The sequence below is a fragment of the Crassostrea angulata genome, chromosome 3 (genome assembly GCF_025612915.1).
Source record: "Crassostrea angulata isolate pt1a10 chromosome 3, ASM2561291v2, whole genome shotgun sequence".
Classification (NCBI taxonomy): domain Eukaryota; kingdom Metazoa; phylum Mollusca; class Bivalvia; order Ostreida; family Ostreidae; genus Magallana; species Magallana angulata.
Window position 1 is genome coordinate 2,835,055 of NC_069113.1, and position 69,250 is coordinate 2,904,304.

The window sequence follows — 69,250 nt, forward strand, 5'->3', positions numbered from 1 at the left end:
TTGAAAACCAAAACACAACAAACAGCTGGACTGTAAACAACTGAAATAATACAGGCTGTAAAACATCTGCTGTAAAACTTACACACTACAAAAAAAAAAGATTGTCTTTTTTTTAAACTTTTAAAAGCCCATCTTTTTTTTCAGGATTTTCAAATTACTGTATATTCCTTATCTTACACAAGTACTTAATTCTGCCTTTTTCCTTCATATTGCAAGAACATAAAATCGCTGAATCCCAAATTTTTATCTTAAGGTAGTTTCATGTAGTTTACATGTGTCCGAAAAATAAAGGCAAGATTTTAAAATTTGCAAGGTGTACATCTCGTGATATTATGCCGATATTAATTCCTCAAATTTAGATAGGAATCTACAGTATCTCTCTTGCCAAAAGAGTTTTTGAACACTTTGGAACACATTTGAATTCCAGAGGGTATTTCTGAGGCAGAAAAAGAAAACATAAAAGGCTATATACAGTGACAACAAATAATAATTTACAATACAAATTTAAATTCTTTTAAAGCTCTCTTGATCTTTGAACCTCAGCACAAGATAGAACCTCAGTGCAATGACTTATCAGTTTAAACATTGATATTAATATAAACAAGAGAAGCGTACTACAACCATAGTCATTATCAGAAAAACTTCAAAATGTAGTATGGTTCTTAATTACAGCAAAAATGAACAGGATATGCTTTATAACAAACTTCAAACCATTTAGCTTTTTTATATATACGTAGAAATTTAGATAAACTTCAAATTTATGCAATTCTTTTAAAATCTTGACATTACGGCCAAAATAATATTCAGTTTCACAGGCTAAATTTTCAGAATATTTTGTAGCAGAATAATAACAATCAAAACTGCAGCATTTGGTTTGATTCAGTGATGCCAGAACAACAAAATATAATTTTTTGGGCCTTAAATTACTTTGGACATAGTTTAATTTTCCATTAGATTTCATAATCACAGGAAATAAATGCTTAATGTTCAATACTTGGAAAACTTAAAAATTATTATCTCCAGCAATATTGCTTAAAGTTTTTCATTACATCAGAGAACAGAACTAGATCAGAGATATCTGTGATGATATCCAACTTCCTTGTTCTTACATGTGTCATGTTCACTTGTCCAGCAGCCAGCGTTTTGTATCCTAGAATAGTTTTGTTCTTGTACTTCTTCCTTCTCTGTAACATGACTTGCAGCTTACAGTCTCTCTTCAGATAATGAGGATACTAAATCAAAGAAAATCAAGGAGAAAATATAATTCAAATCAATACAATATTAATATGCAAAATATGCAAAAATAAGAACAGGCCCCAACTCTGCTAAAAATGCTATTTTATCTAGTGGTAAATATTGACTACAGACCTGTAGAGAGAAAGTGAGATCCAACTCTGTATCAAGCAGTCCTCCTTGGGGTACAATAATTTCATTGGACCTTAGAATTCTCTTGGAATTCTGAAAATCAAAAGGATACTTCATAAAACTATAAAATGTAAAGCACAATAAATTATCAAAGGATTTCATATGCTTTATTTTCATTTAGTACTCTGAAAACAGAATTAGGTAGCACAAACAAGAACTGCGGTAAAATTTGAGGGTTTTATGTAAATAAAGTTTGAGATATTTCCCTTATGTCCAAGGTTACCGGTAATTATCCCTAACAAACTGAAAAAACAACAAAAACCACAAAATTTGACTTTATTTTTAATAAAATACTTTTTATCCCATCTGGTTTTTTTTATTCGATTTACCTCTAAATTGTTTATTTCTTTTCTCTGTCATAAACTGAAAAATATACTATGCATTCTGTTGGTGCGTGTATCAAGATTTAGAATTAAAGGTGCCTATAGTCTGAATATTGGGTATGTAACATTGTTTTGCTACAAAATAAACTTGTAGACCCTGACTTCTTAACTAAAAATTACCATATTTAGTTCAATTTTGTTGCATGGGTAGACTTTACTTCCTGTGACTATATTTCAGAGATTGACAAGGTCGACTACTGATATATAACCTAAAGGTATGGTGTGATTAAAATTGATCTGCTCCTGTTACCATAGGTCATAAGGCTGATCAGGAAGAAACATTATCAGCATACACTGACAAACATATCTCCATAAGACCACCTTAAAAAAATATTTTACTCGACTTCTCCTAATCCCGTTTTACAGTTGTTTTTCAAATCTTGCAGCATTTTATTTTATCACTGAAATTTGATATTCTGACTTTAAATTCCCAATCATATTTCACATTAGGCATTTCATGCATTTGACAATGGGAAATCAGCATTGAAGTGGAAAGTTTTAAACAGTCGGCTGTCTAGTTAAATCTAAGATTCAACTCCACTTCATATTTTGATTGATGCCTTTGCCTAATCTAAGGGCAGTCCTTCATAACTTGTGTCTGGAAATTTGGTCCCAAAATTTGTTCACTTATAATAAAACAAATTGGGATAGTCACAATTCTTGCCTACTTCAATTTTGCTGCTTGAATATCTTTTTAATCACATGTATAAATTTACTTCAATCAAAAATTGCCATCTTGTCTGTATGTACTGATAATCCCACAAATTATCCCAGTGGTTTACAATGGTGGCCAACATCAAATCAAATGCATCACCTTGAAAAATTGTCATAACAATGCTACGTAAATACTAGAAGTGCATAATAATTTGAAGAATGTTTGAGCTGTAGAAATGACAAGGGTAAGATACACCAATATTTTGAATTTAATAGCAACAAGTTGGTGTTCATTACGATTTGTTGATTTAACATTCGATTCTAAAAGGGTTTTTTTAAGATCACAATATCCTGTTAGCCTCCCGTGAATAAAGTCTCATAAGACTTGCATATAGATCTAGCTGTCATGTTAAAAGTATACATTTCAGTCTGTCATGTGCGTTGTCACTTCAAATGTCAAATCCCAAAACCACGTTTTAAGTTCCTGATTCATCTAAGTAAGACTCTAAGTAAGATTCTTACCTGCATTTTCACAGCAATGATCACAGAATTCAAATCATTTTCTAGTGGTTTGTGTATAACCAATCTACTAAGAGTCAGAGTGCATAACCTGAAATGTAAGAATGATGCATTGCAGACGAATTTTTATCTTTCCCACCCTTCTGTCATTTCTCGGTTTGTCAACATAAATAGTTTTGATGCTAAATAATATAATTTCAAGATAACATTGCACATCTCACGCTCTGTGGCTTCTGGAACATACCTTGGAATACAACTTGGGGCAGTTTTCTCCACCTCTAAAACAGCGAAGAACTTCATGGGCACAGGTTTTGTGCCCATTCCTATCGTTCTGGCAGATTTCTCCGCCATGTTTATTTTTAATTAAATTTGCGCATGCTCATTGAGTATGATTCGAGTGTACCAAAACTATTTCGGTTTCATATCAAGAGAGTTTTTTTTTAAGCCAAAATATCGATTTACCATTGTGGGGAATAATTTTCTAAAGTTTGATCTCTGTCTGCATTTAGAAAATAATCCACATTTTCTAAATATTGTGTGTGTGTGTGTGTGTGTGGGGGGGGGGGGGGGAATTTATTCCCAAAAATATTTTAAATTTATAGTGCAAACATGCATTGTTAAAGGTTTGTATAATAAATGCATGATATCACATATCAAAGAAGGTCATATAATTTTTTTTTAACTTTTAATAATTTTATGAACATAAAATCGTTATTGCACGGTTATTATGGTTATCAATTTTTAAACCCCTTGGATAAAATCTACAAAATGCACATCAATCTGATAAAGCTAATTATATAATATCAAAGAATTATATTTTCAAAAGACAAATTATAACTCGTTAACGGAAGTTCTTAGTTTAAATAAGTACACCGAAATAAAAACTAAACAGAGCAATAAAGCACACGAGCACAGGCCCAAAATAACAAAAATAAATATATTGCGAAATTGACATTATTTTTACGGCAAGACATAATGGGACCAGGCCGATGGAGAGACGCTCACCTCCCCCCCCCCCCCCCAAAAAAAAAAAACACACCCAAAAATCCCTCATTCCAACCCCGTCCAACGGTCCGAGCAAAGACAGGCGCAGAATACTGCAAGAGTTAGCTCTCTTTAGCCAAACTTGATCCGATATTTTTCGACTTTTTAACTCTTAGTATATTAATATAACGTTACACTTCATCTACTGAAAAATTAAATTTTTGATATATTTTGTGGAAAAATTCAATATTCACAATATTTACGCAACATGAACATGAAAAATACAAGTTTCGTATTTTGATTTTGTTTGGTTCATTAATATTCTAAGTTCAAATCAAATTTGAATTTAATTTCAGAGTACGCATACACAGGCCTGAATGATTAATTTGCACCTGTTTCGAAATAAAACAGAAGTTTTTCTGTACAACAGTGAAGATAAGTTACAAGGATAAAGAAATCATATCAAATATTAAAAATGCCGCAGGTCAACGAATAAGTCCAAAACTTGTAAAAAAAAATTTTTTTTGTTTTTTGTTTTGCTATACAAGGGGATTTTGGTTTTAAAAAAATTTATACTTCAGTAATAATAAAAAAATGAATTATAAAACTTCGCTTAGTCAGAGAAACCTTTACCCACTCTGAATCCCCGCGCGGACAGTAATGGATCCGTCCACTTAGTGTAAAGAGCCAGCTGACCGGTCGACGAGAGGTTTCTTTTATTGGGTTCATCACGTAATCACGACAGGCATCTCCGGAAATCGTTCATGATGTTCCGGAAGTAAGATCGATACGGTTAGGTCGCCCTGGTGATGACGCCGGAACCTAGGTTACCCCGACCCTGGCACCAACAGGTGCACGTCAGCCACAGACTGTCACGTCATCATGGTCAGCGACGGAGACCAGTGACCTACTAACAGGCAGCTGCCGCTACAGACGGAGCAACAAAGGTAAACGCACATATGTACATAAAACTAATAGAGTACAGGTAATAATGCAGTGAACAAAAGTTATAAATCAAAGAATATCACACAGAGCCATCAATTTGATAGGGGTAGAAATCATATAATTGCCTGACACCACGTGTTTTACGCGTACTTACGCGTACTTGACATCAATTGCAACTAAATATACCCGTCCTTCTCTCATAGACAACAAGGATTTGTTAATTATACACGTTTTATTCACCTAAGGTGGAATAACACACCTGGAAAAAGTCACTCAAAGATGTAATGATAAATAAACTATACATTTGTCAAATAAGCGAAAAATTTGCAAATTGGGGATAAAAAATGAATATCTAAAAATTCAATTAAGTAAGTAACAACAAAAGCCCTTGCTGGATTCGAACTCGGTATGTACGGATCACAAGCCCGACACTTTATCCACTCGGCTATGAGGTAAGTTACATGTTGACGTCGATAAAATCCTTTTAATAAAACAAAATGTCATTTCGATCAGAGGTCATCCATTTTATTACGATGTGTTATTCCACCTTAAACAATGTCGACAAACACAATGTGTGTACACAGATATTGTATCCACTTAGACAACAACAATATGTATATACAAAGATGTGCAAAGACGTCTTATCAACAGAGACTGCTACATAGTTTATATAGACATCATATCCACAATTACAAATACAGTTTGTACCCTTACAACCAGCTGCAGATTAGTTCATTGACACCGGCGGGCTTTCACTTCACATATTAGACAACTACAATATATGCGTAGACATCCTCACTGTATAGACAGTTAAAGTGTATAAATATCGGTATAACTATATCACGTGTAAATAAACATGTGCTGCTAACCCAATAGGCAACCACAATATGTACGTAGACATCTTATCCACACTGACACCTACTATGTTTAGACAGAGATATAGTTTAACCACAAAGACACATGTAAAGTGTATATAGAGATATTATCCACATACATAATTACGCTGTGAAGATAGAGGTCTTCTCTACATTGAAATGAAGATATTATCCACAAACACAACTATAATATGTAAAAAGAGATATTATCCGTATAGTCAAAAGTTCAGTGTAAATAGAATTAATATCCACATACACAACTATACTGTGTAGATAGAGATAATATGCACATATACCGTACTACTTTAATGTGTAATAAGAGATATTATCCACATACACAACTATAATGTGTAAATAGAGTTATTATCCATAACTGTAATGCGTAGGTAGAAATATTACTAATATAGACAGCAGTTACGTGTAAACGGAGATGTTATCCACAAACGCAACTATACTGTGTAAATAAAGTTATTATCCACACAAACAATTACAATGTGAAGATAGTGGTATTATCCCAATACACAAATACAATGTGTAGATAGAGATATTATCCCAATAGACAACTTCAATGTGTAGATAGAAGTATTATCCACGTACACAACCTTACAATGTGTAGATAGAGGTATTATCCCAATAGACAACTACAATGTGTAGATAGAAGTATTATCCACGTACACAACCTTACAATGTGTAGATAGAGGTATCATCCCAATAGACAACTACAATGTGTAGATAGAAGTATTATCCCAACAGACAACTACAATGTGTAGATAGAAGTATTATCCACGTACACAACCTTACAATGTGTAGATAGAGGTATTATCCCAATAGACAACTACAATGTGTAGATAGAGGTATCATCCCAATAGACAACTACAATGTGTAGATAGAAGTATCATCCCAATAGACAACTACAATGTGTAGATAGAAGTATTATCCACGTACACAACCTTACAATGTGTAGATAGAGGTATCATCCCAATAGACAACTACAATGTGTAGATAGAAGTATTATCCCAATAGACAACTACAATGTGTAGATAGAAGTATTATCCCAATAGACAACTACAATGTGTAGATAGAGGTATTATCCACGTACACAACCTTACAATGTGTAGATAGAGGTATCATCCCAATAGACAACTACAATGTGTAGATAGAAGTATTATCCCAATAGACAACTACAATGTGTAGATAGAGGTATCATCCCAATAGACAACTACAATGTGTAGATAGAAGTATTATCCCAATAGACAACTACAATGTGTAGATAGAAGTATTATCCCAATAGACAACTACAATGTGTAGATAGAGGTATCATCCCAATAGACAACTACAATGTGTAGATAGAAGTATTATCCCAATAGACAACTACAATGTGTAGATAGAAGTATTATCCCAATAGACAACTACAATGTGTAGATAGAAGTATTATCCCAATAGACAACTACAATGTGTAGATAGAGGTATCATCCCAATAGACAACTACAATGTGTAGATAGAAGTATTATCCCAATAGACAACTACAATGTGTAGATAGAAGTATTATCCACGTACACAACCTTACAATGTGTAGATAGAAGTATTATCCACGTACACAACTATACAATGTGTAGATAGAAGTATCATCCCAATAGACAACTACAATGTGTAGATAGAAGTATTATCCACGTACACAACTATACAATGTGTAGATAGAAGTATTATCCCAACAGACAACTACAATGTGTAGATAGAAGTATTATCCCAATAGACAACTACAATGTGTAGATAGAGGTATCATCCCAATAGACAACTACAATGTGTAGATAGAAGTATTATCCCAATAGACAACTACAATGTGTAGATAGAAGTATTATCCACGTACACAACCTTACAATGTGTAGATAGAAGTATTATCCACGTACACAACTATACAATGTGTAGATAGAAGTATCATCCCAATAGACAACTACAATGTGTAGATAGAAGTATTATCCACGTACACAACTATACAATGTGTAGATAGAAGTATCATCCCAATAGACAACTACAATGTGTAGATAGAAGTATTATCCACGTACACAACAATACAATGTGTAGATAGAGGTAATATCCCAATAAACAACTACAATGTATAGATAGAAGTGTTATCCCAATAGACAACTACAATGTATAGATAGAAGTATTATCCAGGTACACAACTATACAATGTGTAGATAGAGGTATTATCCCAATAGACAACTACAATGTATAGATAGAAGTATTATCCACGTACACAACTATACAATGTGTAGATAGAAGTATTATCCACGTACACAACTACACTATGTGTAGATAGAGGTATTATCCCAATAGACAACTACAATGTATAGATAGAAGTATTATCCACGTACACAACTATACAATGTATAGATAGAGGTATTATCCCAATAGACAACTACAATGTGTAGATAGAAGTATTATCCCAATAGACAACTACTGTGTGTACAAATAGGCACCAGTATTATCCACACAGACAATTAAGAGAGTATTCGCATATGTATTGTTCCCAGAGCCAGAATCAATTAATATGTACACCGACACCTGTGAACAAAGACAACCCCACCGTGTACAGCTTGTTCGTTTTGTCTATATATCCTCTTCAAGTAGACAACTACAGTGTTATAGTAGTTTTATTGTGTTTTCAGAGATAAGGCATACAGGGTTGACTAGAGCTAAGTGCATGTCCATAATTCATCTGCTTTTCGCTGTTAAACGTGATAATCTTTTGATCAAGTTTCTTTCCTTTGACAGTTTTGTTATATTTCTTAAATCAACATCAAAGAATATCATTTTTTATTCCTATGATTTGTCTTTTAAAAATGTTGTTTTTCTCGTTTATTAGGCGAATAGGAATACATTTCCCCGTCAGGTTTGTCTGGATTTTGAGAGTCGTGGTAGGTAGCAAACACCATCTCTGTTCAGAATCTGCAACCTAGGCTTACGTACACTCGTACGAATACCATTAACCAATTTCTCTACTTGTCATGAAAATCGGATGTGATATCTTTATTTTATTCGACAGCTCCATGCATTCAAAGTTTAAGCAGCATTTAAGAAAGATGTGTTTGAATTTCAAACATGTCTTTCCTAAAAGCTATTCCTGGAGAGAGAGAGAGAGAGAGAGAGAGAGAGAGAGAGAGAGAGAGAGAGAGAGAGAGAGAGAGAGAGAGAGCGTTTTAGTTACCGGTCAGATGCGGATTTTGGAGGGCGGGGCTCCATGGTTAACGATTTAGCTATTTGTAGTATCCTTAAAATGTTGTTATATTAATAACTAAACATCAAAAGACATTAGATAAAATTGCGAATCTGAAAAGAAAATTTTAAAAAATACTGCGGTAATTTACGAGACAGTTATTTAATTTCAAGATCTTAACCTTTAGTTTATCTTTTTAGTAAGATACATATCGCATATTTCTTTAACTTGCAAAGAAAAGCGTGGGTTTGCATGCTGCAAGACCGAGCAAGAATCAGCCGGTGCCGCTTGGTGGGCAGGAGGACGAACCACCCGACCCTGGTCGATCGATACCCACCCCAGTGAAGCTGTGTTTGTTGTCACAGTGTGGCTCTGTTTACAGTTCGGTCACAATCGCCGTGTATGAACTGTGTCAGTGACTAATCGAGCAATCGACTTTTCCTTTCTCTCTGGTGTTTGTCTATTCGTGGTGGTTTAATTCATGTGGATCTCGCCGCTGAATCCTAACACCCCAGGCCCACTACCCGGGTTCCCCAGTTGGCCAAGGTTGCGGGACAAGAACTGTTGAAACAATTGGCAGAACAAGGCCGCCTCTATCGACCGACAGGTTCTGAAAACCAGCCTCCTTGTATCATTTCCACAGGCATTTAATTAACTGTACATTTGAAGTTCGGGTACAAATGTACGTAATTTAAAAACAAAAAGTGACGTGTCTCTAACTGCGGGGTTTTCTTGTGACACCATCCCCACCCACTCACTACTCCAATCTAATCCAGGAAGAGGTACATATATCTGGACAGGACACACCTACTTCCTGGCCATTATTGAAATGTTTTGTTACAAAAACTTTTATGAAGTCTTGTAGTCTCAAAAATTCCCCGTATTTTCGCGGGATAACGCATCCTATTCAAAAACCCTTTGAATGTTAGCTACTCGACCTGAGTTGTCAATGTCAACTGAATGTAATTATGAATACATTGTTCAAGAAATGTTTGAAAAACGTCTATTTTGTAGGGTATCTTTTAAAGTAGACGAAATTTTATCCTTGTCAACTTTTTAAAAAACATTGTGTCTCAATTAGAATAATTTTCTTTCATCCACTTCATTATATCATCCTTATTGTCGACCAAAGTACTCCATTAAAACATTGTGCGCATTCGAATGGGTTTTTCTCGTAATTAACCTTTGATCAACACATTGTAACTTTTGAATTTTTTTAATTGACGCAATCGAAATGGGTACGTTTGGTTTCATAGATACGTCGTACGATGATCAGCTGAGCACGTGCTCTGACGCAGTCCAGCCATTGTTGAACCAGATTACAAACTCGTCGTCTGAGCTTTCTTTTGCCTTTCACAAGTTGTCTAGGCAACAGCTGTCGTCTGCCACCCCAGCAACAAGATTCCAGTGAAAACAACAAGGTACTTTGGAAAAAATATTTGTGACTTTTTAATTGATGTTTTCATGAAAATTAATAATATAATAATGTCATAACAAATATGTACAACCAAACATTTTTCTATAAATATACATTATATGTACATTAAACAATCACAGACAAGGAGGCATATTTTCAAGTGAGACATGATATTGACAGCCATGTGACAGGATGAAGTCAAAGATAAACTGTAAGTTCCTCTCTCAGTGAACAGTTGTAGTTTTGGGTGACAGAGCAGACTGTTAAAGATTAAATGATAAAATGAATGTGGAATGCTTGTTAAGCAATTTTTCAGTAACAAAATATAAAAAAAAACCTCAGATGTTAACATGAATATTGTCAACCATCCAGTTGCTTCAGTGTTAGGGCTTGGCCCGGTGGAATGGTAGGGGAGGCATTAAGAAATCCACAAACCAATTTGTTCAGAGAAAAACACGATTAATAACAATTGTGATTGGGCAGAGGTTCCGAGCATTAAGACAAGGCCCAGTCTGGTTAGAAAATATTAACTCAAATTATTTTTCAATACAAAAATTTTTTTTCAGTATAAAGCTCATACAAAAATGCCCTATATCAATTTCGCATTATGAATTCGACTGGAAGCGACCAATACTGATTGAGACAAATAAATTACATAACATTACACACACTGGTCTGCCACTATATATATTATGCACATTTCATATTAACTACACTTTGACTAAAGATAATAGTGTACAAAGGTTTAACATGAAGCAGTGGCCAGGAAACACGACAATGCACACTTATTAGCTTGCAATCAAAATTAACACACAATGTAATAAATTCCTGTTTAACAGACAAACATTCAAGCACTCCTCACATCCAGTGTCATAGTAACAGGGTCAATACAAAACATGGAGGGACTAAATATCACATGGCAGTGCCTGCACTCATTTTTCCCGCCAAATGTTCTAGTCACAACTCGGTTCCTCGCGGCAGATGATCTGCTGTCCATGGTGACACTCGTAAGACCCTCGATCGGGAAAAAGCAAACAGAAATAGGCCCAAGCATTGCATAATATAGCAAACCGACTTGTGATTATCCATCAGAGAAGTTATTGTCTTGGAGACAGTTTCCACAGAATCAGCCCGTATTCCTGGCAGTAGAAATACCGAAGGCACTTGATAAATTAATCCAATGAAGCACAATGCGGTGTGTGCAGTCAGTGCCGGCACATCACGTGATATGATGTATTGCGAAAAAAAATTTGGTCAAAATAAAGCCTAGAAGAATGTCAGACTTCTGTGGCCAGGAACGAATGTCGATGCACAGATGGATGATCGAGAAAAAGTGTGGAATTTCTGTCCGCATCCCTCTGAAAGGCTTTAGACTTTCCTATTGTGTGAATAGAAGCATTGTGGTCATAACTGAAATACAAAAACAAAACCAATGTTACTTTGGATGCAGATGTAAAACCTATGAAAAAAACCACAAAATTGCATATAATTTGTATATGGTTAAATTTAAAAACAAATACTTACCAACTACTACTATTTTCATTATTTGATTTCATAACACTGCACCCTCCCCCCCTCGCAGCATCGGGGTCATAATTATATTTCTCCGCCGTTGATGCAGGCGGGGTTTTTGAAAATTGTTCATGATGAATGTTTAAGTCTTTTGAATTTAATAAAACTTTGTTGTTGGATTTATCTGAGGAAGAGTGTCCTCCAGATGCACTGTAATTATTGAAGTCATTTTGTTTTTCATTGGTCAATTTGCCACTGATTGTTGATGACGTTGTGAATATTGGGGATTCTGACAGTTTGTTGTTGATGTTGTTAACCACATTTTGCTGGTGTTCTTTGCTGGTGTCCAGCCTTTCAGTTGGAGCATTCCTCTTGCGTAGCAATAAGAAGATGACTACAAGGATGATGAGCAGGAGGGGGATTCCTGCTCCCAGGCAAACGATCAGTACCAGCTGAATCATGGTGATCTCTGAGGATTTTCCCTCCGACATCAGAGCGGAGGAGGAGTTAGCAGCAGGCTGGGGTTTGGGGGTAGCAGTAGAGGGTGGCTGTCCATTGGAATTTTCACAGTTGTTTCCGTAAAACCCAGAAGCACACTTGCATTCATAGTATCCAACGAAATCGGTGCACACACCCCCATTCTGACAAGGGCTGCTTTCACACTCGTTGATCTTAATGGAACAATCTTTACCCTCCCAGCCTATTGCACAAGAACAGCGAAAGTCGTTGATTTCATCATGACAGGTTCCACCATTAGCACATGGACGTGCATCGCAATCGGGAACATTTTCTTGACATAGCTGTCCCACGAATCCGGGCCTACACCTACATGTAAAATCATTGTCCCCATCAATGCAGGTGCCATCGTTGTAACAAGGATTGTTCGCACAATTGTCAATGTTTTCATTGCAAGTAGGTCCCTTGTACTCGGCTGTGCATATGCAGCGGAATCCATTCACTTCGTCGATGCAGCGGCCTCCATTTTGACAGGGACGGGAGACACACTCATTGCGTTCCACATCACAGTAGAATCCCGTGAATCCCTCCATACACTTGCACTGGTACACCCCATCCACTTGGATGCAGGTTCCATTATTGAGGCAGGGATTGGTTTCACAGGAACTTCCAACAATGTCACATCTCCGGCCTGTGAAACCCTCTGGGCAGTCACACACATATCCCTCCCCGACAGTCTGGAAAAGAAAATCAACAAATATGTTAAAAATTGTCTAGCTATTTAAAGCTTTGTTTACATTTCATATTAAATAACAATAAATTATGTAATTTTAAGTTATTTTTATTTTGAATTTGAGGCATTATTTAAAATTTTGATGATAACCATATCTGTTGCTTCACGTCCCCCCCTGACCCTTGCTATGACCCCCAGGACCTACCTTACAGGTGCCCCCGTTGGCACAAGGCTGTTGCTCACAGTTGTTGACCTCCACCTCACAGTTTGTCCCCATGAAGCCGCTGGGACAGTCACAGGTGTAGCTGCCCTGGCCGGTGTTCTTACAGATCCCTCCATTTCTACAGGGCGAGTGGTGGGTGCAGTAGTTCAAGTCTACAAAACACACAGAAATGTCAGCAATCTAACAAAGCTTTAGTAGTCAAATGGGGAACATCTTAATGTGCTGGAGAAAACCAGTCAGGTTGATGAAGTGTTTTTCATAGTAAACTCAATGATTGTGTTTTAATGAGAGAGGTCTGTATGGAGTATTGATGAGTTTATAAAGCCCCCCCCCTTTCCTCCTTTCAGTGTATAATCAGTCTATTGAGAGTCGTTTGAGAGTGAAGCAATTTATCACTTTAGGAATCAAACGGTTTGTGTGTGTTTTGTGTGTAATATATATTTTCCTTTCAGTATCAATAACAATTAAGCAGGCTAACTGCTGTTAATGAAGCCAGTCTCTGGCTGTTCAATAGCCGCCACAGAGCCAGTGATTAGCGCGGCCTATTGTAGACACATCGATACCATGGACCCTGTCTCTCTACCACTAGATGCCGTCAATATCCTTTTATACTACATCCCTATCATTAATTATCACCAAAAGGCCACAATACAACCAGCTAATTTCACGTCAATTGTGTACAACAGGACTAGATGAAACTGTAAACACGGGGATATTAAGCGCCTCTGTGCTGGGTTTTCTATAGAAATCGCCATTTTCTCCAACAGGGAAGACGAACGACAGATTTTATAGTCATAAAAAGGCTGCGAAAAATATTGCAGCTGCAGCTGTGATGTAATATTGGCTGATAAATTTGAGTGAAACGGTGTAATTTTATTGTCTGTGATAGCATTGTGGTGCTGGTTGCTATGTGATGTAATCGTCACCTTGGTTACAGAAGAGTCCTCCCCAGCCCTCCCTACAATTGCACTGCCAGGGCTCCGTGCATGTGCCGTGCAGACATCCGGGGTACCGAATGCACGTGTCGCAGAAGTTGCCTTCGTATCCAGCCCGACATCTAAAAAAAAATTCACAATTATTTAAGAAGGTCCATGTTTAAGATTGAAACGGTTGAATAGGCAATGTCATGAACTATATCATTGAATGTTTCAGCTGTTGGGAATAATTATTATTAAGCTATATTGTTAAAGTATTAAGGAGCCTACAACCCACATTTAAAGAGAATAAAGGGACTCCCTTTAATTATTTAAACTCATAGACCCAACAGAAAGCCGATAACGGTGCAGTTTTTCAGTTATATTTTGTATAAATATTGACTGGGGACTTTTTCTTAAGAATGTCAAACACCATCGATCAGCTGGCATCGCACCCTTAGTCAGCGTATAGCCGCCACCAGAAAGTGCGCGCCGGACAAATAACGCTCAAAAATATGTGTGTGGGGTTCTGCAGAAGAGAGAAAAAAATGTTTATCGGAGGGGGTCATCTAGACATTGTGGAAACGCTTGCCCTTCGTTGACTGACAGACATATATTAAATCTATGTACCAGCTGTCTCCCCAGTCGCTTATATACATCTCTTTCTACTCACTTTTTCTTTTTTCCCTCCATATCAAAGGGATCTACATTATACTAGAATTATTGGTCGCTTTTTTAGCGGTGAATCCGTGTCTGTTTTGAGCTCTAAAATACTTACTGGCACTCGCTAGGCTTGTCACAGAACCCGTGGTCTGGGTGGCAGCCGGGCAGACACACAGCTGAAAAATACAAAACAACAGAATTAGGACCCACATGGCTGAGGTTGGACCCCCATCATTCGGCGATCGACTCATAAAACACACCGGAACTTCGTATTATCCCCCCTAATAAAGCCTCCATGCATCACTGACCTATAATCAAGCCAAAGTTTTATTTCAAGTTTTTCCTGAGCGGGTAATGAATACATCCCACGAAACATGTTCTTAATTATAAATGGCGTACCGTGGTGTGCATATGCTCAAGATTGTAGTGAATTAACTTTATAACACATCGCCGGCACAAACACATATCAACCATTTTCCCTTTCCTTTAAGATGTATACCATACGCTGAGTATGGCAAATTACGATTTATCATGAAGTTATTAAAATGTCAGCCAAAAAATGAATCGCAATAAAATCACATTTACTCTCAAGGTGTTTAAGTTAGATAATTGAAGAAAACTGGGAATGTTGATAATACGAGGAAACAGGTTGAGATTTTGAAGTTTGGAGTGTCACGAGCCCTAGTTTGGGTGTCGGTCAGGTAGAACAAAGACACTTGTAGCTGGGTGATAACGGGGAGGGGTAAACAATCGCGGCAGATGCACGGCTCGTGTGTCCGCGCACCTGTCAGTTCCACAGACCCGTGGCTTTCAAAAAGAGAGCTTTTTTCATGTGCTGGAATTCTCCAGCTGTCGCACGCTTAAGTTGAATAGCACGGGATAAATTACAGGTCGCCAGAGAAAGCTTTTGTAGGCCTCTCCATCGGCTTGCACAATCGCTGCACACCGTTCCCTAGTTATCTCGTCAAAACTTTTCTTGTTATTGTCAGAATATTTGTTATTCCCCCAAAAAGCTTTTTGTGTTTTATTTTCCCCAAGTTGTTGCGCGTGTCCCGTTTTCCTATCGCGTTTTGGGGTTTATATCAACAGATTACTCGGTAATGGTAAGGCAAGAATTTAATGATGAAATATTTAGGGTAAACCTGGACCGACGGCCTATCAGTGGAAACGCAACAGATGTCAAGACGATCCAAACAACCCTCACCTTACAGAGGGAAATAAATGCTATCATTTCAGAATGTTGACAATTGTCGGGGTTTTTATAGATTTTCTATACATCTAGTGGCTTAGAAATTTGTCAGTTGGTTGGGAGTAAATCCCCGGGAGATGGTGACAGATTTTGGGGTCAGCTCGTGTGTGCCGCTGTATCAGATGGCTTTTGTCAGTACATTGTGTGTATTTTGTCATTGGATAGTGTGGCTGATGTCATAAGTTTATGCGTACCTTGATCGCAGTAGTCGCCTTTCCATCCCTGCATGCAGACTTTCTGTCCGTACTCGTCGCAGACATAGTGCCCGAACGAGTCATCCCTGGGTCGGCAGTAGTTGACACACCCCGGTCCGTAGTAGTTTTCCCCACACTCCACTTTGTACGCGTACTCCAACGTCATGGTGTTCTCGGTGCGCGTGAACTGTTTCCATGACGACCCCACTTCCACAGACCTCTGTTTTTGTAGACGGTAGATCAACTCTCGTGTACTGCCTAAAATCAAAACGAAAGACCGTGAGAATGGACAGAGAAAATTATATTCTCAATAACAGGTGACTTTTAAGTAGCAGGTCGCCCCTGCTTGCTCTATTCACTTGGTTTCCCCCACCATTGTTATCCGTGCAGTTGATGACCGTTATTTTTTGGAAGCCATCAGCGTGATAAAAGTCGACATTTTCTCAGGCCTCCTCACAAAGACGTACAAACGAGGAGAGATATCGGCCCATTCTTAACCCCACAAAAGGCGGTAGAATTAATAGAAAGGCTACAAAATTGGCTTATTATTTTTTGAATTTTCTGAAAAAGAGGCTTTCAATTTGAGTGAAGAAAAGTTGTTTTGAAAATTTAAGAGGCAAGATGAGCTTTATGGAGCGAGGCCTGAGAACCCTTGGAGTCTGGACAGTGACAAGGTGAAGGCCGGGGTCTCGACATCCACCCCAGTGGTATGCCAGTCCGATATTTTGTTACCCTCCCGCGAACAAACCTGGGTAAACAGTCGCAAGAGAGCATTGTGTAACAACTCCCTTTTTTTCTTTATTTGTGTTCAGCATTTGATAATGCTGGAGCGACCAGGGAGTCTGGATTGATTTTCGGCTACTTCTTTGTTGCTGTCCATTGTATTCACACATGCCTCTCCTCTCACGCTGGTGACTGTACACAGGCAGAATAAAAACTTTTTGTTTAATATAAGTCAGCCCCGCCATGAACATTTAACAGGTCGACTTATATCACATATACACACATAAAAAGGTAATATATGCCCATGTTCACTCACGGAAAGCTTTTTTTCTCTTTTCGTGTTTTTAATTGATGATAACTGCACTCAATTGGTCGCACGTGCGCTTTGTTAAGTTACCCTCTTGTTTAAGTCGAGGCACAAGTTTTCAATAGACAGAGCGTCTACCATGATCAGGCAAAGAAGATTCTCCAAAAACACATCTACACGCCGTCCCCGCTGTGCCGCGCGAGCTCCTCTCAGTTTCAGGCACGCTTAGGCACACGGCACACAAACACAGAAAATTCCAAAAAAAAATGTAATAGCACCAAGCACCGGTTGTAAATCCGAAAATATCAAAGAATATAGTGGAATCAGTAGAAATTAATATCCAATGTTGATCAGTGAACGATGCACTGGGTGACGTCACAGTCACCTATTATCATTGTTGCAGGAGATGGCACGCGCAAAAAACCTCCCCAGAAAGCATGTTAACAAGTCCGATGGTGTAGGATAACGACTGATGTTGTTTGCTCTATTGAACAGGTACTCCATCCTCAGAAACCGCGCCAATAAACATCCTCTCCGTTTGGAAAACATTCAGTTGTCACAACACAGCCTGATCATCCAAAACAATGGCAACATCAAAACAACAACAACTTACCCGTGGTTGGTCCTTGTTGGGTACTGTCATGCCAGGCTTCTATAATCAGCGTGAACGTCCCCTGGAATCAAATCAACCATTCCTCACTTATTATTTATTTCAAAACTCATTTTTTTTTTACAAATATTTCTTTTTCTGTTTAAAACAAAATGTCAAGACAATTTCTCTTTCAGATTTGAACTTAGCCAGAATACAGATAAAGGCTTGTAAACAGAACTTACCGGCCAAGCAAACTGGAATGGAAACTTGATTGGGATGTCGAACTTGACTGGAAGGTTGGAGAAGTCCACCGAGTTGTTACCGTGCGTCAGGACTGGAGTAAACTTCTCAGCAAAGTTACAGTGGACGTCGTCCGTAATGGTCGCCTGATAGTGTGTCAGACACACCCGGAAAAACGTCCGGCACCAGGACGTGCACCTGGCCCCGGTCCGCACCCCCGCGCAACAGTTCCCATCAGCGTTCACACCATTCTCATTCTCAAACCTCTTTAAATTTAATTCAAAAATCCCTGTAGTGTTCACCTGAAATCGTATAAAAAGGTAATTAATACAAAGTAATCATTGGTGGTTAATTAACGGCGTTACAGAGGCTGCCAGCTCTGTACACACGTAGTAGTCCGTTTACTACGCTCCTGTTGGTATATCTGTAGTAGAGCAATCATCGACGTCTACAGCTTGTAAGGGCACAAAAATATTCTACACACCAAATAAACTTTGTAAATACGAGAAAAAAGACTTACCTGTGAAATAAGAACAGATATGTTTGCAATCCAAATCACTAAAACTCTATACGGCCTCCGCAACCTCATCTTTCTTGATTTTCTCTTGCCAATATTCTATGGTTATTGAGTTCCTTCACTGTAGCCTCGATCTTGCCAACACAGTAAGCCCCGCCCACAAGAGATGATTGACACCAGTGGGTTATCTGCAACAATAACCAAAGAGACTCTTATCACCACTGATTTGTAACTAGTAAATACACAACAATCCAATTAATTACGAAATAGTCAATGAAATTTTACACACTCAATTCAAATATTGATTGCGTCCATCGGCGTCGTGAAGAATTGAACATTTAAAACAACGTTTAAAGAGGGGGCCACGACTTTCACAAACATTGTTCCTAGAATACTCCGCGTAAAATGAATCCACATCAAGTATCGATTCCAGACTCTAACTCTATCGATTTTTTCAAAATTCGTGCACGGACCATTGGTAATTGAGAAGCAGGTACAGAGATTTTAGGGACGCTTGTACAGGAGATCTAGAGACACAAACAACAGGTCGTGAGAGAGATTCTCCCTCCCGGCTTGCTATGGACATCTGTCGGGACGAAAAGTGTGCCAGTGATAAAACTCGCTCACTCGGTCAGGTATAAAAGACGTCCGGTAATGAAAAGAACAATTTCAAAAAAACATATTAAAGTAAAAAAATAAATAAATACGTTACCAGAGTTGGCGGCGGTATAATGTCCCATAAATACTACATAACTATATAGAACTTTTAGTAAAAATATTCTACGCGAGCACGTGCCGAGATCTAGGGCTTTTGTGACCCGTCTATTGGAATACAAAAGAGGTCTTTTGTGCTTTCAGCTGCCGTCCGCCACCGAAAGCACCTGTCTCTTGCCAAAAGTTTGCATATGTAAATGACTTCCCTATAAGGAAGAGACCGGCACGCGAATGAAAGCAACAGATTAAAACAGGTGGAGATTTAAATTTCCTTCATTTGCTCTCTGTGTATTAAATTTTAGCATATAAAAATATAAAGTGTTGACAGACCGTTGAATGAAGATACAGTTTGGCGCGTCTTTGACTATTTACGGTTTGTTGATGTACACCTGTTGATTTCTTTAGAGACATCTGTCATTTTCAAAATTTTTACACACCTCGAAGGCAATGGTACAAAAAGTTTGGTATTGGTAAATACTAACCTTATGTCGTGGTGAAATGAAAAGTCGATTAGATTATCAATCTTTTCACTTTAGAGGTTTTATATAGGTAGGGTTTTTGATCTGAAGGGTCTCTTTTGAGAATTTAATTAGGAGAAGTTGACAAATGTGACACGCTTGGTATATTCTGACACATTTCAACGGGCCGTCACTGCTCCTCAAGAAATGTAGGTAACGTATACCTGACAAAGTAAACACTTATTATCTGCTCTATGTAAACTACGGACTGATGAGAGGGCGGGGCTTTCCACGCTGTCCTCTGCGGCACGAGCATAGTCGCGTGTCGTCTGCGCGCGCTTCCCCGCCGAAACTGCACATTTGCATATAGGTGAATCTCGATACGGCCGTGTAACCTTATAAACTGTTTACGATTAAAAACACCTGTAGGTTAAATATTAAGAAAGAAAAATTACTCAGTACGTCACCTGTTAGAGGGAATAGGTATGAGCGAATCAAATCTCCAGTTTACACAAATGTTCCAAGTTAGCCCGTCATTAAAACGCATCAACTCATAGAGGTAAGACCAACTAAAGAAAATCAGTTCCTATTTAAAAATCATTTCTTTAATTTATTGAAGAATATTCACACGAAGCTTTACTTGTTAATTAAAATGGGTGTTTTCATAGTAATTAACGGTCATTCTGTTAATTTGTCCGAAACGAGTATAACTGTGAATTAATTGATGGCCAATTACATGTAATCTAGTACGGCCTCCTTTTGATAATAGCCCAGTAGACAAAGAACGTAAGAAGTTAATTGGTGCGCGTTCGACACCCACCCAATGATCCATAGGGGCACAAGTGTGCTAATTGAGATTCTATAGCTTAATCCATTGATAGTTAGTGTGAACAATATAGAAAAGGTTCTTTTAAATGTACACGTTTGATCAGGCCCGGGTCATGATAAGTAGAATGCAAATTATTGTGAACCCGACCCATGCAATACAATACGGCTGATACTGATTGTGCTATTGGAGAAAGAAACTGTAGTGAGTGAATAGTAGCTGGCATCGGTAAACTGCTACAGACAGGAACAGGCCGGCGATCCATCTCTCGCACATTCAATCTGATAAAGTCTTATAAAAATATTTTAAATTGGTTTGTATATAAACAGAGATACAATTGCCGTCTCACTCGCTCGTGTAAGGCCGTGACTTAGACGTTAGATACCCCCTCCCCCTCCCCCGACCGACGACAGATGAGCAGCGCCGACGACATATGTCATACCTGTTACAATGATACCTGATTTTTATTTAATTCAAGTGACACGGCCTGCTACAATGTTAATAAACTTTGTTTTAAGGTAGACCGTTAATTTCTTCAAGGATATAACCAAGAACCGGGTAAAAGAGGATATAGGAGCATTCTCTTCTTTCCGATTTCCATATTATATGGTCGCAGCTATCGGATTTGTTATTTTGATGCTCAAATGTCTAATATGCAATTTTATTCACATTTGTGAGGCACTTTGTAAACTTGGTATATAAATATAACGGCTTCTCTGCCAAATTAAGATCATCTTAATTCAGTCTTATTCAATCTGTTGATATGTAGCCAGTTCGAATTTAAAACAGGGTAAACAAAAATATATTCCAGAACTTTAATGGCATCAATTTTTGTACAAAAACCAGCAGATGTTACAAAGACTGCAATTTTACCCATCTACATTTAAATATAGCATCGATCAATTTAAGTTGGTTAAATCAGGAGTTTTTAGCGTACAACTCGGGGGCAACCATTATTCAACCTGCATCTTTTACTTTATTAAGACCCCCTATTTCACCTCTCTGTAAGCATCAATACTTTGTCCCTTCTATTTTGAGCGTTTCTTTTCTTTTTTTAATGCAAAAAATATAAAGCCGGACCGGACACTAGTTGCTTTTTTTAGCAGATGGTTGTGTTCTGACCTTCGTATGACATTCAGAGACCAGTTGCAGCCTCAGAAGATGCGGTTTAATGGAGTCTGGTGATATTTAGAAATAATTGATCTGTGAGACAGCGGCTGTGATTGGGATGAGGCCGGGGAACTCATTGTTTTCTGTGGTCGCCAGTGATACGGTCAGCAAAGACCCAATCACACCTGGTTAAGGTTTTGTGAAATCTCAAAGCTTCTGTCATTAAAACACAAAAGTCTTCTTTTTTCCTTTTCTTCACATCTGCTTTGAAATTAGTTCCCTTTTTTACCAGCATATTTCAATGACTTGTGACTGTCGATCAAGCACGCGCACATGCTCGACCGAGGTCTCGCTCTACAGGTTAAAAAAGTCCCGAGATTCCATTGATTTCAGGAGCGCGCTCTTTCTCTCTACTGTTCTGGCGGACTGCGAGCAACCAGGACCGGAGTTTAATTTACTTGTGGCATATGGTTTTGGGTCAACAAAGACATCTGGCTTTGGCAACCTTTGAAGGACGTGTAGATCTGACCCTTTACAAAAAACCTCCCCCCCAGTCACTCCAACAACTCTTTGTCTGCCATCTGTAAAGAATAGCAGTGAACTTTCACCCCGGCTTCCTGTTTATGGACCCTTCTTTCATCAAGGGTAGACATATTATATAAACTAAAGGCAAAGGACAGACCTGACTCCAAGATAAAGTACCGATCCGGAGAAACTTCGCGAGATTTCTCGCGGTCTGTCGTGTGTCATGGTGGAAAGTTTCTCTCACCATGACAACTGTAAGTTGTCATACTGATGCTGAGGTTGTGGAGGTCATCGGCGACGTATAAATAAAATACATGTCAAAAATCAGTATAACTTGCAAAATAAGCGATTCAGGACCCGAGGGAAATTATCGACACAATTGCAAATAAACAAGGAGAGACAGTTTGGAAAAAATCCTCCCCCGAGCCACAGAAAGCGAGGCCTCCGCGGCACGCGCTCCCCGCCAGCAATTTACAATCTCAAAAACTCAGCAGCATTTCGAAGTAGAGGCATTTAATCATTCAGCAATTCAACAAATTTGGACCTGGCTGGAAAAGATGCGTGTTTCAAGTTGCGGAACTTGCCGATTTTCATTGAGAACACGTGATTTTGCTTTTACTATTCGTCGTACGAGCACACGAGCCAAGGATATCGCGTATCTCTTCTCTAAAACATTCCCACGCGCGGAGAAGCGGGTCCATGACAAAGCATATGGCTCCTATTTGACATATGGACATTGTATTTTAGCGGAGAAATATGTCAAGGTTTGACGGTGAAGGAACATCCACGCTGAGATGATCTTAATAAAGACACGGATTTTATTTTTAAAGTTTTCTTCGAAATGGGCACGAGCAATAACTCTTAAGTGTCTGAAATAAAAAGAGTAAAAAAGATTTTAAACTCACTTTGTGTTATCAGTGTTTCGTCCTCTATGTATCACCATGAAGCACAATTTGGCCCTGAAAAAAAAACGTAAAAAAAAATCAAAACTTCGTTTTTAGGTTCCATTCTAGTCAGAAAGTTGTTGGCTTAAGTAAAGCAGTAGTATATGCGATAATTTGATAAATATTTCAAAATGTGGACCGTATTCTTAAAACAATGCCGGTATCATTGAAATAGCTGGATCTCTAACGCGATGATTTAAAAAGCCTATGGGAGACGAGGACCGAGTTTATGAATAAGAAGTCCGTGGACAGGTATGTTGAACACAGACCCCCAGAAGCACTGTAAACGCTCCCAGATCACACACAATCTCCTCTTGTTTAAAACAGTTGTTTACAAATATGATTCCATTAATGTCAATTAACTTATTGCTTTTGTTTGACAATTTAAATTCGGCTACCCCCTGTAAGATTAAAACACGGCATAAAACGGAAAGGTCCGTATTACATACCGGATGCTTGGACTGCGCAAAAAAGGAGAGAAATGATATTTCATTGCCCCTTTCATTTCCGACGACTCTATTTTCTATTAGTTTTATTTATTTGTTTCGCTTACCCGTACTATCAGAAATGGGCGTCAATTTCCGCGACCGCCCGCGAGTCTATTTCACGCTGATGGAGGAAAATATACAGAAATTGTACATGTAATGCAACAAATTAAGGGCGATAAAATCTGAATATTTATGGGGTATCGAGTTCCAGTTCTGATGAAGAGTATTTTTAGCCATGATGCCACTACCAGAACTTTCCCACACTTATCACCGAAAAAACGGCATTCCAAAGTCTGTAAAACAATATGAATTCTTTCAGATGACAAAGAGGGCACTTGTGGTTTTATGAAGAGTAAACTTTGCAGGACACGAGCGAGGGAAGAATTTGGAGGATCCACACGCTACCTCGATAATTAGGAAACGAGGGAAGGAGGGAGTGAAGGTACTTGACCACAGAACTGGCCGAGATTGCCACGCGGACCGAATTTTGTGAGTGTCCCGCGATCGTTCGAATGCTTTGTTTTACCTGCCAGCAATCCAAGACCCAGAAAACCGCCCTGTGTACATTGCCGTGTATTGAAAATGCTCCAATAACATGTTGAAGTATTCAAGAACAAAAACTTCAACAGATGTTTGTAAACACATCAATGCTTTTAAAATGATTGCTGGCCACGGTCCCACTGAACGGTCAGTCCAGGCAGCGAAGTCTTTGAGGGGAAACCAAGACCCTAACTTCAAAAGCTTTCTGATTAGTGAACTCAAGAAGTTGGTGCTTGGAGCTACTTCAGTTTCACACTTACAAAATTTGTTTCTCTATTTACCCCACTTACATCAACTTATCCACGAGTGCTAGCAGGTAAAAACTCCTCCTAAATAGACTCGGTACAAAGCGCTTCCACTCTGTAAGGACAGCATCCCTAGTTAGGCTTACTTAGGCTGTCAAGCACTGTTACAAAATGTGCCTATCGTAAACCTACACCGTGTTCATGTTCAATGAATGACTACAACGCATGGATGGATACATAATTAAAAAGATATTTACATCATTCTGATTATTAATACAAGACCTTGCAGGATATAAAAGTCAACAAAGGGCAGATTACTTTTTATATAAAAAGTAAAGCGCGTGCCATGAGAGGGCTACAAAAGGCTGCTTATTTTACCGCGCTCCGCGTGCGAGGAAACAGGAAGTCTGCAGAGGTCGTCATAAATCCCGAGAAATACGCCCGATGCGGAGTTTGATTGCTTATCGTTAAAAACTATTCAAAAAATCAAAAGAGACTGAGAAAGATCAATAAGAGCAAACAGTTTCAATGTGAAATCATTACATAAAAGCTCGTCGATTTGAAGTCGCTGTCGGCACCATGCCGTTATGCCGGGTGACAAAGTTAATCACAAAAACGCTGAAAGAAAGAATGTCTAGGTGCTATAATATGTCTGTCAATATCATATCCATATTCCACTACAAAGCCCATCATCTACACAGCCTATAATAGACATGTTGATAGCGGAAGGATAAGGCATGCTTTGACAATCAATGCCAGATTAGGTCAAAATATTTTTCTCAGTGCCCCACTAGACCGAAGTTTTTCTCAGTGAGATCTCCGCATTAAAACGATTAAAGTTTGCCTAAGATTATCCCCGATCTGAGTAATTTAAAAACTATGTGCTGAATGTCGATTGTCATCAGCACTTGTCGCTCATCTGGGCCGATGCTTATCGGAGATGTAGCTAATTCAGAAAAACCCAATAAAGCCATTTTATGGACTACTAACCAGAGTTTTGACTGCATGTGTATGTATCTCAATGAAAAGGCGTATAAAAATGTGATCAAAATGTAATAATGGTTCTAACGCCCCCACCTCCCGCTAATTAGATGCTGTCTGGTATGGAGCGCTTCTTTTTTACTTCCGGAGCCAATGGAATTCTCCCATGACCAAATTAGATAAAATTATATATTTAAAATCAAACAAATATGTTGCATGACTGATGATTATTAATAATTTAGACTTAGGAATGTGACTGAGTTATCTTTATTCAGCCAATTTATGATAGAAGAATATCCACTGTTTGATTACAGCAGATAACGTGATTGAGGTGCAGGTTTAGCCCGGGCCTATTGTGTGGACCGTGAGGAAAACTGGAGGATTTCAATAGATGATATCTTGTATTACCTATGCTATCACTTAAATCTGCCCAATTCAGCTGATCGAATGCAGCACCACCTGGGTAACCCCGTCTTCGTCAATTAGTCATACCCGTCTTGGGAGGGGTAAGGCGAGCTACCTTAAACAACACTGCGATTATATTTCCCGATAAGACATTCATATTCTCTCAAGGACCAGTTTTATAAATTTTGGTTTGTGTACCCGCTTCGATGAGTTTTAATGGATTTTAAATTTTAGTTAAAAACAAAGAGATTACGAACCCATCTTTTAAGTGTACTCGGGAATAACAAAAACTACCCGGAGGAAAAAATGTGTAGACACAGGAAAACGACCGGAAGAGAGGAGTTGGGTTTACGCTTGGTATACATTATAGTTACACAAGACACGATCCAGGTACAGCAAGCTCACTGCTGGCTTGACCACAGCATCATCAATTATTCATTTATATTAAATAAAAATAAACCAAAACCGCATAAAACATTATCACTCATCTTGAGTTGCATCATGGGTAGCGCCAGACAGTCGAACTGTACCAGGGATGAGGGGGTGGGGTAGGATTACGGTGAGACAATCTGACACTGATGGTAAGCTAATTGATTACATGGTGAAAATAAACGGACCGCGGAAAATTCCTTGAATGCCCCGCGAATATATTCCATGCTTTTAACCACAGCCATTTTAACAGCATGTAATTTATCTCGATTTAATTCCTGTAACGTGTTATTTTCCGAAAGCATCAAATCAATAACCTTAAATTCTAAATATTTTCACGTTTCCTTGAAGATTCATTTCCTGGGGGTAATTATTGGTCCACAATGTGCGCGCTGAATTCGGGATCTCTTCGTAATGTTTGTCAATAGTAAAGATAGAATCTCAATCACTCTCGGCTGACATAACTCGTTGTAATTATTATAATATTGATTCCAAATAATGTATTTCAAAAAGACTGGGTTTTTTGCTATAATTTTAAGAGATTGTTCACGTGCCTCAGAGGCTGGACGTTCGGAAATCTCCCGAGTCGGTCTAAGACTTCCTACAGCCCCTCAAGGTGAAAGGTTTAGCGCAATTACGTGATGATCTAACGCGATAAAATAAAGTAATTTCCCCAAAAGGATTCCACCCTACCTCAGTGTCCATTAAGGGTTCCTACGGGTCCGTCCAGCTCTCACGTTAATCCCGGGCCTACACACGAACAGCATGCTCCACTCGCTAACATTACCTTTGATGTAGCATTGTTCTTTTGGAATATTGGAAGAGGTCTGATTGCACCCTGATCAATAATTAATCACCGCCAGCCAATCAATTCAATGATTCCACGGGGCCAGCACGGGGTAAATAAACTTTTTTGGAAACAAATAAATATCTGATGTTATCTCCTTCTTGTTTAACCTCGGTTAATCGGTCCTTTTCGCCAGCTCCAGACAACTGAATTCATTCTAAAACAATTTCAGCAGTAAAAGACGATTTTAAATTCTTCATTTATGCAAGAGGACGGGGCTAGAATCGATATGCTTTTTTGTTTGGGAAACATGGATAACTGAAACTGCAGTGGAATCTATAGCGATTTATCGGCGAGGCATTCCTCGATTTACTGTAGCATTTTGTAGATTAAGCGATTAGATCCCTGACTGTCTTCGTTTTATAAGGCTTTCAAGCCCCGTCTTGTGTACCGTTACACGGTATCAAATGGTCCGGGTAAGACAGAGAGAGGACACCGGTTTCATGTTACACCGCCGATACAGCGTCATTGAAGCGGGAAAAGGAGTGCGATTGTTCCCACAAACTACTAGCTGACGGAGACAATGTGTTTAGCAGTATCCCGTCACCTCATAGAACAAAATCGTTTTATTGAAAGAATACACCCCATGGCAGCGATGGATTCGATGAAATGTTAAGATTTTCTATATTTGAAATTTCTGAACTTTTTAGAGCCTATTTCACTTTACTCTATGGAAATGAGAGTAAGAAACTAACGTTAAGAAGGGTTAATTTCACACAGTCAGACACATCCTCAATATCTAACATATATTTTTTAGAGATTAAAATCTTTAAAAAGGCCAGGAAAGCGTCAGATATTTCGGACGACGTTTACCTGACGTTTTTTTTTTTTATTTTCGCGGCCCCAATTTTCGTTTATTTTGATAATGTATATCGAAAGAAGATAATTCCGACTACTTCACACATTAACGCGAAAAATAGTAATCGCAAAATTATTCAGAATTAATAAGTAATATATGTTACTTTACAATGAAAATTTGGATAAAATATGAATTGATATTGCAGTTGGCAACGGTGTGTGTTGAAAGTTGGCTCTCTGTGAGTTCCCACGATGTCAGGCCCATAGATCTGAAGTGATGAGACCGAGAAACAATGGTCTATCCCTTATCAGCTTCAATTAATCAATCATTTACACAACCAGAAAGGAATCATTGTTTAATATAGCGACCCAATTAGACATATTTAGTTTAATGTTAACTAAGGGTCGACTTCAAATATTGATTGCTATCAAATGGTTGATGGTGTGTTATGATTGAAAAATCAACCCCCAGTAAGTAAAACAAAGAACTTAGCAGATACACAGACTTGTAGGGAAGCAGGGTACAGGGTGTTTACATGTGTGGGACAACAGACTGATCACAGTACTGGTGTATCAATAACTGCACTGATTATACTGTTATCTTGGGAACATCAGTCTTTTATAATCTTAATAATTCTAATTGGCCATCCCCTGCGAGATAAGGACTTATTGAACATGAATATGATGTTTCTGTACATAAGCGGTTAGTACACGGATATAAAATTTCACATAATAGATAGCTCAGATAAAAGGTTCAAAAGCACCAACTAAAATAGAAATGGTTGGCCTCGGGTGCCCTATGATGTTTAACTCTAGATATATTAAATCTTGGCTTGTCTTCTCAGCATTAAATTAGAGAATATGTGTGTAATAAACTTTTGAGATGATTTCTGATGTAAAAATAATGTCTGCCTACTGAACAATAGGTCTTGTCGAGTATCCAATTTAAAGAACAAATCGCATATACATTTGAATTGCTCAAGATCAATATTTTGCTTTTTTTATACGAGTGAATTGGGGTTGGAGAGGATTCTCATAGCACGTTACAGTGGCCTGTTCGTCTCCAGACGTACGCTTAAATGAAGGCAGGGTACATTTGTGGTGAGATTTTAACGATGAGAATGTGAGGTTACCATGAGTAAAAAAAACCTACAACTAATTGGATTTACAGGTAAACAGGAAGGCTTTGACTGCTGAATGGAATCACGGCAGTGGGAAAGTTGTATTGGCTAGGAACTTTAACTTTTTAACAAGTTTGATATAAAAACTCAGACAATGGGCTGCCCAGGCAAACAAATTATCTCTGCTCTGAGCAGTCCATTATGGGATGACAGTGTGTGAATTAGGGGGGGGGGGGCTACTCAGACAGGAAGGGGGGTAGGGTAATAAGGAAAATGCCAAACACAGCAGTTGTACAACTGTTTCTTTGTCTGACATGTGTTTTTATTCAAAACAAAAAAAGTTGACTGGCAATAGCTTCCTCCATTGAACAGTACACAATTTTTTTTGGATTAAACATTTGTATGGATCCTTCTTAACACACTGATAACATTATTATCGGAACAAGCTGTCAGTCATTGTGTACAAGTACACTCTAGATATGAAATACACAACAGAACCAAGTGCACATATTCTAGTCTGGTGTTAAAACGTCAAATGTCAATGGCTTCAATTGTCAACATTAAAACAAGGCTCTGTCATCCCCCATGTGTGAGATCCGGCCCAAGGAACTGTAATTAGACAAAGTCTGTTACCGCGTAATCAACTGCGGAGGGCTGCCGCTGGCGGCACCCCAGCTCACCACGACCCGCACTCCACGGTGCACCACACTGTCCCCTCAGAACATTTAATCCTGATAATGAAACTCTGAATTCCTAGTGCACTTTTGTTAATTGATTTATATAAAGCAGCTTGCTCTTCTAGTTGAATATATTCAGGTATATTATCACCAATGACTGGAGCAAATCTATTTTTTTAAATTAATCATATTTGGTGATAAGAATGTGGTGATAAAAGAATTATTGACTGCTAAAGAATGCAGTGTCCTATTGCCTCATGCATCTTTGATGGATTTCATTCAATAACCGCTGATTATATTACATGTAAATACAATTGATGAAGATCACTGCGTGATTAGCTTCACATTATGCATGTTAAATAACTATTCAAATGATGCCCTACTTAGGAATTCATTTCAAGTTCAACTTTATCCTCAATGAGAAGTAGACATTTTATTTTGTATTTTGTAATGTCATATAAAAGGGGGGTGATTAGGTAGTGAAAGAGGGGTTGCACAAAATCACAAGCTTTAGGGGTGCCAAATTGGGTCATAATATTTGTGATTTATCATATTAATGAGTCATTAATGCTATGGATGCCTAGTGAAAATTACGCGATGTGCTCGATGAATTTCGCCTTGGTGTGTTAGTATCCAGGACCGCGAGTCAGAAGACGGCCGACTTAATCCAAGACAAACACAACCTTTCAACCAGGGGATATTAACTAAACTTTTCGTCAATCTCCTGATAAGGCATTTCCACGATCTCTTCAATGGGCATGGGAAATAAATTTTTTGACAACTTGATATATTTCTATGTCTATTAAATGAATGACACATGTAAAAAATGGGGGTATTCTAGAATTAGGGATTGGAATTTGAAAAGAAAGGTTAAGAACTGCAAAATGGCATCAAAAGTTTTATGAGCAAAAACTTTTATTGGAAAAGTAAAATTTGTGAACTGTCTCTGTGTTATACCAAAAGTATTCAATGTTTTTCCATGAAACAATCGAAATTTTAATTTGAAATAACTCTGTAATGTAATTTTATTATTTCTAACCTCCCCTTTTGACCTTTTTCCTTTTATTCTGTAAATGGCTTATTTCTTTTCCATTGTTCACTCAGACTGTGCATGTGTGCATATAGCCAAAATGATAAATGCACGTAACGATCAACCAATCAAATATTCATTCTCATAAACTGCAGCAACAGATATATTTATAGGGAATTTTTCCCCAAGCTCTACCTGAGGATACCAACAGGTACTATTGATTTTACAGGTACGATTGATTTCACAGGTATTCGACCCAAATTTCTCTCTTCCTATATCAGAACTTTCATTTAATACCAGTTATGGTCAAGTGTTCAACATGTATTTTGTATCAAACTATGATGCTATGATCTAGATTACCTGAACTTTAGTTTGGTCACATATTATGAAATAGGAGAGGTATAAATTTGTTTTAGTAATGTGCAGTTGACATGAGAATTAATGATATGACCGGAGATAATTGTATTTCTTCCCTATTATTGGGTCGCCCCAGGGATGGGAAATGAAATCATCAAGATTAAAGAATCTTTCAGAAAACGGCCCATCAATGGTCCGGGGCTTGTTCACGCTGCCTCATTGTAGAATAATTTCATTGAGTTCGATCAATTGTGTCAACAGCCTCTGAGAAAACACCTTTTAATACCAGGGAGAATAGAGGATAATGAATAAAAGTATGCCAAATAATGCAATCACTTGTTTATTGAATTTACCAGTTTGAACCTGGAAGCTGTCCACTTTTTGTCATAAAAAACTAGTTAGATCATCATAATTTTAAGTAGGTGCTAGATTTTTCTGAATTTTTCAATTTCCCATGGACCAATTGTATTTTAAGGTTCTAGCTTATAGCACTATGTACACGTACTATCCAATTGGACTAGCTAGATTCTGGCTTCGATTTATTGAGATTAATACTAGGTAGATCAGAGCATTTTTTTCTAATTTGACCTCCATCATCATGATTACAATTCACAGAAATACAGCTGTCCCTACAATGGACCAATCAGCTTTTGTCATGCCAGATGGATTTGGATCAGAGGTCAAGGTCAAAGGGGATCTCTTGAGAGAAGTGCGAATCTGTCATAGAAATCTACAAATAACAGTGAAGTGGTCTCATCATGGGGGGACGGCTCAGGGGAATACGAGGGACACTAAATTTCCATAAATTTCAACTAAAATAATCTCCCTCATTCAATAAAGCAAATCAGATTTAAGAATTATAACTCCCATTGTCTTCTGTTCCAGCGTGAACACAATTGCAAGGTCACCATCCCATTGTAAAAATGGTTTTTATGTAAATATTGATTGGAAAAATGATAAAATAATATTTCCTTACTTTTCGCTTGCGACTTTTTTTTTCTTCACATGTTGTACCAGTCCTGTGAATGAAAATTAAATAAAATGTCAATAATAAAGGCGACAGGTTTGTTTAACAAAAATAAAAGTGTTAACAAAATACAGCATTTGTGAAATTGAATTATGAATAATTAAAGTCAGAGTGTCTAATTTTAAAATAAATGTTATCGATGAACAATGAACAGAAAAGATGAAATGTTGTTCATAATGTCTTCCAATGTATTCCAACCTCGATAATATAATAACTTATAAGATTGATTCCCTGACAACAAAACAAAAGCTTAGAGTAGAAGTCTGAGCATGAAACAAAAAAAACCAGAGGTCATAAGTACGCAGAGGATAACCGCCCGAAAACAGAACGGAACAAAAAAAATACATGTAGAGGCATCAAATACCTGCACATTTCAAAATTGGTGAAATGAAAATAAGAAATGATGAATAAAAATTTCAGTATACCTGTGGCATCTTGAACAACAACTGTTACATCTGGCTATAAATCCAAAAAGTCTGTCTAGTTTTGCTAAGGGTAACTTTTCTGATATGAAAAAGAAAAGAGACCCCAGCAGGTGCCCAAAGAATCTGACCAAGCAAAGTGGGGAGGTTGTCTAATTGTAGTCCCTTTATAGAGCAACAGTTGTGTTTTGTGTCTGATTCCTTTACATGTTGATGAGCCTGTCTGAGGGACGTGATCGGGAAGTGGGAGAGGGCTATTGTCACCTGTCGTAACAGTCACAAAGGTCACTTGATACGGCCTCCAAGTTACAATCCTTGCCTTTTGTTCCTACTGAAAGCTGAAAGAAGACCATCAGCGGAGGCAGTAGAATTTATAATATTTTACTGGATGTTACATGTAAATTTGATCCACTGAATGAGAGTCCCATGAATGTTGTGTCAATAATTCAAATTTCCAATCTATATTAACTAGTCATGGTGACAATGGAAGTTAAAGATGATTGGGTGAGATGAACCCCGCAAATGATAATTGTGGTCTGGTTGGCCGGGTAGAGGGGAAACGTTTCCGTATTTTGGTGGCCATTGATCGAGGGCCACCCCCTCAAACTGACAAACTTTCCACTTTGCTGGTCTGGACGGCAGGGTCCTGCTGGGAGCTGTTTGCTTTGGGATTGAGATGTTTTTGTGATGACACTCTCACATAAACTCGGGAGATAGAGCAGGAATGTGCCGCCTTTTATTGTCACCTGGCCCCTTCAGTTATCTCCCCTTTTACAGTCAAGCCCTCCTGGAGTGATCTCCCTTCCTCCTGCCTGTTGAAGGGAGATAACAGCTTAGTAACCAGGGTCTACACAGAGTACCTGTTCTCCCCAGTCATCTATCTCAGTCAACAATTCAGCTACATGCAATCTGCACAATCCTTACTCCATAACTGTTAATCATGAATTCATCTGGTTCAAATCTGTTTTGACCTATTTACTTTTACTATTAATATCTTCATACTTTTTTCTTCCTCCCTTTGCAGTGCCAATATGTGAAATATTACAGACTTGCTCTGAGTCTGGTGTATCTGTCAGAACGTAGCTATACAGGGCAATGTGTAGCCAGACATGATTAGATTCAGATATTTTAGTAATATATTTGAAATATATTTCATGAAATCAATTGAATATAAAAACTCTATTCTAAAATAAATGAACTTTTACAGGTCCATCGTAACTTCAAAATGAAGGTGCCAGAGAGTGGTCAGAGAAACGGAGAGAAAAGAGAACCATTACCTGTTGATTGAAGAAGTAATTAATTCCACTAATTAGAATCCTTGAGACAGAATCACAGCCTCAGAATCTCCCCTATTAAAGTGTTGGCAGCGATTCTCCTGGATTCCCCTCCTCTATTGTACATAACACAACAGCTGATCAGGAGAACTGAGGTACGTATCATCAGGTGTATAAATAGCAATTGCAGACCGTGGGAAAATCAAGTAGTGTATTGGCTCTCTCTCCATAACTTCACTGATATGGAATGCAGATTGAATTTATCAAATTTGAACACAATACACTTTCCCCTTATTTTGAGAAAAGAAGGAGGTGTTATATTCTTCTTAGCATTTAACGGAAGATTAAAAGACTATTGGTGGAAATATTTAAAGATCTGATAAGTTGAATTATGTAGCAAAGCAAACACAAAGAGAATGGGCTCTGATAACTTTAAGTATGGGAGAGAGGTTCGTGTGCCATAATAGAGACAACAACACAGCGGTGAAGTCGACATACAGACAGACACACGGACAGACAGACAGACTGGAAAAATCACCTCATTTGTGACTGTGTTGTAATTGGTATTTTATCAATGAACAACTTTCTATATTTTTCTTTGCAAAATTGTATGTCTTTTATAATATCAAGACATATTTCTATCTGCATATAAAATATTTGATATCTTGAATGTCAGTTATGCAATAATTCTAAAATCAGAGAGATCAAATTCTCTCTCAAATTCAAGTCATTATCAAACCAAAATTACAGTTATCTTTGTGAGGCGAATTAATCTGTGTGAATGTGGTAGACAGATCCAGTCGTGTCTGCCGAGGGAACACCCACAACTCCAGCTTCCTCCAAAATAGAGAGACTGGGGCTGGCTCAGGACCCATCTGTTCTAAAAAATGCTAGAAATTACAATCTCCCGATAAGCAGAAATAGAAGACAGATGTAGAGTTCCACAAAAAACAATCAAAAAAAGGGAGAGTTATTATGACAGGGAATATTGCTTCCAGAGAGAAGGAGATAGATTTGTTTATTGAATTGAATATCCTATCAAATCAAAGGCTTATTGAATACCTGTGTTTAAGAAAAATATATATAAGCCGTTCTCAGTGATATTAATTGATTCTGTACTTGGGAAGATTTCTCTGAATCTCTCACCCATAAAATATTGTGACTAATGTTTCTGTATGGTGCTGCTGGCCTTTTGTCTGAATGGTTGTTCATTATGAGTAAATGTTGCATATTCCAGGTAGAGCACTTAACACCTGTTAGCCTTGTGTAAAGGGCCGTAACTCCACACTCGCGTTGAATGAACCAGTAATCGCAATCACGCAATGCCTTTACTTATGGTTAAATATGCATAAAACTATCTTTTATGGAGTTTCACAGGGGGGAGAAGAGACATGACCTTGAAAATATTCCAGTGATCAGAGTTAAGGAACAAAGAAGTGCTCCTCTGAGAACTAAACCAAGGAATGGGGTTCTCAAGCCGGGACTAAGGGTAAGAGCGCTACCGGTACGGGGTCACAATTATAAATTATGTATGGTCCCTCAACAATCTGCTCAAAATCTTCTCGCTGTAGTCCAAACATCCATAAAAATCACGATAAACTGAGACTTCTCCTGGGACAAAGGAAGATATGTGAAGACACAGACGAAAAAAACCAGAAGATCTTATTGAAAGAGCAAATATAAACACCCCAAAACTCACTCACTCAGTAAATTAAAATTAAGTACATTTTTAGCTTTCGAACAAAGGAGATATGTTGGCAGACTCGTTGAAGATATGATGCCATTCATATGAACAAACCACAGTCTTTCAAAAAGATGAATTCATTTAATGACGGAAATATTTTTTATGGGGAGATGTTTTTATTTTTTAACAAATGATTAGAGACAGTAATTTATGAAGAGGAAATAAACGGTGTTAGGTGGGATATAGTGTTACTGTCTGATGTTGATTTCAGCATGCTTGACTGACATCTACACAGTTCTTAGAAATAAATTGAGGAGAATAGGGTGCAATTCACAAAATAAATCCCCCCTTGAGATAATTCAGCAGTGAAAAGACATTCTGTTTGTTATTTTTAAACTAGTAATTTATGGCATTTTGATCAAGGAAAACAAATAGATGAGAAATTGTCTACAGATAATTGCATACAGTGCATTTACAAAATCTAATGTATTTTCCCTCTTCCTCTCCTAGTTATCAAATTGCATCAAACTTGGAACATCCCTTTAAATCATCACTTGAAATATTGTTAGGTGCAAATTATCTTGTTACTCTATGTAAAGTTTTTATCATGTAGAGTCTTTGGTTATTTCATTTTACACACTTACTGAACCTTAAATCATCCCAAGTGTCTTATTTATGTCAGATTTTGAAAGTTGTCTGATAGGTTTGGCTCTGAGGTTGCTGGTTGGACAATCACATCAGAGATAAAAATTACACAGCTTCCATGTTACGGGAGAGATTATTTGATTTATGAAGATGTTAGCAGGGTTACACTAAAGAAAAACTTCACAAAACAGACTCCGGGGCTTTCACCTCACTTCTGGTTTTTATTGTTTTAGATCTTGAGTTTCACATGTGCTCTGCATCTCATTTAATTTGTCGAGTTTCTCAACAGATGATTCAACTTCCTGGGTAACCTGGTCACCCATGACGACCCATGTAACCATGACGACCTGTGAAACCGTCTTCCCCCTCCCCCCAACAGCTCTCCAGCAGTGCCTCAGGATCCTCTCTTGGCACCCACCCTACTGCAAACACATTCTTTGGGTCTGGCGACTTGCCGCATATTTAAGGATTGTCACGCAGTATTGGAGATACCGATTAATTTTAGTATATTGCAGGAAGGGTGGAGGGAGTTTTTGCATTCAGAAATGGCAGCCAGGTGGGAGAAAGAATGTTCCATACCCAACATTTTCACTGATTCAACAATTTTTCATCATCTCTCAAAAAGTATCTCATTCTCATCAAAAAGGCACAAAAAATCAAGGGATATGTGGGACAGAATGGTATAGCAGTGGCATCCCTGTGCTGCTTTGCTATGTAGGTAATGCCACGGTTTACAGGTATGTAGTATGACCTGTTTTTTCTTGGCAGAACTGATGCCAATACTCCACAGATAACAAGGGATGGCAGACTACACCGGGGTTCTTCCAGAAATACCATGTTTACATTTTCTTGCAATGCATGTCACAAACCTTGTAGTAATGTCTAATGGTGGGTGCCAGTAGTAGTGGCAGCAATCTCTGATTCAGAGGGTGAACCAGTCCAGAGTGACAAAGCAACATCATCTGGGGGGCGAGGAACCAGTTGTGGTGACAACAATGTAAAGTGGTAGGTGAACCCGTCCGAAATGTCAGGGGAACATGGTCCATGGAAACAGAAACACAAAAATAAGATGGTAGTCCTTAATAAAAGTAGTGACCCACTTCAAAACACCATGGCAGTAGGATCCTTGGGTCCAAAAGCCAGTAGTAGTGGCAGCGACCTGTCATAAAGTTAGTGAACCTGTCCAAAAAGACAAACTCTAAGACAGCAATGACTCGTCACATGTTGTTATTCGCCTCGCCATCTATGAGATTGATCAACCCAATATATTTCCATAGTGAGTCAGTGGTTAGGAGCAATAAGGTGGGTGATGTCACTTGCTCCTTACATGGGATGTTTATTCCCCCATGTTCAATTTGAATATACATTTACCTTACTTAACATATCTGTCATTGAGTGTTCTAGAGATTGGTCAGTGCAATGTTCTAAACAAAAGAGTTCATATCAATCTTCCCATGGTATTGATAGTAAAAATTAGAGGCCAGACCAGAGGTAGGTAGGGGTAGGTATGATGGAGAGTTTAATCATATGCTGACCCAGATATTATGGTCAGTAGTTTAGTGAAAACAAGTACAAGTACCTAGGTATTCAACATGTAAAAAGAAGTCAAAAGTTTATAGACTGAACATGATTATATGAAATGAAAAAAAGTCTGGTACTATGCACCAATATCATAGGGGAGAATGAATAAGTCACCATAACAACCATTCTGTTATTGAGGATGATGTTGAGACAAGCTGAAAATGTTGTGTAGTTTGTAAGATGATTAAAATAAATAGGTTCAGGTATCCAGCGTTCACCTATTGCAATCCTTAACATATTGAAAGGGAACGGTACATCTAAGGCAGCCACAGCCACTCCGTGATGTGACAAGCCCTCTCATACAAAAAAAATCAAAGGGCAAAATATTTATACGTCCATTTTATGTGATCTTTATATCAATACTTAAAGAAGAGTGCAAAGAGTCAGTGATCTGAGCCCAATTGACGGAGAGCATGCAACAGAATGGCTAATTAGACCGCCTAATCAGAACAGTTTTGAATGACTGCTGTAGAAGACATTTTTTGGCAAAATGCACCGTAAATGTATTCTGTTGTTACACAACAGATAGAAACAGAAAATAATCATCAGATTCAATGTCTGCCAAAAACCGGTGCACATCAAAATGGGAACTGGAAATTCTTTGCCAGGAAGGTGATTGTGCGTAATCTGGACTACAGCTAGGAGTAATCGCTTTAGCAGGGAGGGAGCAGGACAATGACAAATCTCTAATTAACATGCTCTCGTTACCTTGTCCTGAAAGTCCTGGCCTCACGACTTCTTGGATTCAGTTCCAATCAGCAGAAAAAAAACCCTCCTTTTATCACAACACCTAGAAGCTGGCTGTTCTTATGTAAAGGATTACAATTAGCATATATCTTAAGTGTATTGCATCGACCTCCAGACTCCAACCTACAGACTCTCCTGGCCTAGAAATATACACCTGTATGTTTCCTTGCAAGCACACAGGTGTCAGGGGTCAAGGGTCACCGCTAAAACAGTCATATTGTGTATTGGGGAGGGAAAGAATTACAAAAATTCATTATCTTTTGCAAAAATCTGGTTTTCACTTAAATTATGATTAAAAATGGAAACAAGTTTCAATTAAAAGTTACTGTTTTAAAAAACCGCAGAGAGTAATGAAATGGAATCGTGACCAATAAAATGAGAATTAGCTGTGTAGGTTTTGGGAGAGTGATTCTGGAGGTACTGTTTTATTATGACCTGGTGTTAGTTTATTGACTCTTCTATCAGGGCGTTCATCTTCTGCCCAGCAAAACAAAAGGTAAAATAGAGATAAACAGTTTAATTCTCTTAGTACCTTACCAGAGTCAGACGCACTCTCCCGGTGACCATTCCAAATTGCATGGCAAGTTCAATTATCTGGTGGAAAGGAATTCCAATGAATTCATTAACATGATCCTGAGGCTGCATTGAATTGACCAATTTCTGTCCCCAATGGAGATTTGTAGAAAATGACTGATGTGCATGTTTGTGCACACCTCAGAGACCAATATTTACCTTTGTTGCTTAACTAAGTTGATCAATTTCACAGGTATCCATCATTTATCTTTCATGTTTTAATTAAGGCTGTCCCCCGCATCAGTTCTGCCTCCTGATGAGGTGGGGTTATCCCTATAAATAAACTGAGGGAGAAATATGGGGCATGTGTTCTATTACACAACGTCATTGGCCAAATTGCCTCATCACTTAAGCTGCAGGCCCTGGTGTAAAAAACTAAATGAAACCCAACAGCTGATGTAACATTTCTGATAAAACCGATTTGTTAGGAGCTTCCTAAGCTTCACACATGATAAAGCTGACTGGCGGTGATAAGTTAGATCTGGGGGTTCTCTCCAAGTCTCTGCCCCGGTGTACAGCAGGGGGGATATGTCTCCAGGGTCACCACAATAAGCTCACCAAGAGAAGTTCTGTCCAAAAATTTGTAGCTGGTATAAAATATACACAATTTCATGTACCAGTAGCCAATCAATTAAAATATTATTTGTGTTCATTGATATAGCATTGTGGACTTGCACAAAATGAATGTAGGAATCAAATGGAGGAGATTTTGCAATTAGAGAGTTTGAGATATTTTTATTTCAGAAATCTGTTAATCTGAAAGTTCATGTATATCAAAATACACCTATAACTATTATATTACTACAGCTAGAACTATTGTATTACTACAGCTAGAACTATTGTATTACTACAGCTAGAACTATTATATTACTACAGCTAGAACTATTATATTATTACAGACTATTGTAAGATTCAACTGGTTCAATCTAGGACAAATGGTTTCAGAGTCCATAAAATGTACACTTCATGATACTGTTGTACCGTACATATCCCCGCCCCAGGGAAGAAAAATTTGATCCCCCAAAAATCAGGGAGTATCCAGATAAGGGGAGACCACCCTCTGCTGTCATTTGAAATCTGATTGAAGACTTGGGGATATACAGAACATTTCTATCTGCCAATGGTAGACAGGCATCTGTTGGAAATGATGGGACCGAGATGTTTCCAGGTGATATTTATTAAATATGCACTCCATTTTGTCTCCCGAAGCTTCAGCACTTGAGCCCCAGTGATAAGCAGCCCCGAGTTTCCCTACTCATTACACAGCATTAAGTAGGCATCAAAAATCTCTCCTTAGAAAGTTGAAATTGAAGAATGTTAAGGTTGTGATAAGATAAAAAGCTGAACATTAATTCTTTTTCTCTCTCTCTTCTTTTTTAATACATATGGATCGTTTTGAACATTAAACAAAAAAATTGAAACTTATTATACGCCAGCGGCCATTTTTCACAGTGATTTAGGTTATCAGATTCCTCAGTCGAGCTGAGAATAATTCTGATTGTTAAAATTCATGAAGAACATTTTATTCCTCACTCTCTTCTCACTTTAAAAGAAAACATACATGCAATTATTGTAAAGAAAGTTCCTCTCTGTATTATTCATTAAATGAAATTGAATTTCTTTGTTCACTAAAAGAAACATGCCAAGCTTAGATTGGCTTAGAATATCACCTCCAGAAAAATGTCTCTGTGTCAAAAAATTAATCTGTTATTTTGTAGATGTATTTTGTTTAAAGTTACACAAAAACAAGAATTGTTTTCAAAGAATTTTGATAGACTCAAACAAGAGCTCCCAGGTTTTTGATAAAGTATTTTGTAAACATCAATTTTTTCTTGCAGAAGTGCACACAGAGATAAAGCGGGAAAAATCAAGTGATCGCAAGCAGGTGAATGTTGCGCATAATTTTGTACAAAGAAATAATGGAGTCGCCATGAATCGAGAACTCTGCAGAGCTGAAGAAGATAAGACCAGTAATGTTTGTGTAATTTGCCCCAGAGTCTGTCTTTTTTGAGTGGATGACTCGGAGCAGCTATTAATGTGGCATATGATCATACTGTGGGCTCCTACCAAACAACCCCCCCAGCTTTGATTGTTTGTCTTTGGACTGGGTTAATTTCATTAGAAGCAACTTTGAAGCACTAATTGACACTCTCCCTTAGATAATCAGGGGGGGTTTACAGGTTTGAAGTCAGTCTCAAAAGAAAATGCTGTGATTAGCGTGGACTTCAGTCAGTCGGCATCATTAGCCGCGACCTAAGAGGTGGAGGCTAACGAAACAGAATAAACTTGTATATAAATAGTTCTGCATACATGCAATTCATTCAACAGAAGGTGCAGTTTCATTCTTCTTTTTGTATATAGCTTGTCTATTGTGCTGTTCTTTCAACATTGTAGCATATTATGAAATGGGATATATTTCATTTAAACAGGCATTTATGGTCAAACTAATGATAATGCAATATCATTCTTACAATGCAGCGACCACATCCGTATGACTGTAGACACTTCAGGTGACTGACAGCTATTGTTATTAATTTCACCATATTTTAATTAAATTACAAAACTTGCTTCAAGACAGATTGACAGAAGACTATGTTGCATTTCCCAGGAGATAACAATCTGCCGTTTCATGCATGTTGCACAAGCTAATTGAGCCATACTAGTAAAAATTCCTGGTGCATTTCAGACTGATCACAATAAGAATATGTCTGGCCCTGTTCTCGGTGGAACATTCATTCATTATGGATGATGTTCAAACAATCAGATGGCATCACCATACTTGTGCTGGCCGCTAAATGTTTGCAGTTCTGATTAAATTCCAGAGAATTATTTTTTCAAGAATTATTGACTTGTTGTCAACCGATAAAACAATGGGAGCAAACCAGAAGTTTAAAAGCCAGACCTGTGTATGTACGATAGAGGGGAAAGACACGGCTTTCATATAGAAAGGGGGGTAACTCACAGATATCGAGAGAGAATACTATAAATGTTACAGCTAGAGTGGCAATTACACAGGTAAAACATTTTCTCATCTGTTTGCTCATTGGTTTATTTTGAGCTACTGGCAGATACAAAAACAATGTAGTTCCTGTACTGGTAATAACAATGCTACAGTTGAAATAAAAAAACCAAAGTAGCCATCACACTGTAAGCCTACGTTACTGTTGACCGGGAATACACGCGTAGATCAAACCCTTAAATTAGGACTGCTGATCACGGTTTACATCTCTCGTGGTCAGAATGACATCGTAGAGGTAGAAAAAGAGCTCTTGATTTCTATATAAAGTTAAGAGCTGTTCTCTAATGGCTTGTTTAGGAATTCTTGGGGTGAAGAAGTCTGCAATTAGGAAAGGGAAAACGTATTTTCTTAAGAAAACAGAGCTGACATGGTGAGAGAGCGGAAGCTGCTTGTTTGGGACAATTTGTTTTCGGTGTTTGTGTTTTTCTGTTGTGATTCGATGGCCAGAAATTGATCGGACATGAAATGTATTTGTCTAATCTAGGCCATTGATTAATGTTTTCCATATAATATTTACTCATGTCTTGGACAAACTTGCCCATTTACTTCCATTAAGGCATTGTGCCTGCTACCAGGGGAGGTAATCTTGGTTGTGGTAGTATTTAGAGAATGAAGGATATTTATCTAAACACATTTGATCTCTGACTCGCATGTAACAGCTCCACTCTTCTTTTATCCCTCTGATAATTTCACAAATTTCTTTTTAATCCTTGATTTAGTTTTAGGGAGGTCCAAGCATTGACATACATAATGACTTCAAAAGTCATTGGAAATACATTGTGTATCAGAAAAATATCTCAGAAAGAGTGAGAGAGAAAGAGAGAAAAAGATAGAGAGAAAGAACTATTGAAAATAAGTTTTTAAAAAATCAGAGGTATAGGGAAAGATAGATAAAAATTGGGCCGTAAAAGACATGGAGAGAGAGAGACAAGGAGAAATAGGGGGGATAATTAGGGAGCTGAAGAGTGAGACTGAAATTTATAAAATTAAAGATAATCCAATTTATTATTCCCCAGAACACTGATGGAAATCTGGGTGAGGCTTTGTATTTGTCACCTTTATACAATCATACATTCTGAGGTGGAAAATAACCATTTCTTTGGCTTTTATTATGGAAAAGAGATTTGAAGGCTTTCAAATGAAACTGAATTGAAGCACATAATGCAGAGGAAAGGGTTGGACAAGGGAATCATATGGATATTTACATAAAAGATGACACACATTTTCATTTTCTAAAAAGAGAAATTTTCAATTCGCACAAAATTGAATGGCAAAGGTATTGGGTTATTGGATTAAATAGCCAAATGCATTGTGCTTGTGAAAACTCTATAGCATTTCTTGCATATAATCATCTTGTTAATGGATGCCAAGGATTAAGGTAAAACTGGAGGACTCTTGCATCGCAAGGTGTGAAGTTTTTCATTAGCTACCGCTCTGCATGGACACTTGAACTCTGTGTGACTAATTCTGAAAAGCCGTTTATCTGTCTATGGAAAATCAATAACAAGAAATTAATGGACGATTGTTTTGTAAATACAGAACAATGCGTCTGATAACTGAAATGGCAACTATTAACTGATGTAATAGGATAGAATATTCTTGTCAATTAGAGCTGATACTGGCTACTTATAGTAAATGAGTGTAAGAGAACAAGCTGACACTCGGATACAATCACTGCAGGTCGCAGGCTATGGTACATGTACTATATCCACTAAATATGGAACGACGATTAAAAGCAAGGGCACTGAATCATTTACTCTGCCCGATATTACAGAGTTGGAAGGCAGGCAATGTCCCATTATTTTAGATCGCTAGTTTTTTTTTTTTAACAAGATTTTAAAAACCCGGAAGATCCTTGGATGGCGATGCAGTCATCCGTCATTCCTGTCATGACATGACTCTCATCCAGCAAGATCTGCACTATCTGACTCTGTCAGTAAACTCAGCACAGATCCAGGTCCGTGGAAACGGAGCCTCAGAGTTTTGTCCGAGTTTGTGGAGTCATCCATCACCACGAGCTGTGGTCTGACAGTAAATCCATAACGTGTGTTGTGTCATGGGAAGAGAAGCTGTAGTCCAGAGTCTCACGCAAACTTCCACATAAGTCGCTCGTAAACTGACATGCTTTGTATCACTCCATTACAGGGACTTAGACCAGGTTTGATCCAAACCAGAAAGATATAAAGAAGACAGATAGAGCTTTATGCAGGATTTGTGAAGTTCATTGTCTTTTATTCCATTACATGCTGATTTGTAGTACAATTTCAGAAATTTCCTTTTAATACATGAAGTAATGAATAATTATCCTTCCCTCTCCTTAATTGGAAACTAGAGGGGGAAAGCTTTAGTTTAAGATATGAATATCTAGTTGTGTGTTCAATGTCTGCCAAAAAACTTAATTCACAATAGTTTCATTATAATTCCCCTTTCCACCTGAAAACGTATACATTTTACACTGAACTATATATTTCTTTGGACATGCATATATAAGAAACATTGTTTACAAATAACAAAGTTTCATCTACAACTTACAATATACAATATATCTAATATTTAATGTCAATAAATTATCCCTCCTTAATAAATGAATTCAGCTTATTTTTTCAATTCTCTTTGATCTTGCATCTTAACAATTTGAGTTGATTTGGGCTATTTCCTGGTAAATGTTATTCTAAGCATACAAACTTCGTATGTCGGCCAGAAACAAATTTAGCTATTTGTAAATAAGTAAATGATGTGTCATTTTAACAACAATGTGTACAGCAAGAAATAAGGATGTTTTATCTGTTACTGAATTTAGATCCATGTTTATGAAATAAGAATGAGTGACTGGTAATGGATCATCAATCTCTGTTGATCAATGACAGTGAGGGAGAAGTCTTAAACTCCTGTAGCACTCCTCAATACTTTGATTCTTGGGTGAGATTTCCTTAATCCTCCACGGATATGATATATCTTTTATATATAATAAGGAAAATTCTTTAATCTAAGATTAGATATATCAAGTTCTTGTTTTCCTTGACAACTGATGTCTGGCAGTGTAAGGAATAGATCAACAAAGCCTTATATGCTCACCCTTTACGTCTATATAAATATCTAAACTTGCCTGTACACCAGGCAGAGTATCTAAATCACATATTATATGATAAACATAGGAAAGCTTTAAGTAGACTTAGATTATCTTCACATCGTCTACGAATCGAATCTGGTAGATATGATAAAAAATGTCCTATTAATGAAAGGAAATGTATATATTGTAAATCAAACGATGTCGAAGATGAATACCATTTTGTTTTGGTGTGTGATTTTTACACGGAGTTAAGGAAATTATATATTAAGAAATACTTCTATGTACGACCAAGTATGGCAAAATTTATTGATTTACTCAATTCTGATTCTATATTTATGTTAAAAAAACTGGGTAAATATGTGTACGAATCTTTTAATAAGAGGGACAACTTTACCATCAGACGTGAATAAGCGTAAATCAAGTTTATATATAACTACTGCTTTGTTGATCTTTTTGATATTTTTTCATCCACTTTATACCTTTTATATATATTTATATAACCTGCCTTCCACCTGTACCCACAATTATTGTAAAGTACTGTTAAATTGTATGCTATGGCAATGTATGTAATGTATACGCCAATAAACTACTACTACTAAACTTATAGTTTGGAATGCATAATTAAAGAAACAATATTATTGTTTCAAATAAAAGACATGAAGAACCTTGTAATTTACATCCTATTGGATTCTAAACTAAGAAAGCACCTGTCCACATCTGTAATAGGAATCTTGAGGTTCAGTGGATGTCCTGAGTTAGCACCGAGAGTTAGCACTGAGAGCCCGGTGGACAGCCGATTTATCAATGCTCTACTGTCTCTACAATGGCCAAAGACTTACCTGTCTTTGATGGCTGTGTTTATTCTACCTCGTCTAGTAATCCGCGATCATCTCACTCAAGCCTGCGACCACTCTCTACAAACAGAAGGCAGACCAATGTAAGATTCTCTGAAAGCTTGCAGGATTCCATGATTCAACTCCAAAAATGGCTAAACCCAATTTATATACAAGTCCGAACCCAAGTAAAAACTCCATATACAAAAAAAAATAAACTGTTCGAGGGCTATGTGGGAACTTAGCGTTGTCTTTTGATAAAGTTTAATTTGCAAGCAGGGCCACTAAAGGCTCAAGACCGATTTCTTTGAAATCAAATTCATCTAATTACAGATAATGGCAAGGCTGAAATGAAGCATCATTGTTGAGATCATATGCCTAAACGCTTTAACTTTATTGGGAGATAATACAAGTGTCATTAATATGTTTTTTAAGTCATCGTTGTCTGCAGCTAATGGGGTACGATAATCACTGATTACAAAGATAATTTTTCTCACTGGCATTGTTAGTTGAAATAGGAACGGTTTAACAGAGAAATGGATGGCAAATGATATTTTCTTTTACCCTGACTTTGTGTTTTGCCATAACATTTGTTATTCTAGAAGTAAAATGAAATTTTGAATGCATTTGCTTTTGTGTATTATGATTTTTTTTTAAAATCAATTTTTTAAGTATTTTGCCATCCCATCAGACCGGAATACTTGGATTGAAAAAGAGACTTTGTGAGTTACTATGTAGCAAATGCATACAAGTTGTCAATTGCCCATGTCACTTCAATCAGTTGACTTTTTACTAACATATTCTATCTCCTGTTCAATACTTTAGATTGATCAGGGACAGCTTCATATGACTTCTTACCTTGCAGTGTTATCTTAATGCCAACAATTTTTACAGAAGTACACTTAATCCATATCACTGAAAACTCCCACAAAATACAAAAAGTTCAAAGAGCCTCAGCTGTCATCCATCAACAAAGATACGTCCATAAAAATTAAGTGAGTTGTGATCTACCCGGCTTAGTGATTGTAAAACCAGATAAGAAAAAAAGTCCAGGACTCGCAAATTCTCTCAGACCCTGGTCATTCCCTGATGGGCTTGATCATCGATGACCAAGAACAATGAAATATGACAATAGCGATTTATGGGTCCCCTGCATGCTTGAATTGCTTTTGTGCATTAGCCCATAGGCAGAATCGATGGTGAAAAAATAACCATGTAGAAGGAAATTAATAGGCCAATTATTACTGGCAATAACGACATGCAGGTAAAGGCTGGAGTTGAGAGCTTTATTGTCAGAGTGTGGGGGTCAAAGCCTGCTCAGTAATCAATACTCCCAAATTATATCAAACATTTCATATTCCAAATAATTCCAGCAATTTTATCCACTGATTAAGCAAAAGGCTTTGTTTCTGTGCTCCCGAAGCCGTCCTTTTTGGGTTTGGTTCATGAAATGCTGTACGTGTACCTGAGCGACAGGTGTGTGGTTTGCTGTAATTCTAATGGACCCGTTCATCAACAGGTGCTAACTGTAGTGGGACTCCATCGTGTCTCAACTCCTCCCAATCGAAGCAAAGTCGAGCAAAAAAAAAAAAATATAACAATTGGGCATATCTTTGTTTGTTCTGAGAAGAAATCATCCTTAACATTGCCATTAGCTTCGTGTTGCGGGTCCTGATTATGCAATTTTTATTCCATTGAAGCAAACTGAAATTTGACGACTGAATTAAATTTGTTGTACTGCTGGCCTCCCGTTCAAATCGGGCAAGAGCGGTGTGAATATTGAAATGACTTACTGAAATCTTATATCTTCTCTTTAAATGGAATGGCATTAAAATTAATTAGTTTATTTATCGGAAAAAATTTTGTGGTGATTTTATGAATACACAGACCTTGATTTGAGGGTTAGAGGTTGCGCATGCCGATCTCTAAAGTGAGGAGTCTGGGATTGATCGGAATAAAAACTCTGTCACACAGTTTTATATGCCTTGACCCTCACCAGTCACAAATACATGATTCTGGCAGAATTTAAAGTCGTTAATAAATATCATTGCCATCCTTTATCATAAACAGATAATAAGTTGCCAAAAAAAAAAATGGAAGGGAATAAAAAAAAAAGATCAGAGGACAACAACATATCACTGAAGTGATAGACTTTTGTAAAGTGGAGATATTACATCATAAATTGAATCTCGTAGTATCGGGAAATGATTGGCAGTGGGTGCCTGTAATTATCATTGACAACTAAATCTGCGGTACTTCTCATCCACATCAAAGACAGTGTACCCAACACACTGAACTAAAAACCCAGAATCGGGCATTCAGAATAATGTTGACAATTTTATTCCGCATGTTTTAGGAAAAATGTTTTCTTAATTCACCATAGAACCACTAAATGACTCTTGGGCAAGATCTTTTTTTACGGTAATGGAAACTAATTCCATGTAATTTACATAGCTGTGCCATCTTGACTTCTTTGATATTTCTGAAAACCAGCTCACAGCTCCCACATTTCAGTGTAGCAATATTCAGAAACATGAAGCACCTGACAGCCTAATCAAGGATAATGCTGTTTTCAATGATTAAACAGCAGCCCAAGGGGAGAGAATGCTGTTAGTTTTCATACCCCAAAGGGGGACAATCAACACCTATTACGGAGACGCATGGTGATGGATGTGGCGAAAGGACGAGCAGTATGAGTGCTCTATAAGGACGCTTTGATGACCCGCTGACCACAAGAAGCCATAATAAGGAAGATCGGAAATCATCTTATCATTGCAGACACAAGCCAGTGTAAATCACACAACATTATATTCCATGCTGTGGCATAAAAATTACTCTACAGTCCATATAACCCTGTCCTTTATTTTTCAGTTTTTTGCATGAACTGCTATAATGATCTCTCTCTCTCTTTAATGAAAATGATCAATGATGACTTTTTGGAGTAAGAGTTTTTTTTGGTTAACACAAAATACCACAGTGAATCATTTGTAAGCCATCTCAGATTGGAGAAATATTTAGGAGTCTTGCTCCCCCTCTGTCCATAAAAGCTGATCAATTTTAACGTATTCAGGCAGTGCATCTGATCTTCTTGATCTAAATGCACCATTATAGAAATTATAAAGATTTGTTTTGATTTTCACTGGGTATGAGGAAAGGCAAAAACACTGACAGGCATCTAGCATCATCAGATACAGTCCAAAGCTCCCGGAGTCAATATCAGTTTGTGCTCTCTCTATAACTTGGATTACTACCATCCTCATATAAGGGCCATAGTTGTTATCATTGAATAACATCAATTACGGCTATCACAGGGCCCATCAGAGTGGGATTTGTGTTTTTATCTGTGTTTTGCTGTGTTTTCTCTCTGATCATTTCCCAGGGCAGCAGAGTCATTCAGTTGAACAACCACGGAGTCTGTGATGGCTTCATCCATTGTCCACAATTTACTGAGTTCTGAGAATCATAGAGTTCTTTTCTAAAGCCTCACTTCTATACTGTTATCAAACAAAATTGGAAATGAAATTATGGTTTACAAACTTTACCACCAAAAAAGGTTCCAGTAATCTTACAGAAATTTCAAAGAAATTTGAATGCTTATAATTATAGAACCTTTAAGCGAATAAGAAAAAATTATTTGAAAGCTTCAGTGTAAATACTGACAAGCATGACCATTTTATAAATCATGTTCATGATTGGTTACTTAGAGACTGATTTTATTATTCATAATTTTTACAGACATCATGTTCTGCTGATCTTGACAAGGTTGTGTCAAACTGTACAAGGGAAATGAAACTTGGAGTGTTTTTCTTTGATATTTACTGACTATCCGGCCTTTTAATGTGGCAAGGAACGCTGGTATTGTTCAATGCGGGATGACTGCCACTTTATTAGGACCAAAGAGAGGTTTTAATGCTCCCTTAAGAGTGTAAATCAACAGGCCTCATAGAATTCCACAAAACTTTCAATAAAATATCAAAATACTTAAGAATTAATCAAATTGGAGACCTCTCTTTGATGTAAAGAGAATGTAATGTGTGATGGTTTTACATAGTCCTAAACATTTGAGTCGGGTTTCTGTTGAGAACTTTCCTCATAATACAATGAACTAGTGAATGTGTTCCCTTTTATAATGTTCAATTAATTATTTAATCTTGTGGTTCATTAAAACACATGGATGCCTTTGTTAGTTAATCCTCCCGCATTCCTGCCACAAAATCAATACTGATCGATTTCATCCCAATTGTTCACGGCCTCTGCCCCCAAGTCTTGGGTTTCGGTACAGTGGGTACAGTTTGGACGCAGGTTTCTTCATCAAGGGTTGGGAGCCTGATGGTCATCAGGGGTCAGTCCATCTGTCCATGGGATCAGGCGTTGAGACGAAAAAATGTCTGCTGCCTAGAGCAGGCTCTAACATACAGCACCAACACCTTTTGTCTTTCATGTTTGATAACGTGTGATAATTTATGAGCATATTTTGATTTCTTTATTCAGTAGACGATGATATCGTCGGGTCATCGCAGCAGCCCACCTGAGATAGAATCGGTCCCACGCCCGAGTGACCCTTGGATTGAGACATATTTCACGATTCAGTGATGCCCATCAGAATGGTGATCAAGGTAATTAATTACATTGCCTTGACGATAACTATACCTGTGCCCAGGGGAAGAGTTTACCTGTGAAGAGTGACAGAAGGTGAAAAAACACAGGTATTGGGAGTTATTGGTGAGATGACATGTGTCCGATCAGAATTAACCTGTCAGTGTCTTTAGTGGCTCTAATGAGACGGACAGGCATGTGGGGGAAATAGGTGGAAACTCACCCTCTCCATTATTAGCTCCACTCATAACAATTTCATCTTAACATGGTCATTCAAAACTAAATACATGTATAAAAAATCATAAAAACTTGAAAAAAAAGTTATCATAAATACCTATTTGCCCAGTAAGGTACTAAGAGGATTTCTTCAAACACATAGAAAAATGGCACACAATTATGATATTGTCATCAGGAGTACATAGTTTTGTAACTAATTTTCTCACACATATAGAATTAATCATAGATGTGAGAAGTACTGGCTTAAGGCACCTGTTGCTTACCTGCTCATATGTGGATCATAATCATCCAATGAGAATTAATCCAAATCAAACAACAACTTGTGTGTATTTAGCAGTGAATTAGATTGACTTCTAAACTAAAGGCTGCAATGGACACCAAAGAATTCGAAATTCTTCATCGGACTTCTGTGTTGTACAATGTATTAACAAGCATGACGGAATGTTTTTTGGATTACCTATGTTTTATTATTAAATTGGCATATTTAAGGTAATCATTTAATCCCTTAAACAAATATTAAGTTATCTTCTAAAAATTTGTAAGCATTGTCCATAATTGTCTAAATACAGAGGCTTTTAGTGGGGCCATTTAATTCCATTGTTCCAACGCTCTCCATTCCTGCACTGTCTGTCAGGCGCGCAAACCGGGGCTAGAACAACAAGGTGGGGAGTCAGGGGAGGTAATTCAGGCAGGTCAGAAGAGCTGCATGTACTGTACGAGCGTCTGAGCAGTGGAGCGGGAATCTTAAGCCACAAGGATAACATGCCAGTCAAGCCCTGAACATGCCCCAGTATTCTGTACTGTAAAGTACCCTTGTTGTTTGTATTGCTTATTATCAATTGAACTAATCCACTGTAGAGAGAACTGGAGAAAGGTGTAATACAACACACGTAATCAAATTGGAATTTGATGATCCGTGTATTAGTGGGTTTTTTTCTTTGTAGAGAGGATCTGTGACAGTAGTAATACTGGGCTGTGTTTATACAGGCGGACTCTGAATCACTCCCCGGCCTATTCTCGTCTTACAAAACGACTGTTTAACCCCAAGTCCTGAATTAATGACCTTGTCTATACTGCTTACACATTGATATAATATACTTATTAATAGTGTATTCAGTTATTGTTGAATTCAAGCTGCAGTCAAGTTACAAGGGTTTGGCTTTTTTTAAATATTAAAATAATCAATCTTTAATTGCTACGTACAAATTGATTTGCTAAAAAATGTCAGAATATTAAAGTGTCAACTGTGTATCCATCCATTGATGTCGTAATTTCATACAATTTATTGTAATTCATGAAAACAGATGACTTAATCACCACACAGGGAATTAATTGATTTGATAGATACTCATTTGTTGTTGTTTATCAAACATTCACTGCCTTAAATCCAGTTTATAAATATCTTAAATAAAATAAGCAGCTTTAACTATTAAATATAATAAAATGTTAAGATTAGATATTAGTCATTTTTAAATGGGTTTTCCAAAGGAATAATCCAGTTATTAAAATAGAGAAAATGGCGGGTGCTGCGAAAAGGGTACCCCTATTGTACAGATAACTCCTCCTACAGTTTTCAAGATAGGAAGTTGTTGTTTTGCAGATCAATTGTACATATTTCAGAGATGTGAATATTGGATTTTGATGTTAGATTTTTGCGAAAAATACCATCTGTTGAACTTAGTAATTTTTTTTGCATAATATTGCAAATAGGGTATACCCGTATTGTATAGATCACTCCTACAGTTTTCAAGATAGGAAGTTGTTGTTTTGCAGATCAATTGTACATATATCAGAGATGTGAATATTGGATTTTGATGTTAGATTTTTGCGAAAAATACCATCTGTTGAACTTAGTAATTTTTTTGGCATAATATTGCAAATAGGGTATACCCGTATTGTATAGATCACTCCTACAGTTTTCAAGATAGGAAGTTGTTGTTTTGCAGATCAATTGTACATATATCAGAGATATGAATATTGGATTTTGATTTTTGATAATTGCGAAAAATACCATCTGTTGAACTTGATCATTTTTTTGGCATAATATTGCAAATAGGGTATACCCGTATTGTATAGATCACTCCTACAATTTTCAAGATAGGAAGTTGTTGTTTTGCAGATCAATTGTACATATATTAGAGATGTGCATATTACTTGAATTTTTATTTTTGATTAGTTATGAAAAAAACCCACCTGTTGAACTTGGAAACTTTTCGGCAAAATATTGTTGCATATCAGTATATTGCATATAGAGTACTACCCCGTTTTCTGGATAGGTAGTGTTTATCAATTTAGGGTAGACAAATGGATTATGGATACTGTTCACACAAAAGAAAAACGTGGTTTGCTGTCAGGTTTTCTCTTGTATAGAAATAATGGGATAGAAAAGTTGCCACATGTGTGGTTTGACCATATTTTATTTTAATTAGAAGCACTGGCTGACCAAGTTTCACCAAAATACATTTATATATGAAAGAAATTTAAGATGTCAAAAAATTATTTTATTTTTGATTATAAATTCAAATATTTTCAGAGAGTCTACAAAGAATTTCTTCACATCCTTTGTAGTACGGTATGTCCTGCATTATCCTGGGAATATCCTGGCTGATCAGTCAATGCTGAGGCTGGTAACCACTTATCTGTAGAGGGCACGACTCGATACTTCCTAGTATACTACCTGAACCCGTCAGAGAGGAACTGGAAAGGTACACAACTCTCATCCATGTACTGTCGGAACCAGAACCATTCCATGTATTAATACCATAACAAACCAGAATGTCAGGTATCTCTCCGAGTGAGAGAGATGTGATGCAATGAGTAATGTAAATATTTCCCATTATAAATCTCCGTAAGAATTATGTTTTCATTCCTGTGAACTTTAATAAGTGAAAAATGATAATTGTTCATTGACGATATCTTGGATATGATTTCAACTGTATCTATTTCACAGGAATGTGTCTTTTTATATAAAATCATCAAAAGGTGATAGAAGCAATAACTTGGGACAGACTTAATAGAAAAAGAGATCCTCCTCAGCAGTTGTAGGCTATGGTTTGGTTAAGAATCAATTGTTTGGTTTTAGGTGGCTCATAATTTGATTTGAAAATTTTCTCGGTCAAATGTGTATGATCATAGTTTATGAGATGAGTTAAGACCAATGCATGCACAATGTATGAATGATATATCATAATGAGAGTTATATAGATTTTTAAGAGAAATGAAATGAACCTTTGAAGATGGAGTACTACCGGGTATATGGTTCGTTTAACCCAGGAGGATGCTATAAGTTCTTTAAATTGAAGAACCTACTTAGTTTAGGGAATAAAAGTTGGGGTAAAATACATAATATTCTCATATTGGACAGAGACACCACAACCTTGTGCAGACACATCTTCATATCAAAACTTAAATCATCTTGCATGGTGCAGACTTTTCTCCCTCCAATCGAGGAATCTCCCCCTCTCTAGTTATTTCAATGTTCTCCCTTCAACAGCAATGTTCCATATATCTTAATAAGAGGACTATTTTTAAATCATGAAAATAGAAATGTTTTTTGTCTGATATTTTTTCTACTACAACAAGAAGGTTATCATCGATGGCTAGCTCAGAAGGTTTGACTGTCTGGTCCGCAAACCTTTAAACAAACTAGTAAGAATTGAGGCAATAGAAACTAAAGAGGAATACTTTAAAATATAACAGTTTTATCTATTTTGCTCTGTTGGTCTGAACCATTTCCATCATATTTTGGGGCCACAAGCTACCTCAAGATTTGGCAGAATTAAGTTCTCCCATACCATTAAAAAATGGAGATAATCTTTTTAGGTGAAGGTTATATTAAAAAGTAAGAATGCCTAGTCTGATAGCTTTCTTTGAAAAGTATCTGAGCTACATGCATTCCGGGCTTGGTCCATGATATTTCCTCCTTCCTTATACAGACAATGGAGGAAAAAGGGCAAAGCAGGCTGTCTGTGGAAGATGAGGAAAAGAGTTGTATTGAGAAAAAAAAGCAACAGGCACATTGAAGAGACAGAGTAGAAGTTTACAGTCACTCACTCTGTGGAGATTGCCAAATGTTCAGAAACATGTATTAGATATCATATAATACTCTTCTTGGTTGGTTTAGCTTTTGATGGCATATGGCAAGAAAGAATTAATGCAATTCTGTTGAGGAAACCAAGCATACATGACATTTGACTTGCAAACAATTGGAGAAAAAAAACATTCATGGAAATCATTGTAAAGAGTGTCATAGATATAGTGTCAGATTATTGTTCATTTATTCCAAATCATTTCATCCCATTTGCAGTTTTATGCTTCTAAGTGTGCCAGTAATTAAGAATTTCTCCAGATTTGCACAGTGGAGTGATTTTAATGTGAATTACCATTAAGTGCTTATCACTTTGTTCCAGTGAGGCGAATACTGGAGTGTAATGTACACAAACTGTTGTGGTTATCGGGGGTTGATGTGGATGAGCGGACACCCTCTGATTGTCGGATTAGGTGCAGCAATTGTCGGAGAAGTTTAAGAACGGCCTCTCTTGGATCGTTGTTATCTGGAGAGAAGTCCTATCGGAGCTTATCTTTCATTTTACTGCCAGGAATTACAAAATATCATGTTAACTGGCTAATAGTCATTAATATGTGCTGTGCCATCAACCCCCATCTTGTGTGCTGAGCAGGGACATGTGAGAATTTCCAGAATGGTATTTAGCTCACCAGGGCTATGGAGTATGGACTCCACTGTTTATATTGAACAATTAATGAAAATCAGCACAAACCATTCTTAGTTACCAAGGGGGTGATGAGTGTTTTAATTATACACAGAAAAATTTCTTACCGGTAGTTGTAGCCAGCTTGTGATAATACAGGCTCAAATTAAATATAGGCATAAACTTCTCTGTAGATAGTTTGCTTCTCTTTCCCAAAACACTCTCAAGTCCCAACTTTTGCAAAATTGAATTTATAAATGATATAATCCTCACATAAGGAAACATACAGTTTTATAAGTTTGTATGAAATAAGTTGCTTTGAGTGTAAGTGGTATCGTTTTCTAATGTCCGATTTATAATTCTATCATCCTTAAGCTTATAAAAAAAATTGTGTGTTTAGGGTAACACTGATGAAAAAATTAGGTAGGTAGGGATTTTTTTTATTTTATCATAATTTTTTCTGCATGAACCCTAAGAATGTTTGTTTGCGTCATATTTAAAAACAGATTTTTTAATAAAAATAATATAAAATTCACAGTCTGATAAAAACAGACCTCTTAAAATGGTAGAATCGGGGCATTTTTGTAGGTTAGGTCGGGTTAACCTAAACACACAACTTTTTTTTTGGTCTTATCAGATATACTGTGTAATTTGTCATTCAAGCCAGCACCCCAGTTCCCCAGTTATAAAACAGCAATTAAAAAAAGTGTGTGAAGATTAAAGGGAATGTTTAAAAGGTGAAAGACTGATGGGTCAAGAAAATACTTAACAAATGCCCAATTTATTATGAGAAAAAGGAGATCTGTAAACAGATGAATGACAAAGGAAATTTATTAAATGATGAAATTAGTAAAATGATGCTGCTGTGTAGAGTAACGCTCCAGAGGTCTTCCTATATAAAATGATCTGTAATCAATGTGTTATACAATCGAACATGTGAAGGGTTCATTGTTAGGGCATTTTATATAAGGTACAGTGGTGTTTCTGATATTGTAGAGAATTAAAAATATCTACAAACAAGTTTGTTATTATCTTGATCATGGGTTTATAATTCCTCTTTTGAACAAACATGGCTTTCACTCAAAGACTTGAAAATGGTGAAGTCAATCTCTCAAAAATCTTACTTGGGCAAAACAACAACCTGTCCTTGGATTTAGCAAAAAGGAATTTGACCTATACCAAAATCAAACTACGGTCCATAAAAGAAGGTAAAAACTCCAAAGTTTCATGAGTCGCGTTGTCACTGATTTCAACTGTAAGTGTCAACATGATGATGAATTTATACATAGTACATGAATAGTCAGGTGAGCTGAGCAGACACTGCGAGCCTTCATTCAAACTAATCAGCCTGCATTAACTTTCTAATATCATGTACATCTCATGTTCAGTTCTCCGTTGCCAGCTGTCTGGTTTTTTGATTTGCTGACGTGTCGGAATTAAACTGTGAGAAATCTGTTAAATTTGAGACGACCGACTCGTTGCAACTTAAATGTCGTATAATTTGTGAATACGTAAAATAAGCCACCTTCATACGTAAGAAGAAATCGTTGAAACCAGAGGCGGAGGAAGAGGGAGAGAGAAAGTATAACACTGCAATCAGAGGACATGGAATATAACACCAGGAAAAGGAGGGCCAGCCACACAAACAATTGCCCCATAAAACCGGCCACCTTTGTATCTCGATGTACGTGTAGCCCAGAACGGGCTGAATATGAGATTTAGGAAGGAAACACACGCTCTGAGAAATGTTAATATTTTGTACAGTTTGACATGTATTATAAAAGGGATAAAAGAAAATGCGCAATCATTTCATACTGATATGAAGCAAACTGCCGGGGATCCTCGGAAAATCCGAGAATGGTGTTCCTTTATGTAAAAAAAAAAATTAAAAATAAAAGAAAGGGGCCCAGAAATCACGATTATTGCCGTTGCGGAATAAGAAATAAATGTGCCTGGGTCCAAAGGTTCGTGTTTACTTGTTCGATGAAATATTAAAATGCAAGTATTTTTTCTACAAAAAACCGTTAACGCTTTTCCTGACATAGGAAATTAGTTTCTGTTTGGAAAGCTGATAACAGAGACATGCCGCTTATTCCAGGGCTATTATTAATTAATACAACGATCGTCTTAATTATTAAACCCAACAGGAACCAAGCAGTGTCGATACAGTGTAACTGTCATCAATGACGACGGGCCGTGCACACAATCGATATAGTGCCGGACCACACGCTGCCGTGGGCAAAGGGGGGCCACTCTAACAATGTCATGTAAATGAATCGCCGATGAAAAAAATAATTCGACAAATATTATTAAAAAAATTTTTAGCACTATTCTTAAATGTGCATAAATAATTAAATGTAAATTGAAACATGCTAATTTTATTTTTAACGTTATCACATCAATAAATTATGCAGGAATATTTTAGTTCAGAAGATTTCCACAGCTAGGGGTTTTATTAATTTTTAAAAAATATATTTTGAAATAAACTCCATTCTACATGTACACCGATGGTCAGAATTCCTTGGAATTACTTATAAGATACAAGTAATAAGAATTTAAAATGCAGACACAAAAAGAGTAATTTTCAAGAATCACAAAAACTCAACCACCCACCCAACACCCACCGTGACCACACCCTGAGTTAATACACCAAGTCTTCAGTAAAAAAAAAAAGCCTAAAGGCAATGCAAGATAAAAATCATATGGTTTACCTTGAAGTAAGAGGGTGTGGTCCCGCGCCCGTGTTAATTATAGATCCGCCTCGGTGGGTACAGGGATGCCGGCTCTACCCCTGGTAGACGTAGAATGACCGGCCTGGCGCTAGCGACATCAGATCATGATGTTCACCAATCAGACGAGACCGGCACCGATCGATGGAGTGCAGCACAGACTTACTGCAGCCAGCCAGATTATCATAAGACAGACGGAGAAGAAGTGATAAATATCAATTTTCTGGTATTTTCCTAAATTTCATTACGAGGCAGTGTAACTTCAAACTGCTGGTTTTTGATCTGCTTGCTTTCTGTTAGGAACAATGTCGACCTTTTGATGTTTTTTTCCTGTTGTCTTGGATCGGCGTGTTTCGGGTAAATGTCGCCGCGGTACAGATGCACTTGACGTAAGACGCAGATTGTGATGCTCTGATTGAACTCCAAAGTCGTTCGTACAGTTGACTTGTATCAAGTTAAATGCAAACGACAGCGACTTTTTTGTTATTAAGTAAAGAACCGAACATACAATATGCACATAAAATCCTTCTCAATCAAAACATTTGAATCTCTTACTGTATTTATTTTCAAACGTCCAACGTAATAATTCACACAAAATGTTCAATATTCTACACTTCTAGTCCTTAATTAAGGACGGGATTTATTTTGCACCTTTTCTAGTTTTTATTTTTTTCCAGGGGTCATAGTAAGTTTTAAAACAAAACTGTATTTATGAATTATCAAGATTCTTCCATAATAAATGTAAAGACGATTGTAAACATTGAGATTTTTCACTACTCGTTCCCTTGTTGAACTTTGCATTTTGTTGGGCTTTACTCTATGTCTATGAGATTTTATTAGACTTTCATCTTCAGAATCAAAGGTTTTCCCCTTTCAGTTTGGCGTTGTCTTGAAAGCCTTTACCCAGGGATACTGTATTGTACGGCGGCGTGGAAGGGCCAGATGAATGGATGAAAAAGTAAATAAGACATTTGTTCGGACAAATAAGTAGTTTGTTAGGACAAATTATGATTTGTTCGATCGAATTAGCTTTTTGTTCGAACAAATAAGACGAATAATTTATTTGTTCGGACTAATTAGGATTTGTTCGGACAAATTAGAATTTGTTCGGAGGAATAAGCTATTTGTTTGGACAAATAAGTTATCTTGGTCTATATGACGACTAAACCAAGTAGGCAGTTGCGCCGGGCGCCTGTAAAGTGCGAAACGAAATCGAACGAAACGAAACCAAACGAAACGAAACCAAAAATCGAAACGAAACGGAATTTAAATAAAACTAATATCAATTTTGACTACATAAAAGTGAAAATAAATTCATTGAAATAAATTTTTGAACCATAAAATATAACTACATGTATGTTTCAGATTGCCGCTGTAAATTTTTGAGCCGATTACCCGAAATTTGCAAAAATTATATAATTATGTAAATAACTGATGTACATTCCTATACCTTTTAAGGTGGCTCTATACACCGACAGTTTATTCCAATTTTCAATAGAAGACCACAAAACATATACTTATCAAATATTAAAATGACGATAGGGATACTATTGGTATTTTTAAAGAATTTTTTAATGTTTTTTCGTGTTTTTGTAAAATATTTTTTAAAAAGACAGCTATCAACAAATTGAGAGAAATTATTTTGTCATATGATGGATATTTCCTTCGGACACATACAAAAAAATATAACACTTCTTAACATTCAAAAATCTTATTATTGCAATTTTTTTTAGTATTTCCCCAAAACATATTTTTTCATATTTTCTTACTCTGTTGACAAATCATCTGAAAAAGTTGCTTGATGTTATAAGAAAATGTATTTTAATAAATGTGAAATAAAAAATTGAATGAAAACAATTGCAAATAAACACAAAAAATATTTTAAATTTTATTTGGTATGAAAGTTCCTCATGTAAGGGTTATCGTTCCTAAGTCCCAAGGCCCAAACACCTTGGGGACTTTTCATTTCTGAGTTGAAGAAAATTTCCTAAATATAATGTTGGAATGATAAATACATGCATATTTCATTATAGACTTTGCCCTGTATAAATAAGTGAATATATTCGCTTTAGTGCAAAACTAAGTCAAATAAATAAAGGGGAACATTGACTAGGCTAATAGGATTTATGTATCCCAACCTGAGAGAAATTCAAAGCAACCCTCTCATCCCCGTTAGGTGTCGATATTAATGTGCATTAAAGTATATTATAATTGAAATATTTTCACCTGTTTAGAATTTTCTTTCACGATATTCAACCAAAAAATACGTTTTAGAAATTTGTGGAAAGTTAAAAAATTTATTGTTCTCAACGGGAATCGAACTCATGACCTACTGGTTTGTAGTGAACCCACTGCGCTACGGTGTAACATATCGATGATGCTAAAGAAACTCTTTAAAAATTTATATTTAATTTTATTGTTTATTTCGATGAATAATACCACACAACGTGAAGGTGTCACATACCACATTACTTGTAAGTAATGAATTTTCCAATTATCAAATTAAATCTATCCATTTAACAAATTTTTCAAAATAGCGGTTCCCATACAATTCACCTCAGTTTAAATCAGCCAGTACCGGAAATGCATGTTTCCAGATTTACTTTTTTGCGTACTGCGTCATCAAAAAGTGGTGTATAGAGCCACCTTAATGTTTCTAATTTGTTTCATTAAGTGACATTCACACGTTTAGAGAGAGAGAGAGAGAGATGCAAATTTCGGATAATCGGCTCAAAAATTTACAGCGGCAATCTGAAACATACATGTAGTTATATTTTATGGTTCAAAAATTTATTTCAATGAATTTATTTTCAGTTTTATGTAGTCAAAATTGATATTAGTTTTGTTTAAATTCCGTTTCGTTTTGTTTCGATTTTTGGTTTCGTTTCGTTTGGTTTCGTTTCGTTTCAATTGGTTTCGTTTCGTTTCGATTGGTTTCGTTTCGTTCGATTTCGTTTCGTTTCGTTTCGTTTCGATTTCGTTTCGCACTTTACAGGCGCCATGCACGCACGGATCAAAGTCTAGTTTTCTTAATTATTACAACATTTCTATATTCTACACAAATCTTATTCATCAATTTGTAATCTACACAAATCCAATGCACAACTACAGCGTATCGATACAGGCAACGTAGCATCGGATGGGGTCTACCCCCCCCCCCCTCCCATATTTTCTGGCAATAATGTTTTTTAAAAATTAAGGTGGAGTTTCCCCCTCCACTTTTTGTACTTTTTTGTTTGTTTGTTTTTTGGGTTTTTTTTGTTATGCATGTCAAGATTTTTTCATACTTGTATATCCATTTTCAGCCTTTTCTTGTTACAACGCTTATTCTAAATATGAAGAAAACTTTTAAATAACCTATGCAAAGCAATTCATTATTACACCTTTTCTATAATTATGCTAAAATTCATAATCATAATAGCAATGTATCTTTAATTTACACTAAACGATTCAAGATAACAATGTAAATAATCTACACAAAACAATTCATTTATACAATGTATAAATATAACATACACAAAACGATTCAAGATAAAAATGTATATAATTAAACAATAAAATGCTTTCTTTGATGATTCATTTGGGATACGAAAGTGGCGACATTGCAGCAAAAATACATAACCCGCGTTAGTTGATTATTTAAACTTTTTCTACAGTGATCGCTACCTTTATATCCTGCATGAATCATCAAAGAAAGCATTTTATTGATAATATTTACATCTTATAACTAATAAATTGATTATAAAAAGTAAGTTAAATTCATTTAATTACTGTTAATGTTCATAAGTACGTTAGCTAAAAGAAACAACCAAATCGTTTTCTTTGAGACTTGGAGTCTGACATCATCATGATTATTTCGTGCAGTCCGTGATTTTTCTTACGTCGATATAGGCTACGACCAATCGATAAACAGGGTGTAACGATTTCAGTTCGATTGTTTCTGTAGAGCTATGAATTGGCTTTAAGTTTCCGTAAGAAGTAGAGGGAATCATACTTGGTAGATGTAAATATAACTATATAAAATCTTCACGTGCAACTCTAATACTCTAATTCATTAATGCAACAGAGAGAGAGAGAGAGAGAGAGAGAGAGAGAGAGAGACCTATGAAGTCATTATTACAACGTGTTTTAACACAAAACGAACTCATTATAATTATACAATATAAAAATAATTTATTTTACAGCACATTTATATTTTTTATCAACAAACTTTGAACATGTATTGGCATGTTCCACAAAATATACATTTTAATTCCACACAACTATAAACTCCGAAATGAAAACTATCTTTATATTCCACACAAACTTTCGAATAATGAAAACTTTATTGTAAATTCGAACAAACTCGAACCATTTGATATCCAAAAGTACTTTGACAGTTTATATCACACACTATATAGTTGTTTAAAGGTATTTCTTAACAAAAACACGCAGTTTTGCAAGGTACGTATGTAAATTTTACTTTTGCAAATGATTTGATTTTTTTCAGTCTTTATTTTTTCTAATTTCATTACATCATCTGTACTTTATTATTAAATTGATATTCATATATCTATTTATAATCCCTATACTTGTTAAAACTTTTTTTTCTAAATATAAAAGAAACCTTTTATTATTCCAACGTATTTCTACGTGTATTTGTTTTAGTATATACTAGTATATAATATATTCATACCAAAACGACAAAGCAACAACACATAGCATGTGTCGGTGTCAAATACAAACAAAACTATTATTTTATAATAAAGTTTCTCTACATTCTGCACAAAACAGTTTATCAAGTCAGACTGATATCATTTTGACATTAGTATAGAGCATAAGCATTCAACACCGATTAACATGATAAAATGGGAAATAGCGTGTGTTTGATTTTGTGAAAACCAAAAGGTATGATTTGCGTAGACATGATTCATGTAGGCCTAATACACTGTTCGTGATAATTGTGATTTGTTTAGATATGTAGATACACTGTACGTGATTTTGTATTGACATAAATGTACATGCAATCTAATTAAAATTAGATCTTTGATCCGCTCCTAATAGATTGCTACACATATTGTGTAGTGATCTATTAGGAGCGGATCAAAGATCTAATTTTAATAAGATTGCATGTACATGGTTATTGTGATTATATAGTGTACACAAAGAGATAAACTACGTCATAAGTGCTATTTTGTGTAGCCATAGAAATACATATTTACCTGATAATTGTGTAGACAAAGAGATACACTGTATTTGGTATTGTGTAGACAAAGAGATACACTGTACGAGGAATATTGTAGAGAAAGAGATACAATGTACGTAGTATTGTGTAGACAAAGAGATACACTGTACATAGTATTGTGTAGACAAAGAGATACACTGTACGTGATATTTTTTAGACAAAGATATACACTGTACGTGGTATTATGTAGACAAAGAGATACACTGTACGTGGTATCTGTATTGACAAAGAGATACACTGTATGTGATAATTGTGTAGACAAAGAGGAACACTGTTTGTGGTATTATGTAGACAAAGATATACACTGTACGTGATATTTATGTAGACAAAGAGATACACTGTATATGGTATTGTGTAGATAAGGAGATACACTGTACGTGATAATTGTGTAGACAAAGAGATACACTTTGATATTGTGTAGACAAAGAGATACACTGTACGTGATAAATGTAAAGCGAAGAGGTACACTGTACGTGATTATTGTAAACACATAGAGATATACACTATGTGATATTGTATGACAAAAAGATACACTGTATGTGATAATTGTGTAGACATAGCGATTCACTGTACGTGATTGTTGTGTAGACAACAAGAGATACACTATACATGATGATTGTATATACAAAGAGATACACCGTACGGGATAATTGTATAGACATAAAGATACACCGTACGTGATATTTCTATAGACAAAGAGATACACTGTACGTGATAATTGTATAGACAAAGAGATACTCTGAACGTGATAATTGTATAGACAAAGAGATACACTGTACGTGATATAATTGTATAGAGATACACTGTATGTGATATATTTGTATAGACATAGAGATACACTTTACATAATTATTGTGTAGAAAAAGAGATACAATGTACGTGGTATAATTGTGTAGACAAAGAGGAACACTGTACGTGATAATTGTGTAGACAAACAGATACACGGTACGTGATAAATTTGTAGACATAGAGATACACTGTACGTGATTATTGTGTAGACAAAGAGATACACTGTACGTGATAATTGTATAGACAAAGAGATACACTGTACGTGATATTTGTATAGACAAAGAGATACACTGTACGTGATATTTGTATAGACAATGAGATACACTGTATTTGGTATTGTGTAGACAAAGATATTCACCGTACGTGATTAGTGTGTAGACAAAGAGATACACTGTACGTGATATTTGTATTGACAAAGAGATACACTATACGTGATATAATTGTATAGACAATGAGATACACTGTGCGTGATTATTGTGTAGACAAAGAGATACATTGTACGTGATCATTGTGTAGACAAAGAGATACAATGTACGTGATGATTGTTTAGACAATGTCAGTCTTTATTTTTTTCTAATTTCATGACATCATCTGTACTTTATTATTAAAGTCATATATCCATTTTCAGTCCCTACATGTTAAAACTTATTTTCTAAATATAAAAGAAGCCTTTTATTATTCCAACGTATTTCTACGTGTATTTGTTTCAGTATATATAAATAATAGATTCATACCAAAACAAAAAAAGCAACAACACATAACATGAGATACACTGTACGTTATAATTGTGTAGACAAAGAGATACACTGTACGTGATATTGTTTAGTCAAAGAGATACACTGTACGTGATTATTGTATAGACAAAGAGATACACTGTACATGATAATTGTGTAGACAAAGAGATACACTGTACGTGATATTGTTTAGTCAAAGAGATACACTGTGCGTGATATTGTTTAGTCAAAGAGATACACTGTACGTGATATTGTTTAGTCAAAGAGATACACTGTACGTGATAATTGTTTAGTCAAAGAGATACACTGTACGTGATATTGTTTAGTCAAAGAGATACACTGTACGTGATAATTGTTTAGTCAAAGAGATACACTGTACGTGATATTGTTTAGTCAAAGAGATACACTGTACGTGATAAATGTGTAGACAAAGATATACACAGTACGTAATAAATGTAAAGCGAAGAGGTATACTGTACGTGATAATTGTATAGACATAGAGATACACTGTACGTGATAATTCTGATTTTGTATAGGGGAAAAAATACGCTCAGATTACACATCCACTTTGGTTGGTCTCGGTAAATGTATTTATAAGTTGTTTAATGGGACTTATGAACTGTGAACTGTGAAACACTTGACTAGGGGTTTGTGTATGTTTAAAAAAAAAATAACGTTTTGTCTACACTATGACAAAACTAAGAGAAATATAATAGATAGATTAGATATACGTATTAATATGAAGAGAGAATGATATTCGTAAAAAAAAAAAGATTTAATTTGTGAGTATAATTTGTTTATGTATAGACAAACAAGTACGTTTATTATGATTTTGTGTATGTGTTGGCGAAGAGAAACGTAATTATTATGATTTTTAAAGTCAAAACGATACGCTATTCATTAAAATTTATGTGTTTAAACAAAGAGATACATTATAAGTATTTTAGTTTGTGTGATAAAACAAAGAGATACTTTTTAAGTATTTTAGTTTGTGTGTTTAAACAAAGAGATACTTATAAGTATTATAGTTTGTTTGTTTTAACAAAGAGATATGTTAAAAGTGTTTTAGTTTGTGTGTTTAAACAAAGAGATAGTTATAAGTATTATAGTTTCGGTTTTTAAACAAATTGATACGTTGTTTTATGTAAAGGAGAAAATCCGAAAACTGTCCATTCTGTGAGAGAAAGAATTGTTCGAGGCCCGAAGGGCGCGAGAACATTTCTTTCTCTCACAGAATGGACAGTTTGAGGATTTTATCCTACTTAAAACATTTTCTCTATTGTTAACTTAATAAACTGTCCCAGGTATTGGCTTGAATGATTGCTAAGATTACGTAACACAATTGATTGTCCATTTAAAAAACAACAGCAAAAGGGGTGAAAATAATTGTGTATTGTTGAACTTAATGGACAGTGCCAGGTAAGTTTATATTTATATGATATCTAAGGTCATTTTTGACTATTCTATGGGTAAAACTCAATGAGAAAAGATGTCTTCATCAGATGGAGAAAGTATATTTTTGACGCAATCAAAATTTAGAGATCCAGAAGAAAGTGTAAATACGGATGGCATTTTGAGTGCTATTTTAGACATGAAAAAAATCACCCAGAGAGTGAGTAAAATAAATCATGGAAAAGGGGGAATTTCAAGTGATGGAAAAGGGGGAAATTCAAGTGAAATTAATATTACCTTTGGAAATATGTCCTCATTCAAATTCTGATATGTTTCTGGAGTCACATTTACAAGACAATTCATTAAAATGGCCAGCATATTTGCTGTGCATGTTGCCTTTCTCCGGAGATGATAAATTCATAGTGTTGTAAAATAATATTTTAAATACTAATGTTGGTATTTATGTTTATATTTGAATTAAAGTAATTTTTTCTGTTGAGGACCATGTGTGTGTATTGCTTTCATCAGTTAAAACTTGTACATCAAGTTACCTGTAGTTGTACATTAAGTTGGAGAAGGTGTCGATTAAGTTAAGAATCGACAGTTTTTTCCACTTAATGTACAGCTACAGGTAACTTAATGTACAGGTTTTAAAAATCCAAATATATTACTCTATATAAAGTACCAAAAACATAAAGGATTAAATAACAAAAATGTTTTAAAGTTTGTGTGTTTAAGCGAAGAAATGTGTTATTAGAATTTTAGTGTAGTTTTGTGTTTGAACAAAAAAATTCGTTATAAGTATTATAGTGTGTGGGTAAGTGTGTTCAAACAACAAATACACTATAAGTATTGGGTGTATGTGTTCAAACAAAGAGATAGTTATAAGTATTTAGTGTTTGCTTAAACAAAGAGAATGTCATATAAGTATTTATAGTGTACTAGTAGATACATTATAAGTATCATAGTTTAAGAGATACTTTATAAGTATTTTACTTCATGTTTTGAAACAAAGAGATAAGTGTAAAGTGTGATACATGTATTGTGTAATAAGATATACATTATTACTTTTATATTTAACTTATATTTGTTACCTCCCATTTCCTTTTCAGTGGCATTTTTGTAATTGCAGAATGGGAGAGATTTTTGTTTGTAAACATTGAATTAATTTGGGTTCAACGTGGTCTTCGTTTTGAAAATAAGACAAATATTTCATTTAGTGACTATTCTAAAACAATAGTATATAATATAATAGACGTTCTATAAAAGCGTTATATGCATGGTCTATTGGTAACGCGTGTTGCTGAATTCAGTTTTTCCAAGGGGGCCATTATCTGAACTACAGTTTAGATGAGCATGTGTTTAGGGAAAATTGATAATCTGTAAAGTGGGCAATGGTTTGTGTGTTATACTGTTTTATATAAATTAAATTAAAAGATTCTTTCACTATAAACTACATCATTAAAAGAAATGAATTAGTTTGAAAAATCATACTTAGAAGTTGTTTTAACTTAGTAGTCAAATAAGTTGATGAAGTGACCATCTAGGACATTATTGTGAATAAAATTTGAAAATCATTGATAATAATTATTAAGCGTTTTGACAATTTTAAAAATGTTTTTGATATTAAATTCTCCTTTTTACATTTAAATAATGGAAGTATACAAATTATGATATTGTTTTGCTAATTTAAAAAAGTTAATAAGCTCATCCAAAAAAAAATAATAGTTCTATATTGAATCTGAGATATGGAGTCATAACATAGGAGAAAGTGGGGAAATTTTTAAAACAACTAATTCCATTTTACATTTTCAAGGTTTTGTTCACAGAACGGCTTAGCATTGTTATTTTCATTCATGAAATTTATGACAAGTGGTTACAGCACCACTGTATAATCAGTTAAAGTTGCGACAGGTACCCGTATCTTTATTTAGAAACAGGTACTTTCCGTTAAAACACGGTGAAATTATGGAAAAGGAGTTTCACCTCTTTAGAATTAATGTTAAAAATTCCAGCGTAAAGTTTGAATTTTTAAGAAGATGGAGGAACAAGATGGCGCAAATGCCCATTTGGTTAAGTCGTAAAATACTTTTTTCAAACTAAATATACTTAATTATGTTATAATGCAAGTTTTCAAAACCACAATTTCTAACTATATTCAGTTTTGAATATTTAACAAACGATAAGAAAAAAAAGCTTAAGTTTTGGTGGTATCGAACCCACAACCTAAAATCCTTATCATTATAAAGTTACCTAATGTCTGGTGCTCTAACCACTGAGCCACAGTGGTTTGAGTCACAACAAACTCCATTTTTAAATGCTATATCCGACGTCGACCACGAATTACGGACTTGTGTTATTTTTCTAAAAATCTCTCCACGTTTTCGTTGATTGAAATAGGTTTGATTTCCTTTCAACCTTATATAGACTATGACAAAGATATGGAGCTCAGACCCACTCTATAAAAGAAAAGTCAATGAAGTTCTAAAAATGACACTATTTGGAGGTTTTGACACGCATACTCCAGTTTAAATCAACCTATTCTAAATATTGATCATATTCGAGGGTTATAAATCGATGTTATGGTAAATATACATTGTTTTCAATAATTTAGAAAGAATTTATGAGATTTGTTGATATTTCAATTTTTTAGTATCTTATATGCTCGTATAGGCAGTTTACCTTATTCACCCATATTGGAAAATTCAATCTTTAAAGTTTAAAACTT

The 69,250-nt window shown here is 36.3% G+C and overlaps 2 protein-coding genes and 1 long non-coding RNA gene across 17 annotated transcripts in view; 1 reads left to right on the forward strand and 2 right to left on the reverse strand.

Moving 5' to 3' along the window:
• Positions 1–3,344, reverse strand: part of LOC128176223 (phosphofurin acidic cluster sorting protein 2-like) — an 18,864-nt gene extending 15,520 nt beyond the window's left edge. For all 4 annotated transcript variants that reach the window (XM_052842393.1, XM_052842391.1, XM_052842392.1 and 1 more), the window contains exons 1-4: positions 3,226–3,344; positions 2,985–3,072; positions 1,369–1,458; positions 1,110–1,232 (exon numbers count right to left, since the gene is read on the reverse strand). In XM_052842393.1, coding sequence (XP_052698353.1) covers positions 1,110–1,232; positions 1,369–1,458; positions 2,985–3,072; positions 3,226–3,332 — 408 coding nt within the window. In that variant the 5' untranslated portion in view covers positions 3,333–3,344. The remainder of the gene's footprint in view (positions 1–1,109; positions 1,233–1,368; positions 1,459–2,984; positions 3,073–3,225) is intronic.
• A 7,083-nt stretch (positions 3,345–10,427) lies between these two features.
• On the reverse strand, positions 10,428–58,517 carry LOC128175255 (delta-like protein 1). Of its 7 annotated transcripts, none has more exons than XM_052840753.1 (13): positions 58,366–58,517; positions 46,119–46,193; positions 32,214–32,256; positions 23,281–23,334; positions 18,746–18,930; positions 18,228–18,527; positions 18,007–18,067; positions 16,364–16,621; positions 15,036–15,096; positions 14,270–14,400; positions 13,326–13,495; positions 11,944–13,124; positions 10,428–11,829 (listed from the first exon to the last, which is right to left on the reverse strand). In XM_052840753.1, exons 5-13 carry the CDS (start codon positions 18,812–18,814, stop codon positions 11,697–11,699), a joined length of 2,364 nt encoding a protein of 787 aa, XP_052696713.1. In that variant the 5' UTR covers positions 18,815–18,930; positions 23,281–23,334; positions 32,214–32,256; positions 46,119–46,193; positions 58,366–58,517; the 3' UTR covers positions 10,428–11,696. The 7 variants fall into 7 exon arrangements, with proteins under 7 accessions (XP_052696713.1, XP_052696712.1, XP_052696711.1 ...); XM_052840752.1 differs by lacking the exon at positions 58,366–58,517 and adding an exon at positions 51,209–52,360; XM_052840751.1 differs by lacking the exon at positions 58,366–58,517 and adding an exon at positions 46,971–47,800.
• LOC128175256 (uncharacterized) lies at positions 27,626–55,054 on the forward strand. 6 transcript variants are annotated; one of them, XR_008242651.1, is made up of 5 exons: positions 27,626–27,865; positions 33,894–34,115; positions 41,029–41,075; positions 50,604–50,728; positions 53,514–55,054. It is a non-coding gene; the product is annotated as an uncharacterized LOC128175256 (long non-coding RNA). The 6 variants fall into 6 exon arrangements; XR_008242653.1 differs by lacking the exon at positions 41,029–41,075 and adding an exon at positions 29,063–29,153 and having other exon boundaries at positions 27,647–27,865; XR_008242654.1 differs by lacking the exon at positions 41,029–41,075 and having other exon boundaries at positions 27,647–27,865; positions 53,514–53,650; positions 54,881–55,054.
• Positions 58,518–69,250: the final 10,733 nt, after the last annotated feature.

Coding starts and splice junctions, on each gene's coding strand:
- LOC128175255 (XM_052840753.1), bottom strand. CDS start 18,814: ATGAGGTTGCGGAGGCCGTATAGAGTTTTAGTGATTTGGATTGCAAAC. Junction 18,528..18,745: donor TATCTGTTCTTATTTCACAG/GTAAGTCTTTTT, acceptor ATACGATTTCAG/GTGAACACTACAGGGATTTT. Junction 11,830..11,943: donor AATGAAAATAGTAGTAGTTG/GTAAGTATTTGT, acceptor TTTGTATTTCAG/TTATGACCACAATGCTTCTA.